This window comes from Oncorhynchus mykiss, chromosome 9 (assembly GCF_057628025.1).
Source record: "Oncorhynchus mykiss isolate SJ-2025 chromosome 9, ASM5762802v1, whole genome shotgun sequence".
NCBI lineage: Eukaryota > Metazoa > Chordata > Actinopteri > Salmoniformes > Salmonidae > Oncorhynchus > Oncorhynchus mykiss.
The window spans coordinates 83,434,899-83,493,280 of record NC_143030.1 but is presented as its reverse complement, the minus strand read 5'-3'; the positions used below and the strand labels follow the sequence as shown (position 1 = coordinate 83,493,280).

The 58,382-nt window shown below is 46.5% G+C and overlaps 1 protein-coding gene across 1 annotated transcript; it reads right to left on the bottom strand.

Annotated features, from left to right (window-relative positions):
• Positions 1–38,596: 38,596 nt before the first annotated feature.
• kcna2b (potassium voltage-gated channel subfamily A member 2b) lies at positions 38,597–49,366 on the bottom strand. Its single transcript, XM_036989117.2, has 4 exons — positions 48,988–49,366; positions 44,059–44,270; positions 43,354–43,597; positions 38,597–42,041 (listed from the first exon to the last, which is right to left on the bottom strand). Exons 2-4 carry the CDS (start codon positions 44,247–44,249, stop codon positions 40,944–40,946), a joined length of 1,533 nt encoding a protein of 510 aa, XP_036845012.1. The 5' UTR covers positions 44,250–44,270; positions 48,988–49,366; the 3' UTR covers positions 38,597–40,943.
• Positions 49,367–58,382: the final 9,016 nt, after the last annotated feature.

Below are 58,382 nucleotides of genomic sequence, written 5' to 3'. Positions count from 1 at the left end.
GAGAGTTTACAGTCTACAGTCTAGTTGTCCACATATTCTAAGTCAGAACCGTCCAGAGTAGTGATGCTGGACAGGTGGGCGGGTGCGGGCAGCGATCGGTTGAAGAGCATGTACTTAGTTTTACTTGCATTTAAGAGCAGTTGGAGGCCACGGAAGGAGAGTTGTAATGGCATTGAAGCTCGGCTGGAGGTTAGTTAACACAGTGTCCAAAGAAGGGCCAGCAGTATACAGAATGGCGTCGTCTGCGTAGAGGTGGATCAGAGAATCACCAGCAACAAGAGCGACATCATTGATGTATACAGAGAAGAGAGTCGGCCCGAGAATTGATCCCTGTGGCACCCCCATAGAGACTGCCAGAGGTCCAGACAACAGGCTCTCCGATTTGACACACTGAACTCTGTCTGAGAAGTAGTTGGTGAACCAGGTGAGGCAGTCATTTGAGAAACCAAGGCTGTTGAGTCTGCCGATATGAATATGGTGATTGACAGAGTCGAAAGCCTTGGCCAGGTCAATGAAGACAGCTGCACAGTATTATCTGTTATTTGATTGATGGAGTCGAAAGCCTTGGCCAGGTCGATGAAGATGTGGTGATTGACAGAGTCAAAAGCCTTGGCCAGGTCGATGAGGATGTGATAATTGACAGAGTTGAAAGTCTTGGCCAGGTCGATGAAGATTGCTGCACAGTGTACTGTCTTTTGTCGATGGCGGTTATGATATCATTTAGGAGCAGTATCGCAGACTCTCTGCTCTCCTGTCCCCCCTCCCCCCGAGCTGTTTCCCAGACATTCTGCTCTCCTGTCCCCCCCCCCGAGCTGTTTCCCAGACTCTCTGCTCTCCTGTCCCCCCCCCCCGAGCTGTTTCCCAGACACTCTGCTCTCCTGTTCTCCCCCCTCCCCCCGAGCTGTTTCCCAGACATTCTGCTCTCTTGTCCCCCCCAAGCTATTTCCCAGACTCTCTGCACTCCTGTTCTCTCCTCTTTCCCCCCCGAGCTGTTTCCCAGACACTCTTCTCTCCTGTTCTCCCCATCCCCCCCCCGAGCTGTTTCCCAGACTCTCTGCTCTCCTGTCCCCCCCCCCCCGAGCTGTTTCCCAGACTCTCTGCTCTCCTGTTCTCCCCCCCCGAGCTGTTTCCCAGACTCTCTGCTCTCCTGTTCTCCCCCCCCCCCCCCCGAGCTGTTTCCCAGACTCTCTGCTCTCCTGTTCCCCCCCCCCCCGAGCTGTTTCCCAGACTCTCTGCTCTCCTGTTCTCCCTCCCCCCGAGCTGTTTCCCAGACTCTCTGCTCTCCTGTTCTCCCCATTCCCACCCCCGAGCTGTTTCCCAGACTCTCTGCTCTCCTGTTCTCCCCTCCCCGAGCTGTTTCCCAGACTCTCTGCTCTCCTGTTCTCCCCCCCCCCCGAGCTGTTTCCCAGACTCTCTGCTCTCCTGTTCCCCCCCCCCCCCGAGCTGTTTCCCAGACTCTCTGCTCTCCTGTTCCCCCCCCCCCCCCGAGCTGTTTCCCAGACTCTCTGCTCTCCTGTTCTCCCCCCCCTCCCGAGCTGTTTCCCAGACACTCTGCTCTCCTGTTCTCTCCTCTTTCCCAGCAGAGAGACATACTAGAATGCCAACATAAAATAGCAATGTAATAAACATTTTAGCATCATAAGTATAATGCAATATTTATAGTCCAACCGTGTTTTGGGGAATTGGGATTTAGCAATCATAATAAGAGTCTGGCAGCAGACACTGTGATGTGTGTGTAGCATGTGTCTGTGTGTGAGGATATGTCTGTCTGAGGATTTCTCTCCCCTGTTATTCTAAACAGAACACTGTGATGTGTGTGTAGCATGTGTCTGTGTGTCTCCCCTCTTATCCTAAACAGAACACTGTTCCAGTTGGAGAATAACTCCTGATTCTCTGATCTAGCAGTTGTCCGCTGATAGAGCCCTGGGTAGAGTGGGAGGCTTGACAGAGAGAACACCATCACAGTTTAAGTGGGGTGTGTGTGTGTGTGTGTGTGTGTGTGTGCGTGTGCGCGTGTGTGAGAGTGAATGGACAAACACAGAGAGGACTTCTATGAAAGCACTCACAGAGGAAGACATCAGAAATACAAGTGTGTGTGTGTGTGTGTGTGTGTGTGTGTGTGTGTGTGTGTGTGTGTGTGTGTGCGTGTGTGTGGTGTATGTGTGGTGTGTGTGTAGTAAGTGATTACAGTGAAGGAAGACAACAAGGGAAGTACAGTACATCCACATAAATATTATAGAGTAAAGAGAGAGAGAAACAGAGAGAGAGACAGATAGAGAGAGAGAGAAACAGAGAGAGAGACAGATAGAGAGAGAGAAACAGAGAGAGAGACAGATAGACAGAGACAGAGAGAGAATGCTATTTGTTCCTAAACAGAGTTAACATTGGCAGAATACCTGACCACTGTGACTGACGTTGTAAAAGGCAGAGAGAGAAGAGAGATAGAGAGAGAGGGGGAAAGAGAGAGAGAGAGAGAGGGAAAGAGAAAGAGAAAGAGAAAGAGAGAGAGAGAGAGAGAGAGAGAGAGAGAGAGAGAGAGAGAGAGAGAGAGAATGAGGGAGAGACAGATTGTAAAATGCAGAGAGAGAGCAAGAGAGAGAGAGAGAGCAAGAGAGAGATTGTTAAAGGCAGAGAGCGAAGGGGGGGTGATGAGGTAGTCATTGTGAAAGACAGAGAGAGGGGGGTGATGAGGTAGTCATTGTGAAAGACAGAGAGAGAGAGGTGGGTGATGAGGTAGTCATTGTGAAAGACAGAGAGAGACAGGGGGGTGATGAGGTAGTCATTGTGAAAGACAGAGAGAGGGGGGTGATGAGGTAGTCATTGAGACAGAGAGAGAGAGACGGTGATGAGGTAGTCATTGAGACAGAGAGAGAGAGAGAGGGGTGATTATGTAGTCATTGAGACAGAGAGAGAGAGGGGGGTGATGAGGTAGTCATTGAGACAGAGAGAGAGGGGGGGTGATGAGGTAGTCATTGTTAAAGACAGAGTGTGAGGGGGGGTGATGAGGTAGTCATTGAGACAGAGAGAGAGGGGGGTGATGAGGTAGTCATTGAGACAGAGAGAGAGGGGGGTGATGAGGTAGTCATTGAGACAGAGAGGGAGAGAGGGGGGTGATGAGGTAGTCATTGAGACAGAGAGAGAGAGAGGGGGTGATGAGGTAGTCATTGAGACAGAGAGCGAGAGGGGGTGATGAGGTAATCATTGAGACAGAGAGAGAGGGGGGGTGATGAGGTAGTCATTGAGACAGAGAGAGAGGGGGGTGATGAGATAGTCATTGAGACAGAGAGAGAGAGAGGGGGTGATGAGGTAGTCATTGAGACAGAGAGCGAGAGGGGGTGATGAGGTAATCATTGAGACAGAGAGAGAGGGGGGGTGATGAGGTAGTCATTGAGACAGAGAGAGAGGGGGGTGATGAGGTAGTCATTGAGACAGAGAGAGAGAGGGGGGTGATGAGGTAGTTATTGAGACAGAGAGAGAGAGGGGGGTGATGAGGTAGTCATTGAGACAGAGAGAGAGGGGGGGTGATGAAGTCATTGTTAAAGACAGATAGAGATGTGGGGTGATGAAGTCATTGTTAAAGACAGAGAGAGAGAGAGAGGGGTGATGAAGTCATTGTTAAAGACAGAGAGAGAGAGAGGGGTGATGAAGTCATTGTTAAAGACAGAGAGAGAGAGAGAGAGAGAGAGAGAGGGGTGATGAAGTCATTGTTAAAGAGAGAGAGGGGGTGATGAAGTCATTGTTAAAGACAGATAGAGAGTGGGGGTGATGAAGTCATTGTTAAAGACAGAGGTGAGAGAGAGGGGGGTGATGAAGTCATAGTTAAAGACCGATCAGTCTGTGCTGCATTATTAATCCAGAGAGATATTTAAAGACCCTCTACATCCTGAAGGAGCTCATCTGTTACCCACTGTCCTCTCACTGAGGTGAATAGGCAGAGACACATTTAACACACACACCACCTGGCTCATCGTTCCTAACAACAAAGGGAGACTGATAATGGCTTAAATGGAAACAGGAATACATTTATTAAAGAAACAATAAAAAGAAATACTCAAATGTAACGTGAGCTGAGGACGTCCGTAGGACCAGAGAGTGTTGTCTGGTGGAAACAGACCATCAACCAATAGGTGGAGGAAGTCAGCCTGCCAGTCAGGAAGGAGAGAGAGTGTTGTCTGGTGGAAACAGACCATCAACCAATAGGTGGAGGAAGTCAGCCTGCCAGTCAGGAAGGAGAGAGAGTGTTGTCTGGTGGAAACAGACCATCAACCAATAGGTGGAGGAAGTCAGCCTGCCAGTCAGGAAGGAGAGAGAGTGTTGTCTGGTGGAAACAGACCATCAACCAATAGGTGGAGGAAGTCAGCCTGCCAGTCAGGAAGGAGAGAGAGTGTTGTCTGGTGGAAACAGACCATCAACCAATAGGTGGAGGAAGTCAGCCTGCCAGTCAGGAAGGAGAGAGAGTGTTGTCTGGTGGAAACAGACCATCAACCAATAGGTGGAGGAAGTCAGCCTGCCAGTCAGGAAGGAGAGAGAGTGTTGTCTGGTGGAAACAGACCATCAACCAATAGGTGGAGGAAGTCAGCCTGCCAGTCAGGAAGGAGAGAGAGTGTTGTCTGGTGGAAACAGACCATCAACCAATAGGTGGAGGAAGTCAGCCTGCCAGTCAGGAAGGAGAGAGAGTGTTGTCTGGTGGAAACAGACCATCAACCAATAGGTGGAGGAAGTCAGCCTGCCAGTCAGGAAGGAGAGAGAGTGTTGTCTGGTGGAAACAGACCATCAACCAATAGGTGGAGGAAGTCAGCCTGCCAGTCAGGAAGGAGAGAGAGTGTTGTCTGGTGGAAACAGACCATCAACCAATAGGTGGAGGAAGTCAGCCTGCCAGTCAGGAAGGAGAGAGAGTGTTGTCTGGTGGAAACAGACCATCAACCAATAGGTGGAGGAAGTCAGCCTGCCAGTCAGGAAGGAGAGAGAGTGTTGTCTGGTGGAAACAGACCATCAACCAATAGGTGGAGGAAGTCAGCCTGCCAGTCAGGAAGGAGAGAGAGTGTTGTCTGGTGGAAACAGACCATCAACCAATAGGTGGAGGAAGTCAGCCTGCCAGTCAGGAAGGAGAGAGAGTGTTGTCTGGTGGAAACAGACCATCAACCAATAGGTGGAGGAAGTCAGCCTGCCAGTCAGGAAGGAGAGAGAGTGTTGTCTGGTGGAAACAGACCATCAACCAATAGGTGGAGGAAGTCAGCCTGCCAGTCAGGAAGGAGAGAGAGTGTTGTCTGGTGGAAACAGACCATCAACCAATAGGTGGAGGAAGTCAGCCTGCCAGTCAGGAAGGAGAGAGAGTGTTGTCTGGTGGAAACAGACCATCAACCAATAGGTGGAGGAAGTCAGCCTGCCAGTCAGGAAGGAGAGAGAGTGTTGTCTGGTGGAAACAGACCATCAACCAATAGGTGGAGGAAGTCAGCCTGCCAGTCAGGAAGGAGAGAGAGTGTTGTCTGGTGGAAACAGACCATCAACCAATAGGTGGAGGAAGTCAGCCTGCCAGTCAGGAAGGAGAGAGAGTGTTGTCTGGTGGAAACAGACCATCAACCAATAGGTGGAGGAAGTCAGCCTGCCAGTCAGGAAGGAGAGAGAGTGTTGTCTGGTGGAAACAGACCATCAACCAATAGGTGGAGGAAGTCAGCCTGCCAGTCAGGAAGGAGAGAGAGTGTTGTCTGGTGGAAACAGACCATCAACCAATAGGTGGAGGAAGTCAGCCTGCCAGTCAGGAAGGAGAGAGAGTGTTGTCTGGTGGAAACAGACCATCAACCAATAGGTGGAGGAAGTCAGCCTGCCAGTCAGGAAGGAGAGAGAGTGTTGTCTGGTGGAAACAGACCATCAACCAATAGGTGGAGGAAGTCAGCCTGCCAGTCAGGAAGGAGAGAGAGTGTTGTCTGGTGGAAACAGACCATCAACCAATAGGTGGAGGAAGTCAGCCTGCCAGTCAGGAAGGAGAGAGAGTGTTGTCTGGTGGAAACAGACCATCAACCAATAGGTGGAGGAAGTCAGCCTGCCAGTCAGGAAGGAGAGAGAGTGTTGTCTGGTGGAAACAGACCATCAACCAATAGGTGGAGGAAGTCAGCCTGCCAGTCAGGAAGGAGAGAGAGTGTTGTCTGGTGGAAACAGACCATCAACCAATAGGTGGAGGAAGTCAGCCTGCCAGTCAGGAAGGAGAGAGAGTGTTGTCTGGTGAAAACAGACCATCAACCAATAGGTGGAGGAAGTCAGCCTGCCAGTCAGGAAGGAGAGAGAGTGTTGTCTGGTGGAAACAGACCATCAACCAATAGGTGGAGGAAGTCAGCCTGCCAGTCAGGAAGGAGAGAGAGTGTTGTCTGGTGGAAACAGACCATCAACCAATAGGTGGAGGAAGTCAGCCTGCCAGTCAGGAAGGAGAGAGAGTGTTGTCTGGTGAAAACAGACCATCAACCAATAGGTGGAGGAAGTCAGCCTGCCAGTCAGGAAGGAGAGAGAGTGTTGTCTGGTGGAAACAGACCATCAACCAATAGGTGGAGGAAGTCAGCCTGCCAGTCAGGAAGGAGAGAGAGTGTTGTCTGGTGGAAAAAGACCATCAACCAATAGGTGGAGGAAGTCAGCCTGCCAGTCAGGAAGGAGAGAGAGTGTTGTCTGGTGGAAAAAGACCATCAACCAATAGGTGGAGGAAGTCAGCCTGCCAGTCAGGAAGGAGAGAGAGTGTTGTCTGGTGGAAACAGACCATCAACCAATAGGTGGAGAAAGTCAGCCTGCCAGTCAGGAAGGAGAGAGAGTGTTGTCTGGTGGAAACAGACCATCAACCAATAGGTGGAGGAAGTCAGCCTGCCAGTCAGGAAGGAGAGAGAGTGTTGTCTGGTGGAAACAGACCATCAACCAATAGGTGGAGGAAGTCAGCCTGCCAGTCAGGAAGGAGAGAGAGTGTTGTCTGGTGGAAACAGACCATCAACCAATAGGTGGAGGAAGTCAGCCTGCCAGTCAGGAAGGAGAGAGAGTGTTGTCTGGTGGAAACAGACCATCAACCAATAGGTTGAGGAAGTCAGCCTGCCAGTCAGGAAGGAGAGAGAGTGTTGTCTGGTGGAAACAGACCATCAACCAATAGGTGGAGGAAGTCAGCCTGCCAGTCAGGGAACAGAGACAGTGTTGGCTGATGTGGCCACCCTTTATAGCCTGCAGACCAAGCCTGCCAGCCAGGGAGGAAACGAACGGACGGGCGGGCGGGCGGGCGGACGGACGGACGCACGCACGCACGCACGCACACACACACACCTCACACCCAGACAAACCGGGTCGTCCGCCAGGTGGCGTCCGTAGAGAGGGGGAGGGGGTGGTACTGTCACGTCTGCTTCTGCTACATCCTCTGGTGTTCATCCGGTGTCGTCCTGACCTGCAGTTACTGTACACTCTCTCTCTCCCTCTCCCTCTTCCTGTGTGTGGGTGGAGACAGGTGTGCTGGAGTCAGAGCAGATCCCCACCAGCTGCAACTCGTTCCATAATCAAGACCTCTACAAATACTCCGTCCTGCCACTTCCACGCTGCCAGATCTGTTTTTCCTGCAACTCATCCAGGCTTCCACAGATCTGCACTCCATATCTCCCTGTGTAACAATAAATATTTTGGTTAATTCATCCCTGTTTCCTCATCTGAGTCTGCTCTAGGGTTATCCTGTGTCACTCTGCCTGACAATTACTGGAATTACATGGGTCTACTACTGGAATTATGGTCTGTTATTGAATTGTTTGTTGGACAAAAATATTTGACTGGGAAGAGACTGTCACTGGAAAACATGGTTACGAGGATAGGATACTCTCATATAATCTTGTTGTGTCTGTAACTTATTACCCTCCTCGCGGAGAAAAGCACCCTAGCTAATTATAACACACAAAGTTATCATGACACAAGGTGAGACCCAGGAGGCAGGTGGTTGGAGTCTTAAAATGTTTATTAAACCAAAGGGGAGAATGGTCATGGACAGGCAAAAAGGTCAAAACCAGATCAGAGTCCAGGAGGTGCAGACAGGCTCGTGGTCAAGGCAGGCAGGCGGGTACAAAGTCCAGAAACAGGCAAGGGTCAGAACCGTGAGAAAAGAGAATGCATAAAGCAGGAGAACGGGAAAAACGCTGGTTGACTTGGAGACATACAAGACGAATTGGCACAGAGAGACAGGAAACACTGGGATAAATACACTGGTACAGAGAGACAGGAAACACTGGGATAAATACACTGGGGAAAATAAGTGACACCTGGATGGGGGTGGAGACAATCACAGGGACAGGTGAAACAGATCAGGGCATGACAAAAGTAAGAACAACTATTTACGGCATCATTCTAACATTGCCTAAAATTATTAATAATATACTAATGTGATAGACCTTTTTAAGCAATATAACATAGCAGATGTACAAACTATGGCAATGGCATAAAAGAGGCAAGCCGTAATTTTGATTAAGATATGAGCGAGCTGAAATGGATGTAGCCTATATGCCTATTCGCTCAGCACTTTTAAAATGTACAGCGACAGAATTCAGAACATGGTCCGTTCTTACAGTATTCTCCCTGTACACCAAGTCAGGACCGTAGGCTAAATTAACAGGGGCACATAAGCAGACAATAAAAGTTCTTACAATGGGGGCAGGTCAGCAGGCAATGAAAGCTGTTACAATATTCGATGATTACATTTCTCTGAAACAGGCTATAGGGCTCCTTGTGCAACACCAAGTCAGAACAGCTGATGAAATTAATAAGAGGTGAAAAGGGACCAAAATATTATGGTGAGACACATGGGCTACTAACAGATTACGACACAACATACACTTAGTATTGCTTTCTTAGACACAGTAAACACATCTCCCTGGCATATTACATCATTATGCAGCGGCATACTAGACATATTTATGGACTCACCATTGTTGTGCTGTGCTCGTTTGAACAGGAAGTTGGCACGGCGGTCCTTCTTGCAGGCAAACTTCTCTGGATTGACAGCAGGGCCAATGCATTTAACAATTTCTGGCCCGTTCGAGTTGCCTGTGAAGGTTTTTATACTTTTACTGGTGTAAAAGTTCCTCTTAGACTCAGCGGTTGTCATCGGAGTGGTGATTTTGAGAAGAGAGACTGTCTCAGACAAGGCCTCCTGCAGGTTGTTCTCATAGAGTCATTTCAATAAAGGAAGTGCTGTCTTTTCAGTGTGCAGCTCAGGATGCTGGTAGAGAGTGGGCAGCTCAGGATGCTGGTAGAGAGTGGGCAGCTCAGGATGCTGGTAGAGAGTGGGCAGCTCAGGATGCTGTTAGAGAGTGGGCAGCTTAGGATGCTGGTAGAGAGTGGGCAGCTCAGGATGCTGGTAGAGAGTGGGCAGCTCAGGATGCTGGTAGAGAGTGGGCAGCTCAGGATGCTGGTAGAGAGTGGGCAGCTCAGGATGCTGTTAGAGAGTGGGCAGCTTAGGATGCTGGTAGAGAGTGGGCAGCTCAGGATGCTGGTAGAGAGTGGGCAGCTCAGGATGCTGGTAGAGAGTGGGCAGCTCAGGATGCTGGTAGAGAGCTGTTCAGCTTCTCCTGGTTGCCCACAGGCCATAGCCTGGTAGTACACTGGAGTTCTGTGGTCAGAAAGGAACGTACATACTGGGGATAAATGAGCTGTCCACCAACTGCTGTTCTGTTGTACAAAACATCCACCTCTGGCATGACCAAGTAAAAGAACTTGAGCAGTTGCAGAAATGTAGGATCCTTGAGTTTCATGGACAAGGTCATAAGCCTCGCTGATGGTGATCTCATCCCATCCAGGCTGCTTGCGGTTGTCCTCCATGCACTGGGCCTGAGCCTCACGGTCCTCCCATTCAGGCTGCTTGCGGTTGTCCTCCATGCACTGGGCCTGAGCCTCACGGTCCTCCCATCCAGGCTGCTTGCGGATGTCCTCCATGCACGGGGCCTGAGCTTCACGGTCCTCCCATCCAGGCTGCTTGCGGATGTCCTCCATGCACTGGGCCTGAGCCTCACGGTCCTCCCATCCAGGCTGCTTGCGGTTGTCCTCCATGTCTCAGGATGGTAAGTTGGTGGTTGAAGATATCCCTCTAGTGGTGTGGGGGCTGTGCTTTGGCAAAGTGGGTGGGGTTATATCCTTCCTGTTTGGCCCTGTCCGGGGGTGTCCTCGGAGTGGGCCACAGTGTCTCCTGACCCCTCCTGTCTCAGCCTCCAGTATTTATGCTGCAGTAGTTTATGTGTCGGGGGGCTAGGGTCAGTTTGTTATATCTGGAGTACTTCTCCTGTCCTATTCAGTGTCCTGTGTGAATCTAAGTGTGCGTTCTCTAATTCTCTCCTTCTCTCTTTCTCTCTCTCGGAGGACCTGAGCCCTAGGACCATGCCCCAGGACTACCTGACATGATGACTCCTTGCTGTCCCCAGTCCACCTGGCTGTGCTGCTGCTCCAGTTTCAACTGTTCTGCCTTATTATTATTCGACCATGCTGATCATTTATGAACATTTGAACATCTTGGCCATGTTCTGTTATAATCTCCACCCGGCACAGCCAGAAGAGGACTGGCCATCCCACATATGCTCTCTCTAATTCTCTCTTTCTTTCTCTCTCTCGGAGGACCTGAGCCCTAGGACCATGCCCCAGGAATACCTGACATGATGACTCCTTGCTGTCCCCAGTCCACCTGACTGTGCTGCTGCTCCAGTTTCAACTATTCTGCCTTATTATTATTTGACCATGCTGGTCATTTATGAACATTTGAACATCTTGACCATGTTTTGTTATAATCTCCACCCGGCACAGCCAGAAGAGGACTGGCCACCCCACATAGCCTGGTTCCTCTCTAGGTTTCTTCCTAGGTTTTGGCCTTTCTAGGGAGTTTTTCCTAGCCACCGTGCTTCTTCACCTGCATTGCTTGCTGTTTGGGGTTTTAGGCTGGGTTTCTGTACAGCACTTTGAGATATCAGCTGATGTACGAAGGGCTATATAAAATAAATTTGATTTGATTGATTTGATTTGATTTGACTGGGCCTGAGCCTCACGGTCCTCCCATCCAGGCTGCTTACGGTTGTCCTCCATGCACTGGGCCTGAGCCTCACGGTCCTCCCATCCAGGCTGCTTGCGGATGTCCTCCATGCACTGGGCCTGAGCCTCACGGTCCTCCCATCCAGGCTGCTTGCGGATGTCCTCCATGCACTGGGCCTGAGCCTCACGGTCCTCCCATCCAGGCTGCTTGCGGATGTCCTCCATGCACTGGGCCTGAGCCTCACGGTCCTCCCATCCAGGCTGCTTGCGGATGTCCTCCATGCACTGGGCCTGAGCCTCACGGTCCTCCCATCCAGGCTGCTTGCGGTTGTCCTCCATGCACTGGGCCTGAGCCTCACGGTCCTCCCATCCAGGCTGCTTGCGGATGTCCTCCATGCACTGGGCCTGAGCCTCACGGTCCTCCCATCCAGGCTGCTTGCGGATGTCCTCCATGCACTGGGCCTGAGCCTCACGGTCCTCCCATCCAGGCTGCTTGCGGTTGTCCTCCATGCACTGGGCCTGAGCCTCACGGTCCTCCCATCCAGGCTGCTTGCGGTTGTCCTCCATGCACTGGGCCTGAGCCTCACGATCCTCCCACACAACGTTGACGGTTTTGATTTTGAAGTTCCATCGTTCCCGGTGGCCTGGGCACCCGAATGTTCGTTGATTCCGCGTTGAGTCTTTTGCATGAGCCCGTGAAAAAGAAGGGGAAGGAGGATAGGTCTGCAAAAAAAAACTTCATGCACGCTCACTCTCCCTGCACAAAGTTGCTGAAGTGTTTGATTCAGTTGGGGTGCGTAACAGTGCACAAATTGTGCGTTTGGGTAAGTCTCCTTCAGTAGTGTTTGGACACCACGTACATTACCACTCATCACCGCTGTCCAGTCGTAGGTTTGTGAAACCAGCTTCTCCTTGACATCCAGTGGCCCTAGGACTTGTTTGATGGTGTTGGAGAGGCCAACACCAGTTTAGTCCTTCACCTCTACAAACTACAAAAACCTCACACACACACACACTGTTGTCTTGTAACGCAGCACCATTACAGTCTGTGATTTACAGGAGATGTCAGTGGTTTCTTCTGCCTGTACAGACGCAAAATGAATCTCAGACACCTCCTTAGCTATATCTTTTCTGTACGCTTCATACATACAATCCAAAGTTTGTTTAGTATCGTGCTTGATGTACCCTTTAAAAAATGGTTTGGTCATCACAATGCCTTTGTAGCCTGTAATCTCCCATGGTCTCAAAAATACACCTGAAAACGCCTGGGTTCGAGGAGTCGGCCGACTCGTCATGGCCCCTCAGCGCTGTCTCACAATTTAATGCTATAATTCTGGAAAGCACATACCTATTCTCCTCCGTTTCTTGGTTGTGTAGGTCGATGGCTCGTCTATATGCGGTGTGTAGTTGAGCCACGACGTTTGATTTCCCCAGTAATCCCAGTGTAACAGCGCTATCTATATGTGATGCACAATTGTCATGTTTCGAAACCCTTGCAGACAGATGTTTTAAAATCGTTAAACCCAGACTTGGACCACACACCCTTTCCACTGAACAACAAGCAGGGGAAGCAGATAGTGATGGCTTTGAGATGCTTGCAGTTAGCCATTACTACCTTTCCTGTATTTCATCACTACACCTCTAGTTACACATTCTGCACATTTTCATATTAGGCTTGATCTCCTAAATGTTGTGCAAGGTTATTATATGTCTGTTTAATTTAAAGTGGAACTGATAGTGTTTTTAGCTAGATGAAATCTGATTAAATTCACCCCCAGGAAGATTGCGATGGTTTTATGAAAACGTTTCTGACCAATTCATGTTGACGTTTTCATAAAGTGGGAATGCGGCCGTGCGTTTGGACAATTACTAGACACTGCAGTAAATAAAGACAACTCAAATCATCAATTTACTAGCATGTGACAGATCGCTAATTTGTAGCTGGTCCCATCAGATAACATGGCACACATTAGCCTCAAGCTAACCTCAATAAGTGGCACTGGTTATATCCTGGAATGAGTTCTTCGTCAGCCTATCAGAGATCTTAGACTTTATATCCCTCTAGTGGACAGGTCAACCTTGACGACCAGAGGGACATTTTAAACCTAAAAATTCAAGGTTTACTTTTGTTCCGATGGTCTGTAACAAAATGTAATGTGTCAATATTGTGTCAATGCTTCCTTGACGTGTCTACAAGGCTACTACTAACGTAATGCAACATTTCCACGTTTTCACATATACACTACCTGACCAAAAGTATGTGGACACCTAATCAACGAACATCTCGTTCCAAAATCATGGGTATTAATATGGAGTTCCAGTTAATATGGTACCCCTTTGCTGCTATAACAGCCTCCACTCTTCTGGGAAGGCTTTCATATGGAGTTGGTCCCCCCTTTGCTGCAATAACAGCCTCCACTCTTCTGGGAAGGCTTTCCACTAGATGTTGGAACATTGCTGCGGGGACTTGCTTCCGTTTAGCCACAAGAGCATTAGTGAGGTCGGGCACTGATGTTGGGCGATTAGGCCTGGCTCACAGTCGGTGTTCCAATTCATCCCAAAGGTGTTCGATGGGGTTGAGGTGAGGGCTCTGTGCAGGCCAGTCAAGTTCTTCCGCACCGATCTAGACAAACCATTTCCTTATGGACCTCGCTTTGTGGCCAGGGCATTGTCATGCTGAAACAGGAAAGGCCCTTCCTGTCACAATAACAGCATATACAGTTGACCGGGGCAACTTTAGCAAGGCAGAAAATTGATGAACTGACTTGTTGGAAAGGTGGCATCCTATGACGGTGCCACGTTGAAAGTCACTGAGCTCTTCAGTACGGGCCATTATACTGTGAATGTTTGTCTATGGAGATTGCACGGCTGTGTGCTCGATTTTATACACCTGTCAACAACGGGTGTGGCTGAAACAGTAGAGTCCACTAATTTCAATGGGTGTCCACATGCTTTTGTATATTGTACATAGTGTATGACAAAATCCCACATTTTGGTTTATATCTTTATCCCATGTTAAATAAGAAATAGTCATGAAATGGGTTTAGAGTTTAGAGTTTATTAATAAAGTATTCATAAGGTGCCAAAAGGTCAGTCAGCACTCCTTGCCTGCTTTGTGAATTTGGGCAATTATCCCACTATTCACAACACTCCTACCATAACTACCATCTAAGACATCAAGTAAACCTGTTCCCCCAGTATGACATCACAGCCCATGTAGGGCATCCCATAATAATACAGCACATTAATCACGTGGACATATTGGGTCTCCCTGGTGACAGGAATAATCAGATGGGATGATGGAAAGAGTAACTCAGACCCCCCCACCCCAGCAGGCTACTCAAACAGCCATTAGTGGATCAATAGCTATCAACTGTCTGGAAGCCTGATGGAACCCCAGAGAGGGAGGAAGACGAGAGGGAGGAAAACGAGAGGAAGGAAGACGAGAGGGAGGAAGATGAGAAGGAGAAAAGAGGAAGGGAGGTGGAGAAAACAATGCCATCAGAGGCACAAGTCTCCCTCCCACTCTCCCTCTCTACCTCCCTCCCACTCTCCCTCTCTACCTCCCTCCCTCTCACTCTCCCTCTCACTCTCCCACTCTCCCTCTCTACCTCCCTCCCACTCTCCCTCTCACTCTCCCTCTCTCCCTCTCTACCTCCCTCCCACTCTCCCTCTCACTCTCCCTCTCTCCCTCTCTACCTCCCTCCCACTCTCCCTCTCACTCTCCCTCTCTACCTCCCTCCCACTCTCCCTCTCACTCTCCCTCTCTCCCTCTCTACCTCCCTCCCTCTCTCCCTCTCTACCTCCCTCTCACTCTCCCTCTCTACCTCTCTACCTCCCTCTTCTCTCTCCCTCCCTCTCTCCCTCCCTCCCTCTCTCCCACTCTCCCACTCTCCCTCCCTCCCACTCTCCCTCTCTCCCTCTCTACCTCCCTCCCACTCTCCCTCTCCCTCTCCCTCTCTACCTCCCTCCCTCTCTACCTCCCTCCCTCCCACTCTCCCTTTCTACCTCTCTCCCTCTCTCCCTCGCTCCCACTCTCCCTCTCTACCTCCCTCCCACTCTCCCTCTCTCCCTCCCTCCCACTCTCCCTCTCTACCTCTCTCCCACTCTCCCTCTCTCCCGCCCTCCCACTCTCCCTCTCTCCCGCCCTCCCACTCTCCCTCTCTACCTCCCTCCCACTCTCAGGAGAACAGCCGGAGGGTGGAGCCCATTCCAGTGAGAGAGCTCCTTCGTACACTAAGAGGTGAAGCAGGACACAGCATCTCCGTGTAAAAGTTTTTGCAGTGGCTACCAGATACACACAAATCTACAATTTAAATGATAATGATGAAGAGGAGTACAACAGTGGTTTTAGGTGATCATAATGATGTAATTATTGATATTATCATGGACACCATCATACATTGGTACTTACATGGTACTATATTAGGGATATAATCATGTAGTAGGAGTAATGTCTTTGTATTGTAAAGTGGCATTAGTAGTAGCTAGTATAGTGTTTTATAAGGTTATACGTTCTCTTGCTGCTGAGTCCTGGTATGACAGGAGCTCAGATCAGATTGATGAAAGCACACAGAGGTGGTTGTTGTTTAGTTCTGTATAGAAAAGGCCCCAGGTTGGAACAGAGAATCAAGCCAGCACTAGGAGAGACAGTGTCACAGAGAAGGAGCTGAGTTGGTAAACCACACACAGAGATGCCTGACTGCCTCCCTGCATTTGTTTCAAGGAATTTATGAAGTGCCCTAAATAATCACCTATTTAGCCTTCATCTCTGCAAACTGCACAGGATAAGAGACGGGAGAACCATCAGAGAGAGAGACGAGAAGAAAAGAGAGGGAGGGGTAGGAAGGAGAGGCAGAGATAGAGAGGGGAAGGAGTGAGAAGGAGAGGCAGAGATAGAGAGGGGAAGGAGCGAGAAGGAGAGGTAGAGATAGAGAGGGGAAGGAGTGAGAAGGAGAGGCAGAGATAGAGAGGGGAAGGAGTGAGAAGGAGAGGCAGAGATAGAGAGGGGAAGGAGCGAGAAGGAGAGACAGAGGTAGAGAGGGGAAGGAGTGAGAAGGAGAGGCAGAGATAGAGAGGGGAAGGAGTGAGAAGGAGAGACAGAGATAGAGAGGGGAAGGAGTGAGAAGGAGAGAAAGAGAGAGAGGGGAAGGAGCGAGAAGGAGAGGCAGAGATAGAGAGGGGAAGGAGCGAGAAGGAGAGGCAGAGATAGAGAGGGGAAGGAGCGAGAAGGAGAGGCAGAGATAGAGAGGGGAAGGAGCGAGAAGGAGAAGCAGAGATAGAGAGGGGAAGGAGCGAGAAGGAGAAGCAGAGATAGAGAGGGGAAGGAGCGAGAAGGAGAGACAGATAGAGAGGGGAAGGAGCGAGAAGGAGAGGCAGAGATAGTTAGGGGAAGGAGCGAGAAGGAGAGGCAGAGATAGAGAGGGGAAGGAGCGAGAAGGAGAGGCAGAGAAGGGAAGGAGTGAGAAGGAGAGGCAGAGATAGAGAGGGGAAGGAGTGAGAAGGAGAGACAGAGATAGAGAGGGGGAGGAGTGAGAAGGAGAGGCAGAGATAGAGAGGGGAAGGAGTGAGAAGGAGAGGCAGAGATAGAGAGGGGAAGGAGCAAGAGAGACAAAGAGAGACAGATGAAAGCTAAGTAGGTGATTCTTTAGTGCACTTAAAATACCTTGAATAAAACGTAGGCAGTCCGGCATCTCTGTGTGTGTGCGTGTGTGTGCGTGTGTGTGCGTGCGTGTGTGTGCGTGTGTGTGTGTGTGTGTGTGTGTGCGCATGCGTAAACACGTCAGCTCCTGCTCTGTGATTTGAAACAGACCAGACCCTTCAGATAAACAGGACTAAAGACCAGACCCTTCAGATAAACAGGACTATTGACCAGACCCTTCAGATAAACAGGACTAAAGACCAGACCCTTCAGATAAACATGACTAAAGACCCTTCAGATAAACAGGACTAAAGACCAGACCCTTCAGATAAACATGACTAAAGACCAGACCCTTCAGATAAACAGGACTAAAGACCAGACCCTTCAGATAAACATGACTAAAGACCAGACCCTTCAGTGAAACAGGACTAAAGACCAGACCCTTCAGTGAAACAGGACTAAAGACCAGACCCTTCAGATAAACAGGACTAAAGACCCTTCAGATAAACAGGACTAAAGACCCTTCAGATAAACAGGACTAAAGACCCTTCAGATAAACAGGACTAAAGACCCTTCAGATAAACAGGACTAAAGACCAGACCCTTCAGAGTAGCAGGACTGACGAGATGTTGGACTGGAGACAGGGGCCAAAGTCAGAGTGGGCAGAATGAGCAGAGGTTAAGATCTGGCAGCGTGGAAGTGGCAGCGCTGAGTATTTGTAGAGGTCTTGATTATGGAACAGGTTGCAGCTGGTGGGGATCTGCTCTGACTCCAGCACACCTGTCTCCACCCACACACACACACACAGGAAGAAGGAGAGAGCACTGGGGGCAGGTTAGGATGAGAAGTAGAGGGCGTGGCAGGAACAGATGTAACATAAAGACCCGAACAGACCAGACCATTATGCTACAAAGAACATACCTTTCAGTGAAATGAGACTAAAGAGCAGACAATTCAGTTAAACATGATTAAATGACAATCAGAAATGAACAGACCAGCTTATCTATGTATATTGTAGATGTAGATACACCAGATATGCTGTTAGACCAGAGTGGTACATTTTCTATATATAGATAAACCAACGTCATATAGTATCTATACATAGATATACCAGATATACTGTTAGACCAGCATAGTATAGTATCTATAGACATACACTGCTAGATCAGAGTAGTACATATATATATATATATATATATATATATATGTATATATATATATATATATGTATATATATATATATATATATATATATATAGATATACTGATAGACCAGCGTTGTTTTATAAGGGCACAGGGCGAGACCCAGATGCAGACATGGGAGGCAGATGGTTCGAGTCTATGATATATATTATAATCCAAGGGAGAGGCAAAAGATCATAACAAGGTCAGAGTCCAGGAGGTACAGAGTGGTGGGCAGGCTCGAGGTCAGGGCAGGCAGTATGGTCAGGCAGGTGGGTTCAGGGTCAAGGCAGGCAAGGGTCAAAACCGGGAGAACTAGCAAAAGAGAGATAAGAAACAGCAGGAGCACGGAAAAACACGCTGGTTGACTTGACAAGACGAACTGGCAACAGACAAACAGGGAACGCCGGAATAAATACCCAGGACCTAATGGGGAAGACGGGTGACACCTGGAGGTGGGTGGAGACAATCACAAAGACAGGGGAAACAGGGCGTGACAGTGTAAAATATATTTAAAAAATGTGTATATAATCTGCGTTCAGTCTATTCATCACAATTTACTACTGTGTTCACACAACAAAAGCAACCAGTATTCATTGAATACTGTAGGTACACACATTGCATTATGAGTATGTTATGTTGCCTGTACAAATAGTTTTGTTTTAGGTTTCAGGTTCACAATCAACAATTTCAAAAGAGCAAATGTAAAATTAAAATGATACTAAAAACAAATGAAAGGAATAAACATCCCACTAAATAAAATGATGAGCAACAGGGGGCGTGACTGGCCAGTCATAGTGGGTGTGTCTTTCTGTCTTCCATGATGTGGAGTGAGCGCACACACCTCTCTATGCGCACCACCTGGCGTCCTACCTGGGCACCACCTGGCGTCCTACCTGGGCACCACCTGGCGTCCTACCTGGGCACCACCTGACTGACCGGGGTGCCGGCAGTGACAAGGGTCGGGTCCAGGACGTCTTTAGCGGGAACCCAGCACCTCTCACCTTCCATAACCCTCAGTCAACCAGGTCCTGGAAACCCATGCCCCTCATGAGGCGTCTCACCGTGTACACTGGCTGACCGTCGATGACACGTGGGGAGGGCCTAGAAACAGAAGAATGGCTTGGACACATGAAATGTTGGGTGAACACGGAGGGTACGGGGTAACAGCAGACGGACAGCAGTGGGACTAAGGACTCTAGCATTGGGGAAAGGACCAATGAAACGGGGGAAAAGTTTGTGGGATTCCACCCGGAAGGACAGGTCCCGTGTGGACAACCATACCCTCTGCCCGACCCAATAGCGGTGAGCCAGAGTCCGGTGGCGGTCCGCTTGCCGATGATACCCAGAGGTGGTCTTGAGAAGAGCTGCCCAAGCTCTTTTCCAGGTAAGCCGACAGCGGCTGACGAACATCTGGGGAACCCATCCACCATCGTCAGCATGGTGGTGTTACCATCTGACGGGGGAAGCCCAGTGACAAATTATGGGACCAGGGGCGATGAGAGATAGGGAGTGGCTGAAGGAGGCCAGACAGAGCTTGCCGCGGAGTCTTGCTTTGAGCAGACACCATGCATGCTGCGACGAAGGCCGAGGCATCAGGAGCCATGGTGGTCCACCAGAAGCATTGTCGGAGGAAAGCCAGGGTACGACGAGCTCCAGGATGACAGGTAAGCCTGGAGGAGTGAGCCCATTCCAGGACCTGAGGCCGGGCCGAATCAGGAGCGAACAGGGGGCACGTTGTGCCTGGGAACGCTGTTTCTTACGGACCAGAGCCTCAATAACCCAAACAACCAAAGCCGCCAAACATGGGGCAGGGAGGATGGTCTCAGATTCAGAGGGAGTGGCAGTAGAACTGTACAGATGGGAAAGTGTCCGCTGTGTACTCCATGGCCTCAGGGTCAGACAGGGAAAATAACCTGCCTCGAGGTGGTGCCTTGGTGCACAATCGTAAAGGGAGGTAGCGCGAGCATTGCTGAAAACCTCCTGGAGGTCATGGTACTCTGCAGGAACGGCAGAGAGATCCGAGGCCGTACTCAACCCTGGAAGCAGACGTTCCAGGGAAGGCTGCGCCACCTTCAGGCAATGTGAATGGCAGAACGGGCTCCAACCCAGGATTGGACCCGTGGTCCAGTCAATATCGGAGTTGTGCTTCTGGAGCCAAGAAAATCACAAAGCAATAGGGATGTGGTGAGACTGAATGAGGAGAAGATGTATTGACTACCCGCATATTAATGGTAACTGAGCGTGACTCTTCCAATGGAGCTGCCGTCCAATGCCCTGGCGGCCATGGGAACGGAGAGGAGTTAAGAGGATTTATTAAGTGGGGATACTTAGTTCTGATACCAGGGTAGCGTCCATGAAACTATATGACCCAGAGAGACTTAGACTGATCTCCTCACAGCAGGATCACAAAAAAAGGAGTTTGGGTAATGGGAATTAGAGAATGTTCCCTATGTGATAATGTGAACGTTCCCTAGGTGATAATCTAGCTCTTCCCGGTGTATCCAACTCACCTGTGGTCGATGATTCTCGAGGGAGCTTGGGTGGTCTCAGATCCTCTCGGAAAAACAGTCTTCGGGGACTTCCAGATTCCGTCAGAGCCGCAGTGGATAGACGAGTGTAACCTAGGCCAGACCTCTCACTCCTGCGTTCCCATAGATGTCCATCAATCCTAATGGTGAGGGCGATGAGGGAATCGATGTCCACCGGTAACTCCCGAGCAGCTCATCTTTTATCACCTCTGATAATCCATGAAGAAAGGTATCGTACAGGGACTTCCAGGCCCTCTCGGCGGCAGACGTGTGAAAGTCTACAGCGTAGTCTGCCACTCTATGGGAGTCTTGACGTAATTCAAGTAGTTTTCGGGCCGCTTCTCTTCCGGATACTGGAGAATCAAAAACCTTCCTCACCTCTGCCATGAAGTCTTCCACATCACGACAAATTGCAGATTGTTGCACCCAAACTGCCATAGCCCAGTAGAGCGCCCTTCCCGACACTAGTGTAATAATATATGCTATCTTCGACAGATTCGAAGGAAATGAAGATGGCTGCAGCTCAAAAATGAGGGAGCACTGAGAAAGAAAACCCTGGCAGGTTCCAGGATCCCACGAATATTGCTCCGGAAGTGGTAAGCGAGGTTCTCGGGGAGCCAGGGTAGGCTGTACAAACCCCCCACTAATAGTAAAAAGGTTACTGGGTGGTTGGGGGTCTCATAGGTGGTGGGCTGCCTATGAGATAACTCCCTGATTTGCTCCATAGTAGTCTTGAACCCTTGGTCGTGGCATTCCATCAGGGAACAAAGCCGTTCCAAAAGGTCCAGGAGTAGATCCTCAAAATGGTGGCTCCCTGTAGGGAGACAGCGTGGTCAGGGCAGGCAGTATGGGGCAGGCAGTATGGTCAGGCAGGCGAATTCAAACTTTCATTAAATTACACATGCAAGATAGCAAATTAAAGCTACACTCGTTGTGAATCCAGCTAACGTGTCAGATTTCAAAAAAGCTTTTCGGCGAAAGCATAAGATGCTATTATCTGATGATAGCACAACAGTAAACAATGAGAGAGTAGCATATTTCAACTCTGCAGGCGCGACACAAAATGCATAAATAAAATATAAATCATGCCTTACCTGTGACGAGCTTCTTTTGTTGGCACTCCTATATGTCCCATAAACATCACCAATGGTCCTTTTGTTCGATTAATTCCGTCGATATATATACAAAATGTCAATTTATTTGGTGCGTTTAATCCAGAAAAACACCGCTTCCAACTTACGCAACGTCCCTACAAAATATCTCAAAAGTTACAGTACTTGTAAACTTTGCCAAAACATTTCAAACTACTTTTGTAATACAACTTTAGGTATTTCTAAACGTATATAATCGATCAAATTGAAGACGGGATGATCTGTGTTCAATACAGGAGCAAAACAAACTGACACTACTTTTCTGGTTACGCGCCTCTATCAAAAGGTTCACATGAAGTGACTCTCGTTCTGAGCTATGGTACTTCTTCATTACACAAAGGAAAACCTCAACCAATTTCTACAAACTGGTGACATCCAGTGGAAGCGGTAGGAACTGCAGGAAAGTCGATTAGAATTCTGGATTCCCCATGAAAACATATTGAAAAGACAGTGACTTAAAAAAAATTCTGAATGGTTCTGTTATACTCACAGACATGATTCAAACTGTTTTAAAAACTTCAGAGTGTTTTCTATCCAATACTAATAATAATATGCATATATTAGGATCTGGGACAAAGTAGGAGGCAGATCAGTTTGGGCACGCTATTTATCCAAAAGTGAAAATGCTGCCCCCTACTCCAAACAGGTTAATGATGGTGTTGGAGTCGTGCTTGGCCATGCAGTCGTGGGTGAACAGAGAGTACAGGAGGGGACTGAGCATGCACCCCTGGGGAGCTCCAGTGTTGAGGATCAGCGTGGCAGATGTGTTGCCCTACCCTTACCACCTGGGGGCAGCCAGTGAGGAAGTCCAGGATTCAGTTGCAGAGGGAGGTGTTTAGTCCCAGGATCCTTAGCTTAGTGATGAGCTTTGAGGTGCACTTTGGTGTTGAACGCTGAGCTGTAGTCAATGAATAGCATTTTCACATAAGTGTTCCTTTTGTCCAGGTGGGAAAGGACAGTGTGGAGTGCAATAGAGATTACATCATCTGTGGATCTGTTTGGGCGGTATGCAAATTGGAGTTTCTGGGATAATGGTGTTGATGTGAGCCATTACCAACCTTTCAAAGCACTTCACGGCTATGGACGTGAGTGCGATGGGTCTGTAGTCATTTAGGCAAGTTGCCTTTGTGTTCTTGGGCACAGAGACTATGGTGGTCTGTTTGAAACGTGTTGGAATTACAGACTCAATCAGGGACAGCTTGAACATGTCAGTGAAGACACCTACCAGTTGGTCAGCACATGCACGGAGCACCCGTCCTGGTAATCCGTCTGGCCCTGCGGCCTTGTGTATGTTGACCTGTTTAAAGGTCTTCCTCAAGTTGACTACGGAGAGCGTGATCACCCATGTCCAGTCTGTGATAGCAAAACAGTCCTGTCGTTTAGCATCTGCTTCATCTGACCACTTTTTTGTACACCGAGTCACTGGTGCTTCCTGCTTTAATTTTTGCTTGTAAGCAGGAATCAGGAGGATAGAGTTGTGGTCGGATTTACCAAATGGAGGGAGAGGGAGAGCTTTGTATGTGTCTCTGTGTGTGGAGTACCGGTGATTTATACTTTTTTCCCCTCTGGTTGCACATTTAACATGTTGATGGAAATTTGGTAGAACTGATTTAAGTTTCCCTGCATTAAAGTCTCCGGCCACTAGGAGCGCCGCCTCTGGGTGAGTGGTTTCCTGTTTGCTTATTTTCTTATACAGCTGACTGAGTGCAGTCTTAGTGCCAGCATCTGTCTGTGGTGGTAAATAAACAGCTAAGAAAAGTATAGCTGAAAACTCTCTAGGCAAGTAGTGTGGCCTGCAATTTATCACAATATACGCAAGCAAAATCTAGAGACTTCCTTAGATTTCGTGCACCAGTTGTTGTTTACAAATATGCACAGACACCCCCCCCCCCCTCGTGTGCTGTTCTATCTTGCCGGTGCAGCGTGTATCCTGCTAGCTGAATATCCATGTCGTCATTCAGCCACGATTCCGTGAAACATAGGATATTACAGTTTTTGATGTCCCGTTGGTAGGATATTTGTGATCGTACCTCGTCTAGTTTATTGTCCAATGATTGCACGTTGGCGAGTAGTATTGACGGTAATGGCAGCTTTCACACTCGCCTTTTCCTGGTCCTGACCAGGCATCCGTCCCTTTGTCCTCTGTACCTGCGTCGCTTCCTCTTGCAAATAACGGGGATGTTGGCCCTGTCGGGTGATTGGAGAATGTCTTGTGTGTTTTGCTTGTTGAAGAAAAAATCTGTGGTGAGTGTCCTGTCCTGGTATCCAGAAGCTCTTTTTTGCCTTAAAATACGGTTTCAGAAACCTTATGAAAACCATATAATAGCACAATTGGTTGATCACCTGTAAAACTACTGCCATTTCTTCCAGCGCCATTTTGGTCAGTTGGTCAGATGGTCAGTTGGTCAGTTGGTCAGTTGGCCAGATGGTCAGTTGGTCAGTTGGTCAGTTGGCCAGATGGTCAGTTGGTCAGTTGATCAGTTGATCAGTTGTTTAGATGGTCAGTTAGTCAGTTGGTCAGTTGTTGGTCAGTCGGTCAGTTGGTCAGATGGTCAGTTGGTCAGTTGTTTAGATGGTCAATTGGTCAGATGGACAGTTGGCCAGATGGTCAGTTGGTCAGATGGTCAGTTGGTGGTCAGTTGGTCAGATGGTTAGTTGGTCAGTTGTTGGTCAGTTGTTGGTCGGTTGGCCAGATGGTCAGTTATTGGTCAGTTGTTGGTCAGATGGTTAGTTGGTCAGTTGTTGGTCAGTTGTTGGTGGGGTGGTCGGATAGTCCATCGGTCAGTTGTGTCACGAACCGGCTCAAAGCCCGTAACAAAAAGGAGACAACGTGGAGATAAGGAGTAACAAAATATATATTTATTAACTAAAGCAACTAAGGAAAATATACAATGGTGTGTGTAATCAGTAATCAGTAGTGTAAGTGAGTGTTTTGCATGCATGAATGTGATAATGCAGAGTGTTGAAAAATGCTGTCGCAAACAACCAAAAACCAACAAGAAACACAACAAAATCCATAAAGGTGTCTGCATGGAGAGAGTCTTCTCCATGAATGGGGAAGTGCTGTATTTAACACCGGGCCCAGGTGTTTCCCATGTAGCTGACGACCCTCCCAACTCCGCCCACCAGCATCCTAATAAGGGAACAACAAAGAGAGAATACGGCAGAGAGAGTGGGAGGGTCGTCACAGTTGGTTAGGTGGTCAGTTGGTCAGTTGTTGGTCAGTTTGTCTGTTGGTGGTCAGTTGGCCAGATGGTTAGTTGGTCAGTTGGTCAGTTGTTGGTCAGTTGGTCAGTTGGTCAGATAGTTTGCCCCCAGTGATGCGTTGTGCAGACCTCACTACTCTCTGGAGAGCCTTACAGTTGTACGGCAACTGCAGAGCAGGGGGTGATACAACCCGGCAGGATGCTCTCGATTGTGCATCTGTAAAAGTTTGTGAGTGTTTTGGGTGACAAGCCAAATTTCTTCAGCCTCCTGAGGTTGAAGAGGCGCTGCTGCGTGTTTTGCATGCATGTCCCGTCGATGTGGATAGGGGGCTGCTCCCTCTGCTGTTTCCTGAAGTCCACAATCATCTCCTTTGTTTAGTTGACATTGAGTGTGAGGTTATTTTCCTGACACCACACTACGAGGGCCTTCACATCCTCCCTGTAGGTCGTCTCGTCGTTGTTGGTAATCAAGCCTACCACTGTAGTGTCGTCTGCAAACTTGATGATTGAGTTGGAGGCGTGCATGGCCACACAGTCGTGGGTGAACAGGGAGTACAGGAGAGGGCTGAGAACGCACCCTTGTGGTGCCCCAGTCTTGAGGATCAGCGGGGTGGAGATGTTGTTACCTACCCTCACCACCTGGGGGCGGACCGTCAGGAAGTCCAGGACCCAGTTGCACAGTGCGGAGTCGAGAACCAGGGTCTCGAGCTTGATGACGAGTTTGGAGGGTACCATGGTGCTAAATGCTGAGCTGTAGTCGATGAACAGCATTTTTACATAGGTATTCCTCTTGTCCAGATGGGTTAGGGCAGTGTGCAGTGGGATTGCGATTGCGTTGTCTATGGACCTATTGGGGCGGTAAGCAAATTGGAGTGGGTCTAGTGTGACAGGTAAAGTGGAGGTGATATGGTCCTTGAGTAGCCTCTCAAAGCACTTCATGATGACGGAAGTGAGTGCTACGGGGCGGTAGTCATTTAGCTCAGTTACCTTCACTTTCTTGGGAACAGGAACAATGGTGGCCCTCTTGAAGCACGTGGGAACAGCAGACTGGGATAAGGATTGATTTAATATGTCCGTAAACACACCAGCCAGCTGGTCTGCGTATGCTCTGAGGACGCGGCTAGGGATGCCGTCTGGGCTGGCATTCTTGTGAGGGTTAACATGTTTAAATGTTTTACTCACGTCTGCTGCAGTGAAGGAGCGCCTGCAGGTTTTGGTAGCGGGCTGTGTCAGTGGCACTGTGTTGCCCTGTGTGTGTGTTTGTGTGTGTGTGTGTGTGTGTCCTCTCTAAGAGCTTCTTAAAGTCAGTGCCGAGGATCAGAAAGTGACCCATATGAGAGAGGTGCACTCAGCTATACCCTCCTGTGCAATGGTCCCCAACCTTTTCTGAGTCAAGATCACTTCCTGAGTCTATGCAACATTAACCAATTCAAACCAGTTCTGTAGCAGTGAGGTTTGTAGTAGACTATAGGTCCAATGCATTATCACTGCAGATTGGCTATGATTGAAATGCCCTGCTAATGCTGTTCTTAACAGACCATTTAGAAATTATATTTACCTCATGTGATCACCCTGGTAATATAATTTATAATTTATAGATAATTTGTTGTATTACTGGTGAGGCACAGCTGAGTGAGCATAATAATTAGCTTTTTTTACTGGACTGATGATCAGTCTGAGGGGAGGTGAGACCTGCCTCTCACCTGTCTAAAGAACACTGTCCCTCCGCTTTCTCCACTGAGAAAAGGGGACAGTCTTCCAGCCGATCCCAACTTAAGTCGCACACATTATTTCTGACCACACGAACCAATTCGTGTCGTTACTCCTATGACCAGAGAAATATAAATAATCCTCGATATTAAACAAGAGACAAGATGCTAATAAATAACAACACAAGCTTATGGGAACACATTGCATTACATTACAGCTGCAGTGCAGGTTGTAGCTGGTTGTAGCGTGAGTGGAAGTAGGGAGACATTTATGGCTTATAAAAGTGTTGAACAAAGTGACAAAACAACAAAAAACTCAGCAGCTCTTTGCTGTATTAGTTGATTATATAGTCGTGGATTTAAAAAGATTTGAAATCTCACAGTATCAACTTTGCTGCAAGTCTTCTTTTTACAGTCTATGTCTCGAGGAAATCGTGCAGACAAGGTTAATCTGAGCTATCTGATTGGCCAGCGGTAGGCCTATAGGTGCACTTGATTTGCTCTCTAGGCGGCGTTCTACCTTCACACACGAAACGGTTCAAAATGGGAGCACTTTGCTTGAATCAAATCTCTCTACCGGCAAACAGTGTGCAACGAATATAAATAAGACAAGGCTTTATCGTTTTTTTTAAAATGACAAACGTTTGGTGATCGACTAGGAATGCCTTGTAGATGGACCAGTCGATCGGCAGGTTGGTAACCACCTCGCCTGGCAGTGCAGAGAGCTGATCCACTGTCCTGGTCATCTGTTTTATAGTTTCTGTTCTGCTTCCCTGTGTGGCTAGTACAGATATACACTGAGTGTGCCAAACATTAGGAACACCTTCCTAATATAGAGTTGCACCTCCTTTTTCCCTCCGAACAGCCTCAATTCGTCTGGGCATGGGACTCTGCAAGGTGTTGAAGGGTTTTCTACAGGGATGCTGGTCCCATGTTGACTCCAATTCTTCCCACAGTTGTGTCAAGCTGTCTGGACGTCCTTTGGGTGGTGGACCATTCTTTTTACACATGACAAAACTGTTGAGCTACGGCTGGTCAATATATGTCAAATTAAGTCGATGAATTCAAATGGATGGTTTTATGAATATAGGTTTTATTTTAGTTTTTATGTTCTGGTGTTTGTATTTTTAGTCTCCTTCACTCCTCTGTGCTGTGTGCATTTCCCCATTTACACCAGAGATCTGTAAATAATGATGAGATGCACGTCTCCTCCATAACAATAGGAGTCGTCCCAAAGGCAGGAAGGCAGGCGACAAGCTGATGCCCAAAATAAACCCACAGAAACGCATTGGCCTTATTTTGGATATATTTTATCTTTGCCTCTTCCTCTATGGTTTACACACACCAAGCACCTCCCCCTGCCTCTCACACCAAGCCCCTCCCCTGCTTCTCACGCCAAGCCTCTCCCCCTGCCTCTCATGCCAAGCCCCTCCCCCTCACACCAAGCCCCTCCCCCTACCTCTCACGCCAAGCCCCTCCCCCTGCTTCACAGGCCAAGCCCCTCCCCCTGCTTCACACGCCAAGCCCCTCCCCCTGCTTCTCCCACCAACATAGTTGAGAGATCACATCTTCCTCTCTGACTAGCGGTTTCAACTCTTGTTGAGGATTCTGGAAAATGGATATTCAGTTTGTTGTGCCATTGGTGTATATTACTATTCAACTGTTCTACCTTCTTAGTTAGCAAATAGGTCCAAGCTGGCTCAACTGTTATACCTTGTTAGCTAGCAAATAGGTCCAAGCTGGCTCAACTGTTATACCTTGTTAGCTTGCAAATAGGTCCAAGCTGGCTCAACTGTTATACCTTGTTAGCTAGCAAATAGGTCCAAGCTGGCTCAACTGTTATACCTTGTTAGCTAGCAAATAGGTCCAAGCTGGCTCAACTGTTATACCTTGTTAGCTAGCAAATAGGTCCAAGCTGGCTCAACTGCTATACCTTGTTAGCTAGCAAATAGGTCCAAGCTGGCTCAACTGCTATACCTTGTTAGTTAGCAAATAGGTCCAAGCTGGCTCAACTGCTATACCTTGTTAGCTAGCAAATAGGTCCAAGCTGGCTCAACTGTTACCCCTTGTTAGCTAGCAAATAGGTCCAAGCTGGCTCAACTGTTATACCTTGTTAGTTAGCAAATAGGTCCAAGCTGGCTCAACTGTTACCCCTTGTTAGCTAGCAAATAGGTCCAAGCTGGCTCAACTTGAAATATAAAGATTAGCTGGCTACTCACGAGCACGTGGGCTTGAGAGGCTGTTGATGAGACCTGTGTTAATGTTCTATAGCCTAATTCCTGCTACAATTAAAGGTCAAATACACTGAATTTCAAACAATAAGCAATAATCAGGACTTAGTTATACCTAGGATAAATATAAGCCTTCCACAACAATCAGACCCACTACTTTTTTTTGCAATAATCACTGATCTGGCTTTTAATTCTGTTTTTGAAAATGCCTTTTTTTGTTAAAAATGCAACCAGAACCATGCATTATGCACATTCAATAATAATGATAGCTTCTTGTTCAACAAAGCTTATTTAGATAAAACAATACAAAAATTGAGATATAGAGTACCGGTAAAAAATTTGGACACACCTGCAAAATCCAGGGTTTTCTTTCTTTTTACTATTTTCTACATTGTAGAATAACAGTTAAAAAAATAAGACATATGGCGATCATGTAGTAACCAAAAAAAGTGTTAAACAAAGTAGCCACCCTTTGCCTTGATGACAGCTGCTTTGCAAACTCTTGGCATTCTCTCAACCAGCTTCATGAGGTAGTCACCGGGAATGCATTTTAATTAACAGGTGTCCCTTGTTAAAAGTGAATTTGTGGGTTTTCTTTCCTTCTTATTGTTTGACCCAATCAGTTGTGTTGTGACAAGGTAGGGTTGGTATACAGAAGATAAAAGCCCTATTTGGTAAATCCATATTATGGCAAGAAAATCTAAAATAAGAGAAATGACAATCCATCATTACTTTATGATATGGTCAGTCAATGCGGACAATTTCTAAAACTTTGAAAGTTTCTTCAATTGCAGTCGTAAAAACCATCAAGCGCTATGATGAAACTGGCTCTCATGAGGACCGCCACAGGAAAGGAAGACCCTGAGTTACCTCTGCTGCAGAGGATAAGTTCATTAAAATCAAATCACATTTTACTACTATTTTTACTATTTCCTACAGTACATCGTAGAATAACACTGAAGACATCAAAACTATGAAATAACACATATGGAATCATGTAGTAACCAAAAAAGTGTTAAACAAATCAAAATATATTTTACATTTGGATTCTTCAAATAGCCAGCCTTTGCCTTGATGACAGCTTTGCACACTCTTGGCATTTTGAAGAATCTAAAATATATTTTGATTTGTTTAACAATTTATTTGGTTACTACATGACTCCATAGGTTTGATGTCATCACTATTATTCTACAATTTTGAAATGAGTAAAAATAAAGAAAACCCCTTGAATGAGTCCAAACGTTTGACTGGTTCTGTATACCGAGAATTGCCCATAAGTAAAAAAAGAATGCCGATATGATTTTTAGGCCATATCGCCCAGCCCTATGTTGATTGTGACAAATCTAGCAGCGTTGCAGTTCTTAAACCAGGGTGCCTGGCAACTACCAAAGGCACTTAAATCTTTTGCCTTGCCTATTCACCCTCTGAATGGCACACATACACAATCCATGTCTCAAGGCTTAAAAAAATACTTCTTTAGCCTCTTTCTCCTCACCGATTTAAAGTGGATTTAACAAGTGACATCAAATAAGGGATCATCGCTTTCAACCGGTCAGTCAGTCATAGACTGTTCTCTCTGCTACCGCACAGCAAGCGGTACCGGAGCGCCAAGTCTATGTCCATGAGGCTTCTAAACAGCTTCTACCCCCAAGCCATAAAACTCCTGAACACCTAAACAAATGTCTACCCAGACTATTTGCATTGCCCCCTTTTACACCGCTGCTACTCTCTGTTGTTATCATCTATAGTCACTGTAATAACTCTTCCTTATACATATTACCTCAACTAACTGGTGCCCTCCGCACATTGACTCTGTACCGGTACCCCCTGTATATAGCCTCCACATTGACTCTGTACCGGTACCCCCTGTATATAACCTCCACATTGACTCTGTACCGGTACCCCCTGTATATAACCTCCACATTGACTCTGTACCGGTACCCCCTGTATATAGCCTCCACATTGACTCTGTACCGGTACCCCCTGTATATAACCTCCACATTGACTCTGTACCGGTACCCCCTGTATATAACCTCCACATTGACTCTGTACCGGTACCCCCTGTATATAACCTCCACATTGACTCTGGACCGGTACCCCCTGTATATAGCCTCCACATTGACTCTGTACCAGTACCCCCTGTATATAGCCTCCACATTGACTCTGTACCAGTACCCCCTGTATATAGCCTCCACATTGACTCTGTACCGGTACCCCCTGTATATAGCCTCCACATTGACTCTGTACCGTAATACCCTGTATATAGTCTCCACATTGACTCTGTACCGGTACCCCCTGTATATAACCTCCACATTGACTCTGTACCGGTACCCCCTGTATATAGCCTCCACATTATCTCTGTACCAGTACCCCCTGTATATAACCTCCACATTGACTCTGTACCGGTACCCCCTGTATATAACCTCCACATTGACTCTGTACCAGTACCCCTTGTATATAGCCTCCACATTGACTCTGTACCAGTACCCCCTGTATATAACCTCCACATTGACTCTGTACCGGTACCCCCTGTATATAACCTCCACATTGACTCTGTACCGGTACCCCCTGTATATAGCCTTCACATTGACTCTGTACCAGTACCCCCTGTATATAACCTCCACATTGACTCTGTACCAGTACCCCCTGTATATAACCTCCACATTGACTCTGTACCGGTACCCCCTGTATATAGCCTCCACATTGACTCTGTACCAGTACCCCCTGTATATAACCTCCACATTGACTCTGTACCGGTACCCCCTGTATATAGCCTCCACATTTACTCTGTACCGGTACCCCCTGTATATAGCCCCCACATTGACTCTATACCGGTATCCCCTGTATATAGCCTCCACATTGTGTGTGTTGGTTGGTGTGTTGGTTGGTTGGTGTATTGGTTGGTGTGTTGGTGTGTTGGTTGTTGTGTTGGTTGGTTGGTGTTTTGGTTGGTTGGTGTTTTGGTCGGTGTGTTGGTGTGTTGGTTGGTTGGTGTGTTTGTGTGTTGGTTGGTTGTTGTGTTGATTGGTTGGTAGGATTGTTGGTTGGTGTGTTGGTAGATGTGTTGGTAGGTGTGTTGGTTGGTTGGTGTGTTGGTAGTTGTGTTGGTAGGTGTGTTGGTTGGTGTGTTGGTAGGTGTGTTGGTTGGTATGTTGGTAGGTGTGTTCGTTGGTGTGTTGGTTGTGTTGGTCTGAATCCTGGCTTAGGAAGACGTCCAAAAATTCAGAGATTTCCATCCCCAACTACAACATTTTCCATCAAGATAGAACTTCCAAAGGGGGAGGAGTTACAATCTACTGCAGAGATAGCCAGCAAAGTTCTGTCATACTTTCCAGGTCTATGCCCAAACAGTTCGAGCTTCTAATTAAAAAAAATAATCTCTCCAGAAATAAGTCTCACACTGTTGCCGTCTGTTATAGACCCCCCTCAGCTCCCAGCTGTGCCCTGGACACTATATGTGAATTGATTGCCCCTCATCTATCTTCAGAGTTCGTTCTGTTAGGTGACCTAAACTGGGATATGCTTAACACCCCAGCAGTCCTACAGTCTAAGCTAGATGCCCTCAATCTCACACAAATTATCAAGGAACCCACCAGGTACACTAAATCCGTAAACATGGGCACCCTCATAGATATTATCCTGACCAACTTGCCCTCCAAATACACCTCTGCTGTTTTCAATTAGGATCTCAGCGATCACTGCCTCATTGCCTGCATTCGCTATGGGTCCGCGGTCAAACGACCACCCCTCATCACTGTCAAATGCTCCCTTAAACACTTCTGCAAGCAGGCCTTTCTAATCGACCTGGCCTGTGTATCCTGGAAGGATATTGACCTCATTCCGTCAGTCGAGGATGCCTGGTCGTTCTTTATAAGTAATTTCCTCACCCCTTTCAAAAAATGTAGAACTAAGAACAGATACAGCCCTTGGTTCACTCCAGACCTGACTGCCCTTGACCAGCACAAAAACATCCTGTGTCGGACTGCAATAGCATCGAATAGTCCCCACGATATGCAACTGTTCAGGGAAGTCAGGAACCAATACACACAGTCAGTCAGGAAAGCAAAGACTAGCTATTTCAAACAGAAATTCGCATCCTGTAGCTCTAACTCCAAAAAGTTTTGGGACACTGTAAAGTCCATGGAGAATAACAGCACCTCCTCCCAGCTGCCCACTGCACTGAGGCTAGGAAACACTGTCACCAACGATAAATCTACAATAATCGAGAATTTCAATAAGCATTTGTCTACGGCTGGCCATGTTTTCCACCTGGCTACCCCAGCCAAAAGCTCCGCCCCCCCACAGCTACTTGCCTGAGCCTCCCCAGCTTCTCCTTCACCCAAATCCAGATAGCAGATGTTCTTAAAGAGCTGCAAAACCTGGACCCGTACAAATCAGCTGAGCTAGACAATCTGGACCCTCTCTTTCTAAAATTATCCGCTGCCATTGTTGCAACCCCTATTACCAGTCTGTTCATCCTCTCTTTTGTATCGTCCGAGCTTCAACACTCCGTTGCCTCCAACTGCTCTTAAACGCTAGTAAAACCAAATGCATGCTTTTCAACCGTTCGCTGGCTGCACCCGCCCGACCGACTAGCATCACTATTCTGGATGGTTCTGACCTAGAATATGTGGACAAATACCTAGGTGTCTGGCTAGACTGTAAACTCTCCTTCCAGATTCATATCAAACATCTCCAATCCAAAATCTAATTTAGAATCAGCTTCCTATTTCGCAACAAAGCCTCCTTCACTCACGCCGCCAAACTTACCCTAGTAAAACTGACTATCCTACCGATCCTCGAATTCGGCGATGTCATCTACAAAATAGCTTCTAATATTCTACTCAGCAAACTGGATGTAGTCTATCACAGTGCCAACACCTCCTTTGGCCGCCTTTTCTTCCAGTTCTCTGCTGCCAGTGACTGGAACGAAATGCAAAAATCGCTGAAGCTGGAGAATTACATTTCCCTCACCAACTTTAAACATCAGCTATCTGAGCAGCTAACCAATCGCTGCAGCTGTACATAGTCCATCTGTAAAAAGCCCACCCAATCTACCTACCTCATCCCCATATTGTTTTTATTTACTTTTCTGCTCTTTTGCACATCAGTATCACTACTTGCACATCATCATCTGCTCATCTATCACTCCAGTGTTAATCTGCTAAATTGTAATTGCCTCGCTACTATGGCCTATTTATTGCCTTACCTCCTCACACCATTTGCACACACTGGATATAGTCTTTCTTTTTTTTGTATTGTGTTATTGACTGTGCGCTTGTTTATTCCATGTGTAACTCTGTGTTGTTGTTTGTGTCGCACTGCTTTGCTTTATCTTGGCCAGGTCGCAGTTGTAAATGAGGACTTGTTCTCAACTGGCCTACCTGGTTAAATAAAGGTGAAATTAAAATAAAATACAAAACATTAGAAAGGAATACTTGTCATCACTATAGATGTTGCTTTTGAAGAATCATGCATACCATACGCCTGCTACAGGTATTATTTGAAAGGGAATGCAGCACTAGAAGAGTAGAGTAGAATAGGACCTATTGATTCAGAGCTGATGAAGGAAGCATTCTCATATAGGTTGTCCGAATATGGACACCGTGCAGGTCTACTGAGATTCAGCCTCTCCTAATATGGACACCGTGCAGGTCTACTGAGATTCAGGCTCTCCTAATATGGACACCGTGCAGGTCTACTGAGATTCAGGCTCTCCTAATATGGACACCGTGCAGGTCTACTGAGATTCAGGCTCTCCTAATATGGACACCGTGCAGGTCTACTGAGATTCAGGCTCTCCTAATATGGACACCGTGCAGGTCTACTGAGATTCAGGCTCTCCTAATATGGACACCGTGCAGGTCTACTGAGATTCAGGCTCTCCTAATATGGACACCGTGCAGGTCTACTGAGATTCAGGCTCTCCTAATATGGACACCGTGCAGGTCTACTGAGATTCAGGCTCTCCTAATATGGACACCGTGCAGGTCTACTGAGATTCAGGCTCTCCTAATATGGTCACCGTGCAGGTCTTCTGAGATTCAGGCTCTCCTAATATGGACACCGTGCAGGTCTACTGAGATTCAGGCTCTCCTATTATGGACACCGTGCAGGTCTACTGAGATTCAGGCTCTCCTAATATGGACACCGTGCAGGTCTACTGAGATTCAGGCTCTCCTAATATGGACACCGTGCAGGTCTACCGAGATTCAGGCTCTCCTAATATGGACACCGTGCAGGTCTACTGAGATTCAGGCCCTCCTAATATGGACACCGTGCAGGTCTACTGAGATTCAGGCCCTCCTAATATGGACACCGTGCAGGTCTACTGAGATTCAGGCTCTCCTAATATGGACACCGTGCAGTTCTACTGAGATTCAGGCTCTCCTAATATGGACATCATAAAGCTCCCATCACATATTCTCAGGTATTAAAGAAGAGTTAGTTGTTTAGTAACAAAACTGATGTGTGTGCAAATATGGGGCAAAACAGACAAGGTTGACTTAGACTTTTGACAAACTAGATTTTGTCACCAAATGTTTATTGAAAACAAATACATTTGCACAATGAGCACTTGTCTCTCAAATACATGGTTACAGTTGTTGGTTAGCTAGCTAGCAATTTTTTTGCCATATTAGCATAGACATGACATCAGTCAAAACAAGACATAGGTTCAATAACAAGATACAACGAGCTGAAATGAGCCCCCTAGAATTCCCCACATGGAAGATTCTTGTCAACGTTGCTAGCTATCTGACTGTCCAGAAATCACAACAAGGCATACCTCATGGAAACATCGTTGTGAGCTCGCCAGCCAACCCATCTATGGATATATATCAGTTAAATGGGCAAAATGCACCAAGGAATTGATCAATAATGTTTAGTGTGAATACAAAACAACTAAAGTACACTTTTAATCTCTAATAGAATGCAACATTACAAAGGCATCCCGAACGACAGCCTATTCATATAGTGCATGTAGTGAGTGCACTATTGTGGGCTCCCCATGGCCTGTGGTCTAAAGTAGTACACTATTATACAGAATAGGGTGTCATTTGGGATGCAGCGATACTGTCACTTCAGAAACGTTGGTGCTTTTTGTCATTACATTTGGGAAATATGGCAGGTAGCTTTCCGAGGAAATAATCAATGATTGTTACGACCACAGATTGTTTACTGGTTATATAAACTTGAGTAATGGAGGAGTGTATAGCGACACCGAAATCAAATGATCTGGGCCTGTAGGTAACTAATGTCACCGAACAACCTATTTAAACTAATCGCTCATTTATTTAACTCGCTAACAAGTGCATCCAACGATTAAGATCCTGTCCTGGTTTGATTCTACATAGAGCTGACGTTGTTCGCTAACAATTAGCTTACATAACAGAGCAGGCTTTGCTAGCGCTACCATTTGACTAACTAAATGCTAAAGGTTGGCATAATAATATAACACAAACCTAACACAAGCTGATAGCCTACCACAAGCTGATAGCCCAACGCAAGCTGATAGCCCGTAACAAGCTGATAGCCTACCACAAGCTGATAGCCTACCACAAGCTGATAGCCCGTAACAAGCTGATAGCCTACCACAAGCTGATAGCCTACCACAAGCTGATAGCCTACCACAAGCTGATAGCCCGTAACAAGCTGATAGCCTGTAACAAGCTGATAGCCTACCACAAGCTGATAGCCCAACGCAAGCTGATAGCCCGTAACAAGCTGATAGCCTGTAACAAGCTGATAGCCTACCACAAGCTGATAGCCCGTAACAAGCTGATAGCCTGTAATAAGCTGATAGCCCGTAACAAGCTGATAGCCTAACGCAAGCTGATAGCCTAACGCTGTCCAGCAATAAAATAACCAAATCTGTGCTACATCAGCTGTTTTAGTCCCTATATCAGCTGTTTTAGTCCCTATATAAGCTGTTTTAGTCCCTATATCAGCTGTTTTAGTCCATTTATCAGCTGTTTTAGTCCCTATATCAGCTGTTTTAGTCCATATATCAGCTGTTTTTGTCCATTTATCAGCTGTTTTAGTCCCTATATCAGCTGTTTTAGTCTCTATATCAGCTGTTTTAGTCCATTTATCAGCTGTTTTAGTCCCTATATCAGCTGTTTTAGTCCCTATATCAGCTGTTTTAGTCAATTTATCAGCTGTTTTAGTCCATTTATCAGCTGTTTTAGTCCACTTATCAGCTGTTTTAGTCCATTTATCAGCTGTTTTAGTCCCTATATCAGCTGTTTTAGTCCCTACATCAGCTGTTCTAGTCCCTACATCAGCTGTTTTAGTCCATTTATCAGCTGTTTTAGTCCATTTATCAGGTGTTTTAGTCCCTATATCAGCTGTTTTAGTCCCTACATCAGCTGTTCGAGTCCCTACATCAGCTGTTTTAGTCCATTTATCAGCTGTTTTAGTCCACTTATCAGCTGTTTTAGTCCATTTATCAGCTGTTTTAGTCCCTACATCAGCTGTTTTAGTCCATTTATCAGCTGTTTTAGTCCCCAGATCAGCTGTTTTAGTCCCCAGATCAGCTGTTTTAGTCCATTTATCAGCTGTTTTAGTCCCTATATCAGCTGTTTTAGTCCATATATCAGCTGTTTTAGTCCCAGAGTTGATGACAGAAAACATCAAACAGATGTCATTACGAACCCCATGTGTATGTCCCAAAATACACCCTGTTTCCTATACAGTGCATAGGGGCACAGGTGAAAAATACACCATGTTTCCTATACAGTGCATAGGGGCACAGGTTAAAAGTGGTACACTATAGAGGGAAAATTATGCCATTTGGAACACCCCACAGCGGGTTAGTGCTTCTAGAACTAGTGCTTGGTCCAGTAGACAGAACACAGAGGTCCGTCACCAACATGGAATGTTATGAAGTAGAGAAGAAGACAGGACAGCTACCACTATCACTGGGCAGTGGAGCAGCCATCACTATCACTGGGCAGTGGAGCAGCCATCACTATCACTGGGCAGTGGAGCAGCCATCACTATCACTGGGCAGTGGAGCAGCCATCACTATCACTGGGCAGTGGAGCAGAACTGAACAGTATTATTTTAAGTGTCAGACGGGGAAGATAGGGAGGGAGGGAGAGGGAGGGAGAGAGAGGGAGGAAGAGAGAGGGAGGGAGAAAGAGGGAGAGGTAAGGAGAGAGAGGGAGGGAGAGGGATAGAGGGAGAGAGAGAGGGAGAGGGAAAGAGAGTGAGAGAGGGAGGGAGAGGGAGAGAGGGAGAGAGAGAGGGAGAGAGAGGGAGAGGGAAAGAGAGTGAGAGAGGGAGGGAGAGAGAGGGAGAGGGAAGGAGAGAGAGGGAGGGAGAGGGAGAGAGAGAGGGAGAGAGAGAGGGAGCGAGAGGGAGAGGGAAGGAGAGAGAGGGAGTGGGAGGGAGAGAGAGAGAGAGGGAGGGAGGGAGAGGGAGAGGGAAGGAGAGAGAGGGAGGGAGAGGGAGGGAGAGGGAAGGAGAGAGAGGGAGGGAGAGGGAAGGAGAGAGAGGGAGGGAGAGAGAGAGGGAGACAGAGGGAGGGAGAGAGGGGGAGGGAGAGGGAGAGGGAAGGAGAGAGGGAGAGTGAGAGGGAAGGAGAGAGAGGGAGGGAGATGGAGAGGGAGGGAGAGAGAGAGAGAGAGTGAGAGAGAGAGAGAGAGAGAGAGGGAGGATGCGGTGGAGATATGGAGGTATGAGGGAAAAACATAGGCAGTAGTAGTAACCCTTATAGGAAGACATTTAAGTTTCTTGTTCTTCAGTTTGGGCCTCTCTCTCCCACCCAGAACAGATGGGATCTGGACCCACCGCAAGCCAAAAACACACATTCAGACCCGCACCGCAGGGATATAAAAATAAATAACGACCAATAATATGTACACACATGAATAAATACATTCACTCTGCTCTAAGAGACCCCCCCCCCCCCCCCCCCACCACCACCACCACTTTGCAGCCAGCCCTCTATCAAGGACTCAGCTAGAGAGAGACAGAGGAGAGGTGGGGGTAGTTTACATCCAAGGACTCAGCTAAAGAGAGACAGAGGAGAGGTGGGGGTAGTTTACATCCAAGGACTCAGCTAAAGAGAGACAGAGGAGAGGTGGGGGTAGTTTACATCCAAGGACTCAGCTAGAGAGAGACAGAGGAGAGGTGGGGGTAGTTTACATCCAAAGACTCAGCTAAAGAGAGACAGAGGAGAGGTGGGCGTAGTTTACATCCAAGGACTCAGCTAAAGAGAGACAGAGGAGAGGTGGGGGTAGTTTACATCCAAGGACTCAGCTAAAGAGAGACAGAGGAGAGGTGGGGGTAGTTTACATCCAAGGACTCAGCTAAAGAGAGACAGAGGAGAGGTGGGGGTAGTTTACATCCAAGGACTCAGCTAAAGAGAGACAGAGGAGAGGTGGGCGTAGTTTACATCCAAGGACTCAGCTAAAGAGAGACAGAGGAGAGGTGGGCGTAGTTTACATCCAAGGACTCAGCTAAAGAGAGACAGAGGAGAGGTGGGGGTAGTTTACATCCAAGGACTCAGCTAGAGAGAGACAGAGGAGAGGTGGGGGTAGTTTACATCCAAGGACTCAGCTAGAGAGAGACAGAGGAGAGGTGGGGGTAGTTTACATCCAAGGACTCAGCTAAAGAGAGACAGAGGAGAGGTGGGGGTAGTTTACATCCAAGGACTCAGCTAGAGAGAGACAGAGGAGAGGTGGGGGTAGTTTACATCCAAGGACTCAGCTAAAGAGAGACAGAGGAGAGGTGGGGGTAGTTTACATCCAAGGACTCAGCTAAAGAGAGACAGAGGAGAGGTGGGGGTAGTTTACATCCAAGGACTCAGCTAGAGAGAGACAGAGGAGAGGTGGGCGTAGTTTACATCCAAGGACTCAGCTAAAGAGACAGAGGAGAGGTGGGGGTAGTTTACATCCATATCCACTGCCATGGAGTTTCTGAAGACACATGAAATGAAAGAGTCGGTTCCTAGGTTGAAGTACTGCAATGGGCTGGCAGGGACTGCTAGAAATAGAGCCCAGAGAGCTGACAGGGCACACATTAAGCACATTGATGAAATACCTCTTACATTCTTCTGAGGTGAAATAACGTCCACATAGTTGAGGTTCAGGGGTACGGGGTAGGAGAGAGGTTCAGGGGTACGGGATGGGAGAGAGGTTCAGGGGTACGGGATGGGAGAGAGGTTCAGGGGTACGGGATGGGAGAGAGGTTCAGGGGTACGGGTGGGAGAGAGGTTCAGGGGTACGGGTGGGAGAGAGGTTCAGGGGTACGGGGTAGGAGAGAGGTTCAGGGGTACGGGATGGGAGAGAGGTTCAGGGGTACGGGTGGGAGAGAGGTTCAGAGATTATTGGGGTGGGAGCGAGGTTCAGGGGGTACGGGGTGGAAGAGAGATTCAGGGGGTACGGGGTGGGAGAGAGGTTCAGAGATTAATGGGGTGGGAGAGAGGTTCAGGGGTACGGGGTGGGAGAGAGGTTCAGGGGTACGGGTGGGAGAGAGGTTCAGAGATTAATGGGGTGGGAGAGAGGTTCAGAGATTAATGGGGTGGGAGAGAGGTTCAGAGATTAATGGGGTGGGAGAGAGGTTCAGGGGTATGGGTGGGAGAGAGGTTCAGGGGTACGGGTGGGAGAGAGGTTCAGAGATTAATGGGGTGGGAGAGAGGTTCAGGGGTACGTGGTGGGAAGAGGAAGTTAAGAAGCTCCTATAGGCTGGCAGTTAGAGCTAAGTAGTTATAAGATGAGACGCTGATCTGAGGTCAGTTTTGCAGTATATCTCCTACTGGTTACGGCTAGGATTTGTTCAGGGCAGGCTGATGCTAGATCTGTGCTGACGGTACCAGCGGGCAGTTTGAGCAGAGTGTGGAACAAGATAAGGGTGTGGTCTCGTTTTCCTGTCAGTGTGTTTATATAGTCTAGTACCAGTGGGCAGTTTGGCTACTATTGGACTACTGCAGCGAGCAGAGCTGAGCCTATAGACGACTACTGGACAGCTGAACAGTGACAAAGCCCAGACTAACGCCATGCAGTCACCGAACGGACGGTTCAACTCCCAACAGGAGAAGGAAGGGCAAGGGGTTGAGTTAGGAACAGATCTGTTTTGGGGGGGATGAGATGCCGGATCTCTGCTCTTACCAGAGTTTATGTGATCCATTCTGTACTCCCACAGTAGGGACTCCAAGCCTTTTCAACATCAGAGAGGAAGGGTTTTTCCTCATTCTTCTCCCCACTCTACTCTTTCCTTCCAGTCCCCCTGCACCTCTACAGCCAAGGAAGTCACTGTGGTAACGCCTGAAGGAGGCTATACATCCGTTCTCATCTTGGTGACGTTGACGTAGTTGGTGTTAGCCAATGTGTTAGAATTAGCTTGCTGATTTGCATTAGCCAACAGGGTGCAGTTTCCTGTCTTGAGGCTCTCTGCTCTGAAGTCCTCAGTGCTGTGGTTCAGTGCAGCTTCCTGTATCTCCATGTAGTCCGACTTACTGAGGGTGGAACCACTCCCGCTGCGGCCGCTCTTCTTCAGGTCCTCGGCTGAGTCGGCCTTGGGGGCAACGGGAGTGTTCAGGTACTGCGCTTGCTCCTCGCCCTCCGTCTCCCGGTGGTAGAAGTAGTTGAAGTTGGACACGATGACGGGGACGGGCAGGGCGATGGTCAGCACGCCGGCGATGGCGCAGAGCGATCCCACGATCTTCCCGCCGATGGTGGTGGGCACCATGTCGCCGTAGCCCACGGTGGTCATGGAAACCACGGCCCACCAGAAGGCTTCTGGGATGCTGCTGAACTGGGAGTCCGCCTCGTCGGCCTCGGCGAAGTAGACAGCGCTGGAGAAGAGGATGACTCCGATGAAGAGGAAGAAGATGAGAAGGCCAAGCTCCCGCATGCTGGCCTTCAGTGTCTGGCCCAGGATCTGGAGCCCCTTGGAGTGTCTGGACAGCTTGAAGATCCTGAACACCCTGACCAGCCGGATGACCCTGAGGATGGCCAGGGACATGGCCTGCTGCCCAGCCTGCCCGTCCTCCGGTTTCTCTGCCAGCTCTGTGCCCAACGTGATGAAATATGGAATAATCGCCACAATATCGATGATATTCATAATGTTACCGAAGAACCCGGCTTTACTAGGACACGCGAAGAAGCGGACGAGAAACTCAAAGGAGAACCAGATGATGCAGAGCGTCTCCAGGATGAAGAAGGGATCAGTGAAGTAGGAAGAGGTGTAGGAAGAGGTGGAGTTGTTGAAGGGCTGGAACACCTTGTTGCCATCGTCCTCTTCGTCGTTCCGGAACACGGGGAGTGTCTCCAGGCAGAAGGACACGATAGAGATCAGGATCACCATGACGCTGATGATGGCGATGATACGGGCCGCGCCGGAACTCTCGGGATACTCAAACAGCAGCCACACCTGTTAAAGGTAAAAGGTCAATGTTTTTATTCATAAAATGATACAGCAGACAGCAAATAGTCTCTGAGATGTACTTGATGTTAACAGTTTAGGTTAACTAGACAATGTGCCACTACAATGTGTGACATAAACCTTAACTAGTCCTGATGGACATGAACCTTAACTAGTCCTGATGGACATGAACCTTAACTAGTCCTGATGGACATGAACCTTAACTAGTCCTGATGGACATGAACCTTAACTAGTCCTGATGGACATGAACCTTAACTAGTCCTGATGGACATGAACCTTAACTAGTCCTGATGGACATGAACCTTAACTAGTCCTGATGGACATGAACCTTAACTAGTCCTGATGGACATGAACCTTAACTAGTCCTGATGGACATGAACCTTAACTAGTCCTGATGGACATGAACCTTAACTAGTCCTGATGGACATGAACCTTAACTAGTCCTAATGGACATGAACCTTAACTAGTCCTGATGGACATGAACCTTAACTAGTCCTGATGGACATGAACCTTAACTAGTCCTGATGGACATGAACCTTAACTAGTCCTGATGGACATGAACCTTAACTAGTCCTGATGGACATGAACCTTAACTAGTCCTGATGGACATGAACCTTAACTAGTCCTGATGGACATGAACATTAACTAGTCCTGATGGACATGAACCTTAACTTGTCCTGATGGACATGAACCTTAACTTGTCCTGATGGACATGAACCTTAACTAGTCCTGATGGACATGAACCTTAACTAGTCCTAATGGACATGAACCTTAACTAGTCCTGATGGACATGAACCTTAACTAGTCCTGATGGACATGAACCTTAACTAGTCCTGGTGGACATGAACCTTAACTAGTCCTGATGCCACTATTTATTTATTCAGTTCCCGTTCGGGTCTCTTCTGTCCACCTTGACCACTGTTCCGCAGCACTGTTCCGCAGCACTGTTCCCGCAGCACTGTTCCGCAGCACTGTTCCGCAGCACTGTTCCCGCAGCACTGTTCCCGCAGCACTGTTCCGCAGCACTGTTCCGCAGCACTGTTCCGCAGCACTGACAGCTGTGTTGAAATGACTACTGGGCTGGAGTTTCCAACCTTCAAATTCATCATTTGTTTTGATTCACTGGTTTCAACTGGACGCAACCACGTTTCAGATGAGTTGGGGAGGGAGGTTCAGGGGTACGGGTGGGAGGAGCAATCAAGAAGCAACTCAGTTGCAAGCAGCTAAAATTACTTTTCTAATTGTAACTGCAGCCTGAAAATAAAAACACAAACAAAAAACATACGTCATTAGAATGTACCTGTCTCTGGAACTCGTTCTCTGGAAGAGGTCGCTCTTCCTCCTTGATGAAGCCCTCATCCTCCCTGAAGATCTCGATGGCCTCCTCTCCCAGCTCGTAGAAGCGGATCTCCTCAGAGAAGATGTCTAGAGTGACGTTCACCGGCCGACGCAGCCTCCCGCCTGACTGGTAGTAGTAGAGGATGGCGTCAAAGCTGGGCCGGTTCCTGTCGAAGAAATACTCGTTCCTCAGAGGGTCAAAGTACCTGGAGAAAGAGAGGGGGGGGGGGGGGGTAGTAATACTTAATGCAGTAATACTTAAACACAGAGACAGACAGACCTGGATAAAGAGAGGGGGGGGGGGGGGGTGTTGAATGATGTTCTAATACTTTATAGATTGTATTGCTGAAGTATTACAGATTACGACATAGAAATGGAAAGGTAATTTCGGATTGAGCCAAAATGTTCAGTGTTTACTGTGAACGCAGTCTCCACTAACAACAGGAACATTGCTTTTAAATTTCAATCACGCTGTAACACTGAATTTATGCTCTTCTTGGAGTTAACATACAGAATAACCAATATTACTAAAGTACTACAGTCACCTCATTCTCTTCTTGGAGTTAACATACAGAATAACCAATATTACTAAAGTACTACAGTTACCTCATTCTCTTCTAGGAGTTAACATACAGTATAACCAATATTACTAAAGTACTTTAGTTACCTCATTCTCTTCTTGGGGTCCCCCAGCAGGGTCTCAGGGAACTGGGAGAGGGTCTTCAGTTGAGTCTCGAAGCGCAGCCCAGAGATGTTGACGACCACGCGCTCACAGCACTCGTAGTCCGGTTCTGGTTCGTACGGGTCACCGGGATGGGCCGCCGCCTCGTCCCCCAGGTCACCCGTAGCAACCGTCATGGTGGAGGAAGAGGGCGGAGCCTGCAGCGTTAAGACAGGGAGAGGGAGGGGGCAGAAGGGATGATAGGTTGGGATGATATGGTGATAGGATAAAATGACAGGTTAATAGGATAGGATGATAGGATGATAAGATATATATGATATGATGATAGGATGATAGGATAGGATGATAGGATATGATGATAGGATGATAGGATAGGATGATAAGATAAGATGATGGGATTGGATGATACAATAGGATGATAAGGATTTGATGATATGATGATAGGATGATAAGATAGGATTATATGATATGAGGATAGGATGATAGGATTGGATGATAGGATATGATGGTAGGATTGGATGATAGGATAGGATGATAGGATTTGATGATAGGATGATAAGATATGATGATATGATATGATAGGATGATAGGATATGATGATAGGATGATAGGATAGGATGATGGGATTGGATGATAAAATAGGATGATAAGGATTTGATGATAGGATGATAAAATAGGATGATATGATATGATGATATGATAGAATGATAGGATATGAGGATAGGATGATAGGATTGGATTATAGGATGATAGGATTTGATGATAGAATGATACGATTTAATGATAAGATATGATGGTATTGGATGATAAAATAGGATGATAAGGATTTGATGATAAAATAGGATGATAAGGATTTGATGATATGATGATAGGATGATAAAATAGGATTATAGGATATGATGATAGGATGATAGGATTGGATGATAGGATAGGATGATAAGATAGGATGATGGGATTGGATGATCAAATAGGATGATAAGGATTTGATGATATGATGATAGGATGATAAAATAGGATTATAGGATATGATGATAGGATGATAGCATTGGATGATAGGATAGGATGATAGGATTTGATGATAGGATGATAGGATTTGATGATAGGATAGGATGATAGCATTGGATGATAGGATACGATAAGATTTGATGATAGGATAGGATGATATGATTTGATGATAGGATTTGATGATAGGATGATAGGATAGGATGATAGGATTTGATGATTTGATGATAGGATGATAGGATTTGATGATTTGATGATAGGATGATAGGATTTGATGATAAAACAGGATAAGATAATAGGATGGTTAGATATGAAAAATTGACAAACACAACATAAAAACGATGAATCACGTCACTTCAAACAGGGCTGGTTTCCCGGACACGAATTACACCTATTCCTGGACTGAAAAGCACTTTACACAGACACGCTCCATGTTATGTTATTAGATGTTTTTGGGGATCGTCTCTACATTATGAATAATGTGACGACGCCATCCTGTCTGCTTGTATTAAGTGATTACTGGTAATGAGTTCTCTTTCATACGAGCCACTGATCAATAGCATCCCCAGTCAGACCGGATCATCTCTCTTATAGGCCAGTTAGACCACCAGGATAACCTGATTAGACGCTGAGAGCTCCATCCATTCCATACAATCTCTACGTGATAGATACACTTTGCCTGCGTCCTGAAATGGCACCCTATTCCCTATATAGTGCACTACTTTTGACCAGGGCCCATAGGGTAGGGCCAATAGGGTATAACCCTGGTCAAAAGTAGTGGACTAGGGAATAGGGTGCCATTTGGGTTGCAAACATACATTAGTCTCCAATTACCACATCAATCCAAGGTCAAGCTCTGAGATGGTTCTCTAAATGCTGCAGAGAGGGAAGCATGCAGTTGTTGATGTGTCCATCCTCAATGGCACCCTATTTCCCACCTAGTGCACTACTTCTGACAACAGCCAATATGGGCCCTGGTCAAAAGTAGTGCACTATATAGGGAATGGGGTGCCATTTGGGACAAACTTGCTGTCTATTTTCCATAATGGGGAGCAGATTGGTAATATTTGATCTGTTAAAGGACTGTCTGTAGCAACCCGAGAGGAGCTGGGTCTGCATTATTGAAGAAGTCTGAATGAAATATTAAATCAGAGACAAATTGGTTCAGAATTATCCTCGACAGTTATGAATCACAGGCTGACACACTAATATTATATTACCAAGACTTTACCAGTGTCACGGCCGTCAGAGTGGTGAGCTTACATTTTCCTTTTATTTTAATAAATGGCGCCAACAAAACAACAAACACGAAACAACCGTGAAGCTTAACAGGGCTATAGTGCCACAAACAAAGACAACTACCCACACTGAAAGGAGGGAAAAAAGGGCTGCCTAAGTATGATTCCCAATCAGAGACAACGATAGACAGCTGTCCCTGATTGAGAACCATACCCAGCCAGAACATAGAACTAAAGAAACCTAGAAAACAAAACCTAGAATGCCCACCCCACATCACACCCAGACCAAACCAAATAGAGAAATAAAACGTCTCTCTATGGTCAGGGCGTGACATCCAGTTTAAATACACAATAATATACAAATAAATACACGTTCGTAATAAAATCACAATATCACATGAAATACACATATGCTAGACATGTATAAATCACAGGCTGACATACACACCAGTATCATATCACCACCTGACATACACACCGGTATGACATCACCACCTGAAATACACACCAGTAACACATCACCACCTGAAATACACACCAGTATCACATCACCACCTGAAGTACACACCAGTATCACATCACCACCTGAAATACACACCAGTATCACATCACCACCTGAAATACACACCAGTATCACATCACCACCTGACATACACACCAGTATCACATCACCACCTGAAGTACACACCAGTATCACATCACCACCTGAAATACACACCAGTATCACATCACCACCTGAAATACACACCAGTATCACATCACCACCTGACATACACACCAGTATCACATCACCACCTGTAATACACACCAGTATCACATCACCACCTGTAATACACACCAGTATCACATCACCACCTGAAATAATCACCAGTATCACATCACCACCTGAAATACACACCAGTATCACATCACCACCTGAAATACACACCAGTATCACATCACCACCTGAAATACACACCAGTATCACATCACCACCTGAAATACACACCAGTATCACATCACCACCTGAAATACACACCAGTATCACATCACCACCTGAAATACACACCAGTATCACATCATCACCTGTAATACACACCGGTAAGACACCCACGGTAACGATGGAGCCTGACTGCTGACAGACGGCTATGTATCACATTTACCCCGGGTCTGCGTCTATCGGGAGGGGGAGGGCTGTCTACCTTGGAGCCCTCGCCACCTAGCTTCTCAGCCTGTGCTGTCTCTGCTCAGACACCGGTTGGTACCCGTTCTGTAGGTGAAGGGGTGACGGTGTTGGTGCGCAGGGAGGGACACTTTTCATAAAGAGAGCACTTCTTAAAATATGGCTCAGAGATGCAGGGATCAGCAGAATGAGACACCCCCTCTTACACCCGTTCTCCCTGTCCTGTAGAACACAATGAGGCTGCCTTGAACAGCATTTAAGGTAATGTAGCTAGTCCTGTAGAACATCATGATGCTGCCTTGAACAGCATTAAGGTAATGTAGCTAGTCCTGTAGAACATCATGATGCTGCCTTGAACAGCATTAAGGTAATGTAGCTAGTCCTGTAGAACATCATGATGCTGCCTTGAACAGCATTAAGGTAATGTAGCTAGTCCTGTAGAACATCATGATGCTGCCTTGAACAGCATTAAGGTAAGGTAGCTAGTCCTGTAGAACATCATGATGCTGCCTTGAACAGCGGTAAGGTAATGTAGCTAGTCCTGTAGAACACCATGACGCTGCCTTGAACAGCATTAAGGTAATGTAGCTAGTCCTGTAGAACATCATGATGCTGCCTTGAACAGCATTAAGGTAATGTAGCTAGTCCTGTAGAACATCATGATGCTGCCTTGAACAGCATTAAGGTAATGTAGCTAGTCCTTCAGCGAATTACTGTGAAGACACAGGGCAGGGTAGTGGCGGCCCGGCAGGTAACTATATCGTTTATGATCATAGATCCATGCATAAAGACAGAAGGACGTGGAAGATGTTTGTGTTGGTGTGTCAAACAGTGTTCCTTACCGAAGGTTGTTATTTTACCATGTGGTCACAAAATGATATGGCATTTGTTTGGCTATCTTCAGCACCACTATTACCACATCTATCTGATGGGGAAGAGCCATTGATACACAAAGTAATGATGATAGTAATAACAGGATCCATTTCAGTCTGAATTTCATAATCCGTGGAATAACACAGTCCTTTCATGTTCTCTGTTAGTGTTTTCAGTAGGGATGAAAACATCAGAGCTATATTATATATGTGATGAGAGACACACACCTGTTCGTCCAAGTGCAGGCAACTATCAAGCCTCATCATCATCACCATCATCATCACCGTTACTATTATCATCATCACCATACAGTCGTCTGTCTTGCTGACCGTGTTCAGTGTGTTTGTCTCTCTATTAGCAGCAGAGAAACCTACAAACCAGGCTAGAACCAGGCTAGAACCAGTCAGTGCCCGTTAGGAGCGGCAGGTGTCTCTGACAACATGCTCTACTGCCGCGGCACCTCTCTCTCTCCGGGGCGGTTCATCATATCAGATAGACAGGCAGAACACAGCAGGCTCCATGCACTATGCTCATAGCAGCTCACAGCAGCTGCCGATTCAGTCATAATCAGCCTAGTTAGTCGAGCTCGCCGCTCTCTAGGCATTCAGCATTCAGAGAGAGAAGATATGCAGCAATCACCCTGATGCCGCTCTCCCTGCCGCGGTGCTCCGCCTCGATGCTCTCTCGGCTGGTGAAGGGTTGATACTGGGGACCCGCCGCGATGCTCTCTCCGCTGTGATTGATGCTGGGGTCCTGACTCGTCTCCTCCTCATAAACACTGAAAATGTATCCTTAATTGTTGCTCTCCGCCCTTTCTCTCCGGAGCTCGCTACAAGTTAAACAGACACGATGTATCTAATGTAACCCCGTCCCCTGACTGTCTGTCTGTTTCTCTCTCTCTCTCTCTCTCTCTCTCTCTCTCTCTCTGTTTCTCTCATGTCTCTCACAATTCGCCACCATTCAGCTGGTTGGCGCTAAAACGCACAGGCTGCAGTTGGACATTGTCGCGCATACAAAGAGCCGTTCCGTTCCCCTCTCTGCTCTCCGCCACTCCTCGAGATTCACATTAAAGGGGAAGCGTCGCATGAATAGGCAGAAACGGTTCCCCCCGAGTTATTATTGGAATTTGTAAAAATGTCTATCCTGCATCGTCAACTAGTTGAACTAAAGTTAATGCTGTTTCTAAGAGAGACGCCTCCATGGCACGATGACCTGTATATGGTAACAAACTAAAAATCAGAACTAAAAACAAAACACTAAAACTAAAGACTAGTTGAGCCAAGAAAGACAACTATTTATGTCTTGAGTTGTTTAAAGAGGATATTAATAACAAGCAATGATAAAGAATGCGTGACAGTTAGAGGTTTATTTGGCTATAGGAGGATAAGTGGAATACCTCGGCTTCTAGCCAAATACATCCATATGGTTGCTTTTACTGTCCTACGACATTACATTTACTCTGTTGTATAGGACATCTGTGTGTGTGTGTGTGTGTGTGTGCGTGTGTGTGTGTGTGTGTGTGTTTGTGTGTGTGTGCGTGGCAGTAAACGTGTCCGAGGCGTGAGCAGTGTGTGTGTTTAATATATGCATGAGCTATGAGTGGGCCAGCCAGCCAGGGCTCTCAATAACCATGGCAGTGATTTGTAGCATCTGTCTATCTGTCGTTAAACCACTACTGTTCTGCCACCTGCAGGCCTCTGTTGAGGCATCAGTTCAGCTGGCGGCTAGCCAAAGTCGGCCAACCCAACGAGTGTGCTCGTACCTTAAAAGACATTCACTTGAAAAAATGAGAAAAAAGAGACAATAGAACCACTTGTCCCTTTTGAGACTCCGTACCTCAAATTAGAATGAATCTAAAATAACTCAAGAAATGTGTCATTCATTTTGCAGAGGACATCTTAGTCGGGCAATTTTACATCTAACTAAGATGATTGGTGCAGTAAATGAAAACTAGTCCTGTCCCTTTCAATGACAACAAACACTTTACTGAAGAATCCCTACTGTTGACCAATCACTGACGAAGGGGCGTTGACGTCGGCTTGCCTCAAGAAAATGTTTGTTTGCCCTAATAACCGAAAAAGCCCTTACCGAAGTCTAAAACGAACAACAACGTCCCAAAATGTCCTCCTAATATATGCACACCTTTAGAGCAATCACACCATCCACTGGGAACAGCAGGCTGGGCAGCACCTCCTACTGGAGGGATGATCAATCTACAGCGCCTCCTACTGGAGGGATGATGTATCTACAGCACCTCCTACTGGAGAGTTGATCAATCCACAGCGCCTCCTACTGGAGAGTTTATGTATCTACAGCACCACCTACTGGAGAGTTGATCTCTCTACAGCACCTCCTACTGGAGAGTTGAGCTCTCTACAGCACCTCCTACTGGAGAGTTGATCTCTCTACAGCACCTCCTACTGGAGAGTTGATCTCTCTACAGCACCTCCTACTGGAGAGTTGATCTATCTACAGAACCTCCTACTTGAGAGATGATGTATTTACAGCACCTCCTACTGGAGAGATTATGTATTTACAGCACCTCCTACTGGAGAGTTGATCTATCTACAGCACCTCCTCCTGGAGAGTTGATCTCTCTACAGCACCTCCTACTGGAGAGAGGATGTATCTACAGCACCTCCTACTGGAGAGATGATGTATCTACAGCTATCCCTTTGGTCTTCCATGCTGGATTTTAACCAAGCCTAACTTAGCTTTGACATTGGTCACTGGTTACTACCTGTGTGTTATCGTGAGAATAATTGGGAGATCTCTTAATAACTATATAAATTCACTGTTGCTAGTACAGGCATCCAAAGGGTAGGTTCAACAGAGCAAATGAAATGTGACCATGTATATATAAGTCAAATATCATCAATGAAACTATTAAGGCTAATAAAGCATTAGGGAAGCCATCAACAGCTATTGTTTCAAGTCAACCCAGGGTTCAACCAATAATAAACAATACACATTGGCCTTGGGTTTAAAGCTTCAAGTTAGTATTGAATCTGTTGGATTCAGGTCTCAATTTCAACCAACAATCTAAGTTTTAAAAAAAATAGGTACTGAATCAAATAAAACTGTAAAGCACATTTAAAGTTTAATTTTATTTTGTCCTTTTCTTTTAACTTTGATTTTTGGTTAAGATGGAGATGTGACTTGAAGCTTGAAACCCTTAACCAGACTTAGTCAGTTGCACAAAGTATATACAGTGGGGAGTATTTGATACACTGCTGATTTTGCAGGTTTTCCTACTTACAAAGCATGTAGAGGTCTGTAATTTTTATCATAGGTACACTTCAACTGTGAGAGACGGAATCTAAAACCAAAACCCAGAAAATCACATTGTATGATTTTTAAGTTATTAATTAGCATTTTATTGCATGACATAAGTATTTGATACATCAGAAAAGCAGAACTTAATATTTGGTACAGAAACCTTTGTTGGCAATTACAGAGATCATATGTTTCCTGTAGTTCTTGACCAGGTGTGCACGCACTGCAGCAGGGATTTTGGCCCACTGCTCCATACAGACCTTCTCCAGATCCTTCAGGTTTTGGGGCTGTCGCTGGGCAATACGGACTTTCAGCTCTATCCCAAAAATGTATATTGGGTTCAGGTCTGGAGACTAGCTAGGCCACTCCAGGACCTTGAGATTCTTCTTACGGAGCCAGTCCTTAGTTGCTCAGGCTGTGTGTTTCGTGTCGTTGTCATGCTGGAAGACCCAGCCACAACCCATCTTCAATGCTCTTACTGAGGGAAGGAGGTTGTTGGCCAAGATCTTGCGATACATGGCTCCATCCATCATCAGTTGGGATAGTGTTCTTGGGGTTGTACTCATCCTTCTTCTTCCTACAAACACGGCGAGTGGAGTTTAGACCAAAAAGCTCTAGTTTTTGTCTCATCAGACCACATGACCTTCTCCCATTCCTCCTCTGGATCATCCAGATGGTCATTGGCAAACTTCAGACGGGCCTGGACATGCGCTGGCTTGAGCAGGGGGACCTTGCATGCGCTGCAGAATTTTAATCCATGACGGCGTAGTGTGTTACTAATGGTTTTCTTTGAGACTGTGGTCCCAGCTCTCTTCAGGTCATTGACCAGGTCCTGCCGTGTAGTTCTGGGCTGATCCCTCACCTTCCTCATGATCATTGATGCCCCACGAGGTGAGATCTTGCATGGAGCCCCAGACCGAGGGTGATTGACCGTCATCTTGAACTTCTTCCATTTTCTAATAATTGCGCCAACAGTTGTTGCCTTCTCACCAAGCTGCTTGCCTATTGTCCTGTAGCCCATCCCAGCCTTGTGCAGGTCTACAATTTTATCCCTGATGTCCTTACACAGCTCTCTGGTCTTGGCCATTGTGGAGAGGTTGGAGTCTGTTTGATTGAGTGTGTGGACATGTGTCTTTATACAGGTAATGAGTTCAAACAGGTGCAGTTAATACAGGTAATGTGTGGAGAACAGGAGGGCTTCTTAAAGAAAAACTAAGAGGTCTGTGAGCCGGAATTCTTACTGGTTGGTAGGTGATCAAATACTTATGTCATGCAATAAAATGCAAATGAATTACTTAAAATTCATACAATTTGATTTTCTGGATTTTTGTTTTAGATTCCATCTCTCACAGTTGAAGTGTACCTATGATAAAAATTACAGACCTCTACATGCTTTCTAAGTAGGAAAACCTGCAAAATCAGCAGTTTATCAAATACTTGTTCTCCCCAATTTTTTACCTTTTTACCTTTATTTAACTAGGCAAGTCAGTAAAGAACAAATTCTTATTTTCAATGACAGCCTAGGAACAGCAGGTTAACTGCCTTGTTCAGGGGAACAGCAGGTTAACTGCCTTGTTCAGGGGAACAGCAGGTTAACTGCCTTGTTCAGGGGAACAGCAGGTTAACTGCCTTGTTCAGGGGAACAGTGGGTTAACTGCCTTGTTCAGGGGAACAGCAGGTTAACTGCCTTGTTCAGGGGAACAGCAGGTTAACTGCCTTGTTCAGGGGCAGAATGTCAGATTTTTACTTTGTCAGCTCCGGGATTTGATCCAGCAACCTTTCTGTTACTAGTCCAACACTCTAACCACTAGGCTACCCCCTGTAAATCAAATCAAATCAAATGTTATTTGTTACATGCGCTGTACAAAGGTTACTTACAAGCCCTTAACCAACAATGCAGTTTAATAAATAGAGTTAAGAAAATATTTACTAAATAAACTAGAGTACAAAATAAAATAAAAAGTAACACAATTAAATAACAATACCGAGGCTATACAGGGGGGGTACAGGTTAGTTCAAATGTTGATATTTGGTTGAGTTGTCAACCAAACACAATTCAATATCACTTTTGCAATACTGTAAATAGCCTATTAACTTCTCGACCAGTTAACAAATTAAATTTTGGATTCGGGTCTCCATCTAAAACAAAAATTGAAGCAAAATAATAGGATTAAGCTAGTGGGTCAGATGGATCTATCCAAGCAGTAGAAACATCTCCTTTAAATGTTGATTTTTGGTTGTGTTGTCAACCTTACACAATTCATTATGACTTTTGTAACACAGCAAATAGAATTCAACACACTTTGAGTGGGTGAAAAAAGGTTGAAATCTCATTGGTACATTCTTTATATATGTATGCTGAAACATGAGATGAGGTCAGATTGGTTTGGCTTGGTCAGATTAGTAGACTGAAACATGAGATGAGGTCAGATTGGTTTGGCTTGGTCAGATTAGTAGACTGAAACAGTATGAGAAAGAATGAGATGAGAGAAGATATGATCAAATAAACTTTTTAATCCACAATCGGAAATGGCCTTCAACACGATAACACAGTTAACTCCAGTAAACCCAATAGAATAGGTCCTGTGTGGCTCTGTTGGTAGAGCATGACACACCAGGGTCATGGGTTTAATTCCAATGGGGGACCACTATGACAATGTATGTATTCACCTCTGTAAGATGCTCTGGGAAAGAGCTTCTTCTAAATGTTAAATCCAGTGGATATGAAGAGTCACTGGGAAGAAGAGTTCATAATGTAACGTTGTTGTGACAGATCTCTCCAATCCCAGAGGGCAGGGCTCTCTCTCTTCCTGGTCTGAGACTCCTTCCACTCTCACTGTCCCAGGTGCCTCAGGGCAGAGACTCCTCCCCCTCTCACTGTCCCAGGTGCCTCAGGGCTGAGACTTCTCCCCCTCTCATTGTCCCAGGTGCCTCAGGGCTGAGACTCCTCCCCCTCTCATTGTCCCAGGTGCCTCAGGGCTAAAACTCCTCCCCTTCTCATTGTCCCAGGTTCCTCAGGGATGAGACTCCTCCCCCTTTCATTGTCCAAGGTAACTCAGGGCTGAGACTCCTCCCCCTCTCATTGTCCAAGGTGCATCAGGGCTGAGACTCCTCCCCCTCTCATTGTCCCAGGTGCCTCAGGGCTGAGACTCCTCCTCCTGTCATTGTCCCAGGTGCCTCAGGGCTGAGATTCCTCCCCCTCTCATTGTCCCAGGTGCCTCAGGGCTGAGACTCCTCCTCCTGTCATTGTCCCAGGTGCCTCAGGGCTGAGACTCCTCCCTCTCTCATTGTCCCAGGCGCCTCATGGCTAAAAGTGGGCCAAGATGAGACCCAAATACAGTCTCTTAGAGAACAGCACACCATAGGGAATCTGGAGAGGCTCTTTCTTTCTCTCCCATAAGGAAAAGTAATGCATAGCCTTATATATCAACGTGACATGTCTTTTCAAATATCATATGTTTTAAACCCATACATTTAAAATATGTGATCATATATAAATGTCTTAACCCCATACTTAAAACTAATAAAATGGATATGTGTTTTCATCATGCAAAATGTACTCCAAAACGTTTTTTCATTTTAATATATTCAAAAACATTACATGCAGGGATGGATTATTTTCTAATTGCATTTAGGCAACGTTCTGGCTACTTATGGTTGTTTCTTACATCATATTATTTTGAGATTAGATTGAGATGGCAGAGACTGTCGTAGGTTCATCATTTGTGATGTACACAGTTTGAAAACGCACAGAAACCAAAGTATGAAAGTTTCTTTTCTATATTACAGTTGTGCCTGCCCATAAGGTTGTGGGATCACATTGTATTTATAAAACATGGTTTAGATGGTATTGTTACAATCATTGACTGTATAGGTTTGTAATCCACTATTACTCAGGGCTGAATCCTCCAATGATTTCCATTGGGACTTCCTTATGCTTGTTGCCACCAGCAGGAGGCGCAGGAGCACAGCGGTTTACTTCTCCCCTTTGCTGTTATATGCAGATTGTAATTCACCCAGGCTCGAACTTTGCTGTCCCAAGGAACGTCTGGAGGGTGGAGTTAACCGTGATGGAACGTCTGGAGGGCGGAGTTAACCGTGATGGAACGTCTGGAGGGCGGAGTTAACCGTGATGGAACGTCTGGAGGGCGGAGTTAACCGTGATGGAACGTCTGGAGGGCGGAGTTAACCGTGATGGAACCTCTGGAGGGCGGAGTTAACCGTGATGGAGAGGTCTTTACGATTTATTTCTTTACATTTAGCAGGCGCACTTTTCCAGAGCGACTTACAGGAGAAATTAGGAGCCTTGCTCAAAGGCATATCAAAAGATTGTTCACCTAGTCGGCTTGGGATTCAAACTAGCGACCTTTCAGTTACTGGCTCAACACTCTTAACCTCTAGGCTACCTGAGGCTGAGCTTTTTCAGGCTCAATAGAATGTCGTCTTCAGTTTTGAAGAAGATCCAATCACTTTGGATCCCTTTTTTTGGGGGGGGGGTCTCCATTTCAGGATCCACATTTGGAAAGTATTCAGACCCGTTAACGTTTTCCACATTTTGTTACGTTACAGACTTATTCTAAAATGGATGATGATTTTTCCCCCATCATCAATCCACACACAGTACCCCATAATGACATCACAATACCCCATAATGACATCACAATACCCCATAATGACATCACAATACCCCATAATGACATCACAGTACCCCATAATGACATCACAATACCCCATAATGACATCACAATACCCCATAATGACATCACAGTACCCCATAATGACAAAGCAAAGCATGTTTTTAGAAATGTTTGCAAATGTATAAAAAAATTCTAAACTGAAATATCTCTCCCATTCTTCCCTAAATATCCTCTCAAGCTCTGTCAGGTTTGATGGGGAGCGTTGCTGCACAGCTATTTTCAGGTCTCTCCAGAGATGTTCGATCGATCGGGTTCAAGTCCAGGCTATGGCTGGCCCACTCTAGGACATTCAGAGACTTGTCCTGAAGCCACTCATGAGTTGTCTTGGCTGTGTGCTTAGAGTCGATGCCCTGTTGGAAGGTGAACCTTCAACCCAGTCTGAGGTCCTGAGTGCTCTAGTGCAGGTTTTCATCAAGGATCTCTCTGTACTTTTCTCCGTTCATCTTTCCCTCGATCCTGACCAGTCTCCTAGTCCATGCCATGAAAAAACATCCCCACAGCATGATGCTGCCACCACCAAGCTTCACCGTAGGGATGGTGCAAGGTTATCTTCAGACATGACACTTGGCATTTCTCATGGTCAGAGTCCTTGAGGTGCCTTTTAGCAAACTCCTAGCGGGCTGTCATGTACGTTTTACTGATGAGTGGCTTGCGTCTGGCCACTATCATAAAGGCCTGATTGGTGGACTGCTGCAGAGATTGTGTCTTACTGGAAGGTTGTTTTCCGAATGTTCTCCCATCTCCACAGAGGAACTCGGGTTCTTGATCACCTTCCTGACCAAGGCCCTTCTCCCTCGATTGCTCAGTTTGGCCGGGCGGCCAGCTCTAGGAAGAGTCTTGGTGGTTCCAAACTTCTTCCATTTAAGAATGATGGAGGCCATTGTGTTCTTGGGGACCTTCAATACTGCAGACATGTTTGGGTACCCTTCCCCAGATCTGTGCCTCGACACAATCCTGTCTCGGAGCTCTACAGACAATTCCTTCGACCTCATGGCTTGGTTTTTGACCTGACATGCACTGTCAACTGTGAGACCTTATAATGACAGTATGTGTGTCTTTCCAAATCATGTACAATCAATTGAATTTACCACAGGTGGAGTCCAATCAAGTTGTCGAAAGATCTCAAGGATGAATAATGGAATCAGGAAGCACCTGAGCTCAATTTCGAGACTCAGAAAAAGGGTCTGAATACTGATGTACATACATATTATTATTATTATTATTATTTTCAATAAATTAACAAAAATGTCTAAAAACCTATTTCTCTTTTGGCATTAACGATTAATGAGAACAAATAAATATTTCATCCATTTTTAAAAAAATATGTAATGTAACAAAATGTGTGAAAAGTCAAAGGGTCTGAATACTTTCTGATTGAACTGTGTGTATGAACAGTTTGAATACTGTACATATAAGAACACATACAACAGAATAACGTAGAGAACCAGTCAATGGACACACCTCCTCATTCAAGGGGTCTTTCTTTATTTTGTGTGCAAAACTGTCATCAAGGACTACTTTGAAGAATCACAAAAAATAAAATATATTTGGATTTGTTAAAAAACTTTTTTTTGTTCACTACATACGTGTTATTTCATAGTTTTGATGTCTTCACTACTATTCTACAATGTAGAAAATAGTACAAATAAAGAAAACCTTTGAATGAGTAGGTGTGTCCAAACTTTTGACTGGTCCTGTGTATAGGAGTTGTAACATTGTAATGTAAACTATATATGAGGTATAGGAGTTGTAACATTGTAATAATAAACTATATGTGAGGAGGTATAGGAGTTGTAACATTGTAATGTAAACTATATGTGAGGAGGTATAGGAGTTGTAACATTGTAATGTAAACTATATGTGAGGAGGTATAGGAGTTGTAACATTGTAATGTAAACTATATGTGAGAAGGTATAGGAGTTGTAACATTGTAATGTAAACTATATGTGAGAAGGTTGGTACTGACCCCTTCATACAAACAATCCAGAACCAGCAAACACCCAAGCGACCCAGGGTACCAAGCAGCCCAGGGTACCAAGCTCCCCCTTAGAGTCAAACACA

Coding starts and splice junctions, on each gene's coding strand:
- kcna2b (XM_036989117.2), bottom strand. CDS start 44,249: ATGACGGTTGCTACGGGTGACCTGGGGGACGAGGCGGCGGCCCATCCC. Junction 43,598..44,058: donor GACCCCAAGAAGAGAATGAG/GTAACTAAAGTA, acceptor CTCTTTCTCCAG/GTACTTTGACCCTCTGAGGA. Junction 42,042..43,353: donor AGAACGAGTTCCAGAGACAG/GTACATTCTAAT, acceptor TACCTTTAACAG/GTGTGGCTGCTGTTTGAGTA.